Raw genomic sequence first — 72,089 nt, 5'->3', positions numbered from 1 at the left:
GGTGCGGAAGTTATCAAGATCTTTGTGTAGGCTTTTGAGGTGGGTTGAGGTGCGTGTCGTTTTTGAAGGATTGGTGGGGGTTATATTTTATTAATTCCCCTTTTAAGCAGCATTTGCTTTCGTTTTGGATTTTGATTTCCTTTGACTTCTTTGGGTTGTATGGGTTGATTTTTATGGTTACACTGGTTGACTTTTATGTTTTGGGGATATGAATGGGATGGTGCGGTTTATTTTGTGGGTTTCGGGAGTTGGCTCCCGTGGCACTATTTCAAAACCGAGTGGGCTTTGTTTGTTGGGCCTAGAGTGGGCCGCCTCTGTATTTTTGTATTTTGCAAGTACATTTGGTGCTTATTTAGTGTTAGAATAAAATTTTAGGAGAAATATTACGCCTTTATTGATTTGGGAAGTAAGGAAAACACACTGAAATAAAACTGACCTATATTCTAAGGGGCCTTAGGACCATCTAAAGTCTCTATTATTTTTTTCTACCAATCTAAAGAACTACTAGGCGCTTTTACTAATGGTGCTGTATGTGGCTCAAGCCTGGGGTTTAGTCTCATAAAACTTCGGTCCTTCACCGGTACTCATCTTGAATTCTATTCCTTTTGCATTGACCCACTGATATGTCTTCACCCATCCGTTCTCGATCTCTTCTAGTGTTGATGCAGGAGAGATTAATCGGGTTGGATCGAAACCTTCATCTTGTAAAGCTAGGGTAGTCATCACAGTCTCGTCCTCCATAGGCCTCGATTCGTTAAACAATGTCCATAGAGCCTGGTTGTCCAATATTTCAGCTGTTTTAGTCTTGTTGAGGTGGGGTGCCTCATCCAAGGTGTGGCAGTCATGGAAAATTTCAAATCCGGGTTTTAGCAAGCCATCCTGAACGAAGGGTTCAGGGAAATCGCACATGGGTGTTCTTCTCCTTCGCGAACGAACATCCCGTTAAGGGTTCTTTGATACGGGGGAAGGAGGGTGGTTCGTTTGGCTTTGTTAAGGCGTAGCCCAGACAGGCGGTCAGCAATATCTTCCTCCGTTGGTTCATAGCCTAAGCCAAAGGGAGTAGATTTGTTGGGTAAAGGATGGAATGTGCATTCCTTCTTCCTTATGCCCAATGGGGTTCCTGGGAAATAACCTTGAGCTAGCAGCATTTTAGGGATGACCCGGGATGCATGCGGGTCTAGGAATGCTGGATCATAGTCTTCAATGAACTGGATTGCTTCTTCCATTTGAAACCCATAAAGGTCGTCTGGAGTTTCGGCCGTTCCAACCATAGTACAACTGATGTCGAGAGGAGGGGCGCGGATTTCTAGTATTACCCCGTTATGGTTAAGTTTAACCATTTGGTGCAGGGTAGAAGCCACACCTCCTAAGTCATGGAGCCAAGGTCGCCCCAATAGGAGGTTGAAAGTGGGCTTGATGTCGATTATTTGAAACTCTGTGGTGCGTGCCACAGGCCCGGTTTGTATGGTAAGGTTGATTTTTCCCAACACAGGCCTTCGAGAGTAATCATAGGCTCGTACCCCTTGTGTGGAGGTTTGGAAGTCATCGCTTCCTAGTCCCAAGCAATGGGCGGTTCGCAACGGGCAAACGTTAACCGCCGAACCGTTATCTACGAGTGCTAGGGGGATGTTTTGCCCTTTGCATCCAACTACTAGATAGAGGGCTTTGTTATGGGCACCCCCCTCTCTGGGTAAGTCTTTGTCAGTGAAAACTATGGCCTTTTCTCCAGTGTCTCTCGTGACGTGGTTAACCAATGAGTCAGGTGTGATATCTGTAGGCACTGAGATGAGGTCAAGTGAGCAAATAAGCTTTTCGCGATGTTCTTTTGAGGTACACATGAGATCCCAGATGGTAATTTCGGCCTTGGTTCTTTTCAATTGTTTCAAAAGAGGATTTTCGATGATTTCTGCGACGGTGGTGTGCCGTCCATTCTCAGAAGCTTGTCTGACTGGGATATCGTCCATAGGAGGTGGGCGAATGTCAGGCTGGTATATTCTTCCTGATCTGGTGAGGTTGTCGACTTTGGGTTCTTGAGTTGTGGTGTCGATGAGAGCATACCCGGCCAAGTTTCAGTAAAGAGGTCCTGGCCCGACACTTGAGATAGGTAGATATCTTCAGCATCATCATCCCACACACCGCACACTTCTCTCTCGATTCGATCCATGGGGACCACAGTGAGTGGTGCACCTAGAGGTGTAATGTACACCGTAGGGTCGAAGTTCTCATTTTCTGGTTGGTCGAGAGAGATGTGACAAGAGCCGAGTGGGCTCTTGTTGTTGTTGGGTTTGCCAACGTTAGGGAGAGGTATCACTTCATCTTCTATCATGTCCTGGATGGTATTCTTTAGGTTCCAGCAGTTTTCAGTGTCATGCCAATTTCCTTGATGGAATTTGCAGTAAGTACCTTCGACCCAATATTTGCTTTTGACAGGACGGTCACGGGTGGGGCCTATAGGTCTCAACTTTCCTTGATTGGTTAATCTTTCAAAGGCTTGTACCAAAGTCGACCCGAGTGGGGCAAACTTTCGGTCTCGGACCCATCTTCCAGGGCTTCTTCGGGCGGGAGTCTCTTCTACATCATGGACTTCTTGGGCTTGGGATGTGTTACCCCGATTATAGGTGTTGTTTTTATATGTGGGTTTGCTTTGTATGGTTTTGGCGAGGTCGTCCTCGATCTTTATTCCCACATCATAAACTCTTTTGAAAGTGTCAAGTCCCAGGTACCTAAGGTGTTGTCTGTAAGCCGGGTCCAGGTTGTCAATGAATTTTTGGACCAATTTTGTTTCGGGAGGCCTATTGATTAGCTGGGCCGCCTGGTCCCTCCATCTAGCAAAGTAGGTTGTGAAACCCTCATTTTTCTTTTGGAAGAGAACTTCCAGCTCGCGCATGGTGACTTGGAAATCCATGTTCGACGAGTATTGCTTGATGAAGATATTGACAAAGTCTTCCCAAGTGGGGAAGAGCTTAGGGTCCTGGTGATAGTACCATTTGAGCGTCACAGGTTCCAAGGACAAAGGAAAGGCAGGTAAATACATGGACTTGTCCACGCCTTTCAAGTTCATGGCATTCACAAAGCTCAGTAGATGATCACGGGGATAGTCCGTGGCCTTGAACTTTGGTAAGTCAGATGAACTGAACTTTTCTGGTAGTTTGCCAGGAAAAGGTTCAGGATCGAGGGAGAAGTATTTGCTCCCCATGGTTTGCTGTAGGACCATTTTTTCAATCCTCTTCTCGTTATCGAGGTCATTTTTGGCTTGTGCAGCCGCTAAAGCTTTATTTTCCATTTTCAATTGGCCCATAAGTTGGGTCATTTGGACCATCTGGTCTCGCAAATCTTCGATGGACATGTTTGAAGGTGCGAATCGAGGTTGGAGAAGCGGAGATCCTTGGAATGAGGGATGACGGACGGAGCTTGGAGTCACTAAACCTGATGTTGGCGATGTATCTTCGAGACGCACTAACCGTTGATTCCTTGATCGGCACCAAGTGGCAGGACCAGTCCTAGGCATAAGATAAGCTAAAGTTTAGGTTCCCAAAGTTTCAAGCATTACTTAGTCTAGACTTCGACTCTCTCTATTGGTTTTTTTTTTGCTCTTTCTTTTATTAGTACACTTTTTGGGTTTTTTTTTTGTCATTCTTTGAATTTTTGAAACACTTGCCCGTGTGACATTCATAGTTATTAGCGTGTTCGGTTTTGGTGCCGAACATTGTCGTCGTAGGAGGCCTATCAACGACACAAAGAGTTATTTATTATTTGTTTTTTTTGAGTCGCCTCTAGAATCGAGTGCTTTTTCTACGCCTTCGTAGCAATTCCTTTTTAAGAACGTTTTTTGGTGCTACGTGTTTTTTCTTTTGCGCGGGCACCGACGCCGCTGCGCCTGACCAGAAGGCCAAGCAGCAACTTCAGCGCCCAGCGTCGGGCGTGAGAAATTCTGGCGTCCAGCCAGGGGCGTTGAAAATGCGTCCCTGGCTGATTCTCGTTTTCTGTTTGCGTCTACTTTTGTTTATGCCACTTCGATTTGCGTGCCTGCCTAATAACGTCCTTTACGTGTTGTGCAGCGTTTGTGGGATTCGTTACAGGCCATCCCGTGCGTCGCTTATTTTTGTGGGGATCATTCGGGTTTGCGGAACACGTATTTCGGTATAACTCTTTGGCAAATTGGTTTATGAATGTTTGGGCAATTTTTTAGGTCGTTGGTTTTTCTGGGACAGTTTGTCACACACAATCATATATTTCGCTATACATAACTAACATTCCATCATGAGGCAATAATGATATGTCATGTAGTTTATGATAGGCTTCTATGGGTAGTTATTTGCGCCTGGTTTGGTACCGCTTCTATCGTAGATCCAACACATGCCCCGGTCGAGGTAGTGTCTTCAACAGACGAATTTCGCCCAAGAGGCCAACCCGCAAGTGCAAGCCAAGGGGGCATGCAGGCGAGAGGGACCTAATGGGCGAGCGATTGGGTTCGGGATAGGTGTACTACCTGCACAAGTACCGAGTGGGCAACATGCGCGGCGTGTGCACCCCCCTATTGGCGAAAAAAGGTATCCTTAGTCCCAACTCCCGAGGGAGCCGAGATTCGTTATGCGGTTCTGCCCGTTCACATTAATATGCTGATTTTCAGGTCGTCCCAACTTGATTGGGAAATAAACGCGGGGTAGGATCGTTTCACCCTTCGGCTATTTTGATTACCTACAAGCACGAGTATTTCCTTCACTATCCCCAGTGGAGTCGCCACTGTGAGGGGGTCGAAAAAGCACGAGGCTAATGCGTGACCTCGTCCCTCGTGGGTGTGACGATTCTTTTTATTCAATCAAGTGTAATTGGATTTCCTGTGAGTTTACACCCAATTGACTAGTAATATAGGAGTCGCCATTAAGTTTTTAACGACAATGAGAAAAACTGACAAAACCCGGTTATCGTGACATAAAGGGAGTGCAATTATGTTTGACCACGACGGCCGTAGGTTCCCTTGTGATCCCTGGTGTGGGGATCTCTCAACATACACCCGCAAGGTAGAGATTGAGGGTTCGGGGGACTGTAACTACCGAGAGGAGTACTCGCTCGTCGATAACTCCAGAGGCAGGATATCCTTACTAGCTCAGCATAAATAATTGAAGGGACATGCGTTAACTATTAAACTAATCTGAGTTGATTTTAGCAATATGCAACATATAATACTAAATCGATCGCGATTATCTGATTTAAATAGCATTAAGGGACCTAGCATGATAATCCAATTTCCCAAAAATATTATATTTGTTAGGCGTGGTAGAACAATCAGATTTAGTTAGTTTAACAGTTCATAAAAAGGGCGAGGAAAGCAATTAAATCTTAGAAAAGGGACACATTACAACGCACCCTTGAGAGGTGCGTCACGGTTCTCAGAAAACTAACCACTTTGACTTTGCTATTTCTCCTTTTTATTTAACGAATCTCAAATTATGGGACATGATACGTTATGTTCGATTTACGGATCGATTGCGACAGAACGCGTGAACAATTTCGCAGCGTGAGGCTTAGGCTAGGGGTTGGAGTCAATACTAAGAATATGAATTGTGTGTTGTGATTTCACGTCGAACTTGGGCTATATTTATAGAAAAGAGTTTGTGGAAAGATAGAATTGCAGATCTCTAATCCACAAAGACTTAGGAAAAAACACGTACCCAGGTAATTCCAGCCCCCAGGCCTGGGCGCCGAAGATTTCGGCGCCCAGAGCCAGGCGTTGAAAATAGGGTCTGGGCTGTTTTCTTAGTCAGATTCGGATTCCTGAAATCCGTAGTGTTTGAGACTTAATCGAGTCTTTTGGTGCGTATCAATTTCATGACGGAATGAGTCTGGGCCCGTTACGAACTCTAGGCTCGTTAAGATTTTAATTAATACGTAACTCTAATTTACGAATCATATTAGGAATAGGATTCTCGCAGTTTTCTATCTCATTTAGGATTGATGTTGGAGTGCAACACCTAATTCTGACAGGTTTCTATCTTTTATGACTTGCCACTTTTAGAAGCTACCCTTTACGACAGTTACTATTTTTAGCAGGTTTCCATAAATAGTAGGTTTCTATAAATAGCAGGTTTCGGGTGAAACGAGAAGGGTGATTGAGATTCGTTATTTTTATAGGAGATGCGTTGTCAAGTGGAGATTTATGTTTTCATCATCGAACCTTCCCTTTCGGGAATGGGGACAAAAGTAGGTGTCTACATATATATATGTAAAATCTTATTCTATTTATTCTTTTATTTTTTATTCGTTTAATAATAATAATAAAAATTCTTTTTTATTAATCGTTCTTGTTTTATTCTAAGTGTTTCAATGTTTTACTTATTTGATTTATTACGAGAGATGGGTAATATAGGAAAGGGCATATAGGATAGAATTATATGTGCATTAGTAGTAATTTCTAGCATAAGAATTTAATTGCTATGTGCATGTGTTAAATGTTTAAGTGTTGCATTTAAATGTGCATAAAAATTGTTTGATTCAGGAGTAACTTATTCTTTTGTTTCGTCATCTGTTGTTAAGAGTCTGAATTTAGTAGATTTTGAGGTGATTGATTTACCTTTTAGTATACCTACTGGTGTAACCTTAAGGTATACCAAGTTGTTTAAGAACTTGCCTTTGAAGATAAAAGATTGTGTTTTCCTTCTGATTTGATAAGGTTTAATCTGAGGGACCTAGATGTAATTCCTGGGATGGACTGGCTAAGTTTGTGCAAGGCTAAGGTAGATTATGAAATTCAGAAAGTAAGTTTAAGGAACCCTATGGGAAGGTTGACCTCATGTGGATGTTTTGAGAAGTTCAAGAACCTTAAGTAATTTCTGTAATGCAAGTGAGGAAATTGACGAATAGGGAGTGTGAACTATTTCTCCGTAGTGTGTTAGAGGTGAGTAAAGAAGTTTTAGTGAAAATCGAGGATGTTGCCAATGCGAGTGGAGTCATTGATGTGTTTCCAAGTGAAACTGCAAGTATGTTACCTGTTAGAGCCCTTGAGTTCACTATAGAGTTAACTCCTGGAACGACACCTATATCTAAAGCACCATATAGAATGACACCTCCTGAAATGAGAGAATTGAAGACACAGTTGGAAGAGTTGTTCGATAAGGGTTATTTTAGGCCTAGCGCATCACCGTGGGGAGCTCTGGTGTTGTTTGTTAAGAAGAAAGATGGGAGTATGGGATCGTGCATCAATTTTAGGGAGCTATACAATGTAACCATCAAGAACAAGTATCTTTTTCTAGAATAGATGACGTATTTGACCAATTGAGTGGGGCGAGTGTGTTCTCGAAGATCGATTTGTGTTCGGAGTATCACCAATTAAGGATAGCTGATAAGGATATACCTAATACCTTGTTTAGGAACTCGTTATGGTCATTGTGAGTTTATAGTAATGCCTTTTGGGTTAACCAATGCACTTGCCATATTTATGGATTTGATGAATAGGATTTTCCACGAATTCCAAGATAAGTTCGTCGTTGTATTCATTGATAGTATCATGATCTATTCAAAGAATGAGAAATAGCACAACAAACACTTGAAGATTATTTTGGAGACGCTTAGAAAGAACCTAGTTTTATTAAATGAAGTTTACAAATCTTGAAGTCATGCATGTATAAGTGACACCGACGGAAAAGTGAAGGACTAAATTGATTGAAAACTACGTTACGTAAAGGTATTCGAGTGGTCCAGGATCGTTAGAAATCATTGTTGTCTTGAAAAGATGGGAGGAATTATATGAATTGGTGAAAGAGCTAAGAGTTAAGCCCAAAAGTTATGCACCCATGAAAGGCGTGATGAGGTTTGGTAAAAAGGAAAAGTGAGCAGAAGGAGTTTCTTTAGATCCTGCTAAGATTCAAGCTGTGAGTGAGTGACCTACTCCAAAGAACGCGTCCGATATCTGAAGTTTTCTAGGCCTAAATAACCATTATAGGAGGTTGTGAAAGACTTTTGGAAGAAAGAAAAACCAATGACCAACTTGTTGAAAAAGGAATCGGAATTCAAGTGAAGTGAGAAATGTGAGGAAGCTTTCTAAATTTTAAAAGAGCGTTTGACCTCCGCACCACCTTATAAGGCTAATTACCCTACGCATGACCTAGAGTTAGCTGTTATTGCATTCACTTTGAATGATTTGGAGACATTATCTTTATGGGGCAACATTTGAGATCCTTACCGACCATAGAAGTCGAAAATTCTGGCAAAAAGGTCCAGTGAATCTTGGGGACGACATTTAAAATGAGTACTGCTTTTCACCTTGAAACCGATGGTCAAGCTGGGAAGACTAACTAAACCAATGGTAGATATGTTGATAGAATGTGCTGTTGAATTTAAGGGTAGTTGGGAAGACCATCTAGATGTGATTGAATTTTCGTGCAACAATAGTTACCATGCGAGCAACAAGATGTCACATGTTGAGGCATTATATGGGAAAGAAGTGAAGAAGTTCTACTTGCTGGAATGATTTTAGTGAAAATATAGTATTAGGGGCAGAATTCGTTGAGGAAAAGATATCCAAAGTTATTCCCTGAGATGAGTTACGAGGGCGTAACTCGTTTTCTTTAAGCTAGGGGGTAGAATGCGATAGAAATTCGAGCTTTTTACCTATTTTATGGCAATTTTATGCTCATTTTTAGCAACTTATACATGTTGATGCAAAATAAATAGATTTTCCGCATAAGAAAAGGTGTTCTTGAGTAACACAAACAACTTTAAGTTGGCAAAAGAGTGCACATGAGTGGCACAAGTACTTCCCCAGTAAGAATAAGTTGAAAACTTTTGAGAAATGTGTGAATGTTCGTGTCAAGTTTCGGGACGAAACTTCTTTTAAGAGGGGTAGATTGTAATCCCCCGTAATTTTATACATTTTATTAATATATTTTAACGTATAATTAATTATATTTAAATAGAATTTACGAATTTTAGAAATAAATATATAATTAAAGTATATTTATTTTATTACATTTCGAATATTTTTAACGATTTACGAAATCAAAAGTAATTTTAGAATTTTACGTTGAAAATAAATCGAATTACGAAAATCGATTGAACTTAGAAAACGATCCTAATCTATTTTGGATTGAAATCCTAAAACTAAATTCTAATTCTAGCCCAATTGGCAAAGCCCAAACAATAAAACCCAAAACTACCCTCATCCCTTCTCTACTTCCAATTCACGTGAAGAAAACAAAAAAAAGAGACAAAACCAAAACCCACTCCTTGCTCAGTTTCACGTGAAGTGTTGCTGCCCCTCGCCTTGTTTCAGCGCTGTCGTCAACCACCATCGCCTAACCGCCGCCTGCACCACCCTCGCCGTCGGCGTCTCCTCCTTCGTCCGGTAATCCTCCCTCCTCTCTTATCAAATTCGTTCATCCTTCCCTTCTATCCTTGTTTCGTTCCTCCTCCTTAACCGTTACTTTGGTTTTCGCACAGCAACCACCGCGAGTCTTCCTCGCCGCCAACACAGCCGGCGTGAAGTGCACGGTAGTCTCCTCTCTTCTTTGCTCAGTCGTTTTTCTTTTTCTTTTTCTCATTCGTTTTCTTTTTCTCACGTTATTCGTTTCTTGCCCTCCTCCTCTTTCGGTTTTTGCACAGCCGCCACCAAGCCGCGCAACCACTCCCTCGCTACCGCCGAGCAGTTCTTCCGCCGCCGGTCGCACCTCACTGCCACCTCCGTCATCCCTTCCTTGTTGGTTAATTCTTGAAAACCTAAAGCTAATCTAAATTTAATTATATGTTATTAATTTAATCTATGTTGGATTGAATTAAATTTATGACTTTTATGACTTGTTTATGAATTTTAAATTGTAACGTTGCATAATTAAATTATTGATTTTCAGATTTCACAAATTGATTGAAACGAGATTTTGAATTAATTAAAGCGGGAATTTTAAGTTTTAATGGTTTTAAATTATAGTAAGAATGATTAGGAATGATTAAAACTATTATTTTTATGCTCTAAGCATGATAATTTGATCTTGGCAAAGTTTTTAAACGAGTTTATATTGCTGAAAATATAAGTATGATATTTGCGAAAAGTTTTCAACGAATTTCAAACATCGAATTCAATAATTATTATGCTAGAAAATCAAATACTTAAGTTTTGATATTGGGGAAGGTTCTAAATATGTTTAGGGTGTATTTAGAATGCTTTATTTTGGTTGCGAATGATTAGGAATTGATAGGGAATATTTGTTGATTGTTTTAGGCGGAGAATTCTCTTTAGGCGACTTTTGAAAGTGTTAAAGTGACCTATCAGTTTCTTTACACAAGGTACGTACATACCTGTGTGCTTGGAGATGTGTGTTATTTGTTGAAACCATGTTGAAATTGTTGATGAACTTGGTTATGTTGAAATTTACATGTTTAATATTGTTGGATGCACATGTTGAGCATATTTCGTTATGAGAATTATAACATGTTAGTAGGGATTATTGATGCAAACTTGTTGGTTGGGAACACGTACTAGATTATATTATATATATATATATATATATATATATATATATATATATATATATATATTGATTCAGATCGATTGATCGTTGTTCCCTTTTAGAATTTCACTACTTTATGAGGGCCGAGGACCTTGTTTAGTAAGTTGAACCTTATACCCATATAGAGGGGTTGATCTTTATTAAAGGAAAGGTTGAATTAATTGGAATGAGTCTTGATTGATACCTTTGTGATCACTTACTTATTTCCAAGATAAAAACAGTTGTAATTAATGGTTAATTGTATGACTGATGTGATTGTTGAGTCATAACAAAGTATTAATCTGTAAATCATGTAAAGTGAAACTGAGTAGCAATAGCTTTACACTGTGCACGTCTGAATTGACGGACAATCAGGAGTTGGGGTCATGGGTCGCCTATGCCTTTTTCCGGGGCCGGATTGATCACCGGTTCTATTTCAGTCAAAAGTTCCTCGATATCGCAGGTCATTGGGGTTACGGAGTCGCGCCCGTACCTCGTCTTCCTTAGTGAAGGCTTCTAGTAGCAACTCGGTCCATTGACTATTTCAATTAAAATAATGTTAATGATACAAAGGTTTAGTTCAGTCAAATATAGTCTTCAAGTCAATATGTTTTGGTTATCCTTACTTATGTTTTGTTAGTATCATGTTAGGTTTGTTCGTTTAATAGAATCATGTTAGGAGTATTATTGGTTTGGTATGTAGTACTCAGCTTTGCTCATTACGTGCTTTGTTTGTGTGTGTTGATCATGGCTATGCCTTAGTGATCTTGTTATGACCCATTTTGGTGAGCAGTCTCTAAGGATCAATAAGTGTGGCCCATCTGCAGGTTTGAAGATGATGCTCATTGGGAACGGGATTAGAGAGCTTGTATTTATTTTGTTTTACTAAGTAACTTGGGTTTGTTAATTTGGACTTTAAACTTGTCGTACTATTTACCTTTCCTTATTTTCGTTGATTGGTTTTTGGGATTACATCTGTAATCGATTATTTATAAACCTAAAGTTAGTTTTATGTTTTCCGCTACAAAATTCTGAATAAGCCGTTACGTTTTCACACGGGAGATAATACTTTGATAATTCTCTATAGTTATATTTATAAAAAAGGGTTATTTTAGAAAAAGGAGAATTGTCGGGGTGTTACATATCAGGGGAAGCGAATGCTTCATAACAGGGGGAGCCTGGGCTCGATCCATATCAGGGTAAGCCATCTTTTCATATCAGGGGGGTAGCCTAGGCTCCATATCAGGGAAACTTGACCAATTCTTACACTTTCATTTATCATGTTTACATCTCTTTTAATAGAATAATAATCACGAAAAAATCTCAGCCATTCAGAGTACTTTAGTAAAGTAATAAAATCATCATTTCATAAAATCATTATTTTAGGAATAATATTTCACAAATCAATACTTTTCATGAAAATGAATTATCATAAAACATTTTAATCGAATCATAATTTTAATCCCGCAAATCAAACATGTCATAAAACATCAATCATAATATCATTGTACATAAACTCATTTAGAAGGGATTGCGGGTACTAACAATAGCCGTTACCTCAATTCCGCAATTTGCTAAGATTTTTCCATAATTCGTTCCTTCTGAGCTCCGGGTCCGATTTCTTTTAAAGATTAAATTATCGAATTAGTATTAAAACGATAAATACTTCAAAACCAATATTTTCTAAATAATGTTTTATAATTTTCTTAAATCGATTTGCATGAAATATTATTGAATTCCATTTTTAATCAAGCTAGTAACTTTTTTATTTCAACATTTAAAAATATTATTTTATTTCTGAAAACAACAAATAATTAATTACATAGTATTAGTCATAAAACAAGAGTAATAAAACGGTAAGCATGAAAAATATGGAAGTGGAGAAGTGTTATAAGGCTTACCCAAAAGCCCAATTAAATAATTAAGTTGGGCAAGCTTATTTGGAGTGATGGAAATTAAATTCTAGTTTCAAACTTGCTGGAAGGAAAACGACGCAAAGGCAAAGCAAAGAAGAGGTAAGGCAGAGAAGCAACACGACGGGGGAGGAAGGAGAAAAGGGAGGACGCCGGTCTGTGATCGGAGGAGGGAGGCGCGACGCAGCAGCACGCCAGAATGGCGGCGCCGATGGTGGTGAGTGTGGTGCTGCCGCGGGAAGAGATGCAGGGAGGGTGAAGCGAGGAGGAGAAAGAGGCGTGGGAGTGTTAGAGTGGTGCGACGGTGGGTACTAGTCAACCGTAACAACAGGGTGGCCGGAGGTAAAGAAAACAGTGGTGGCTCGATGGTGCGGTGGTTGGCAGGGGTGGTGTTCACGATGGTTAATGTTGTAGGGGAATACAGTTAAATACATATTAACGCAGCGGAATAATCCCCAAAGCCAAGAACCATGTATAAAGTACAGATTAAGCAAACTTACATTCGAAGCGTGTTTTCCCTAGTTCAACGAATCATGAACACGAACAAGAACTCCAAATGTCGTTCTCTACTTGTTTCATCGACACGTTCATATTCTTCTTGAGATTCGTAGATTAGACGTCACTCAAGATATTTTAGCTTTTAGGGAAGAATAGTATGAACGAAGGCAAAGAGAAAATTAGGGTTTCTCCTTGATTAGGTTAAACTGAACTACGTGAATTACTTTGTGTGTTGTGTTGGAAAAACAATAGGAGAGGTGGTGTGTTATAACCCTAAGGTTATAACATGACCGGCCAAGGCACAAGGCCTCAACCGGCCAGCTACACGCACAAGCTCACGAAGCAGCGCGCACAAGGCGACGCAGCCGTGGGCCTTGGGCCTCGCTGCTTGCTTGCTGCCAGCGCTGCTTTCCGCGCGCGCCCAGCCGTGGCCTTGCTAGCTTGCTCTCGCTGGTGGCGAGTTGTTGGCTCGTTGGGCCTTGCGCGCTTGTGCGCTTGTCTCGATGGGCCGGCAACCTCGTCTCGCTCGTATCCGCGACCAACGCCTTATGGCTATTGTTTATCGAATAGTACTTGATGAATCACCATCGTATGATACTATTATTTTTTTCGCCTACCTTACGAATATTCACGATACGATGTACGATTCTGATCCAACGTCATATCGTAAATTTATGTTTTTCCAAACTAATTCCCGAAAAGCTATTAAATGAATTTCTGATTCATTTAAACCGGTGATCTGTTACATGCCATTGGTGTGACCTTATAGGTTCAGTCAAGAGTATGATGTGATCTGATGAGCGACATTTATGTCGCTCTTAGCTTAGGATTTTAGTTCATTTTATTAGCATTTTATTATTATTTTTGCTTAGTTTATTATTTTTAGTTCGTTTATTGCATTTTTGCATTTATCGTAACATTTTCTCGTCTTGCGTATATTTTAGTCGTTTTTGCTCTAAACGTGCCTTTTGTGCGCATTCTCGTTGCATAAGGGTCGTTTTGAGTATTAACGTGTTAATATTGTGTCATTATGCTTGTCGACGAGTTATATGTTTTACGGTTTGTAAAAATGTTAAACGAATTAAGAATAATGCTTTCGATTTTTAATAACGTGCCTTGTGATTTACTAATGCTTTACGCTTCTTCATGTGCAGCGACGAAGCCTCGTGTGTGCAAAGGCTGCACAAAACAGCCACACAAAGTCCAGCGACAACACCGAAACAACACGCAAACAACGGAGCAACAAAACATCCCGTAAGAGCGCTCAAACAGCAACCATAGCTGCTGTACTTGCGCGCACAATCAGCCCTTGTTCGTGGCTTTACAGCAGCCCCTTAAGCTCATCAAACTTGTCCCTTGCAGCCCCTTGATAATGGCTGTACTCGAGCAAGAAATAGCTGCCATAACACTGCCTATAACATGCAAGAACAACAACTATACGCGAGCAACACTACAACAACAACGAAAGCAGAACAGCAGCGCAAACAGTCACCATACAGTGCTGTGCGGTCGCACAGGCCTGCTGTGCGATCGTGGTACAGAGCTCGGGCGCACAGATGGGCAGAATATTTACACTAGCTCCTGATTTTTGTTGTGCGACCGAACAAGAAGTTGTGCGACCGAACAAGTGTAGTTGTGCTACAGAACATACCCTCTATTCAATCGCACAGCTACGCGGGATTGCTAATATAAAAAGAAAATCGCAGCATTATTCGAATCATTTGATTTTCACGTACTTTCATTTTTAGAATTTCATTTTTAGAAATTAGTTTAGATTCTAGAGAGAGAATTAGATTAGGGCTTAGATTATTGGTTAGGATTAGAATTCTTAGCTTCAAATTCTTTAATTCTTAGTTGATTCAAACATTAAATTTCAGATTTCTTTTCTCTTTCATTTGAGTTTTGTTCTTCAATTTTCATGCAATTTCAACAATATTTCAAGGTATTATTCTACTTTTCTCTTTAATTTTTTCTTTCATTCTTTAACTGCTTTATTAATTTCGTTTAAGCTTTGATTTCATTGTTGAATCTTAGATTTAGTTTCATATTTTGAACTTTCTTGATTTTTCCCCCAATTTTGATATTTGAATTTTCTGATTTTTGTTGATTCATTTAGTTTCATTAATTCAATTAGTTTCATGATTAGGATTAGTTTTAGTTTAATTTTGATATAAATTATGCTTATTGAGTAGTTCATAGTCTAGAGATTTAGGTTGAAGCCTTGGGAATGAATTTGGGGAAATTGTAGGGAAATTCATATTGATGTTGTAATTAAATTTGATTTGATGATAGGATTTCCATGACTAATGAATTAGTAGTTGCAAATGCTAGTTAATTAGGATTGATTGGAGTGTGTCATCTTGATTTGGCAAGAGATTGTGAATCTCTATGATGCATGTGAAGAGTAAGTATCAATCGTGAGTTGTCTAGTTTTAGGATCATGCGAGAGCTTTTCCTTGATTAGAAGCTTAGCTTGTTCTATCCGAGAGCTGGCGAGCACGTCAATAGTAGCTTTTCCCTTATGTGTCAAGTCATTGTGTCGTCATTGTGTGTTGACCTTGTGCTTCTCCTAATTCAACTTCCATTGCCGATTCCGAAATCTCTAGAATTTCTTTACTTGTTCATTATTTCATAATTTTCTTGCTTTCATTAGATTCATACAAAAAATCATTTTCCATTCGAACTAGCTTTTGAACACATTAGATTGAAAAGTCAAACATATTCATTCTCTTGGGACGATCCCTATGGTTGCCGCTATAGTCAATATAGCCGGTTAGTTAGGTGTTTACAAATTATGTTTGATTGAGGTGTATTTATTCAACGACGAAAAATACCTCTATCAAAATGGCGCCGTTGCCGGGGAATGGCATCATTGTTTGATTTTTCTTTCTAGTTCTCTAGTCTAGTTCATTTTCATTTTCTTTTTTTTCGAAAACCAAAAAATTGGCAAATTCCTTTGTTTCTCAAAATGATGAATCGATTACACTTGATGATCTTCTCTATCTCCATGATAATTTCCTAAGCTCTTTGAAAATTGAATCTCCAAAATCATTGTTTGAGATGCTCCTTTTCATGAAGTATCTTGAAATTCAAGAAGAGCAAAGAATATATTCTAATTTGAATTTATTTGAGGTCATGTCCCAACGAGTTGTAAAAGGCTTTTTGGGAATCTCTAACCTAATGCAAGAATCTATTAAGGATGTTTCGTGGAGAAGAGATGAGTTTGAGGCTACATTGCCACCTATGATGTATGACATTGAGGAGTTGAGTATTGGAGAGTTTGTTCCTACTCGTTCCTCTTTGAGTGAATGCCTTGATGATGGTGATGAAAATCTATTTGCTCCTTTTTGCCTTGAAGTGCTTAAATCGATTCAAATTGAGGAAAAAAGTGAATGTGCCAACCAAAAACTTTTAAAAGTGGATGAAGGATCCTATGTTGAGATTTCTTGTGCTCTTTGTGATGTGAGTGAAGTTGTTTGTGAAACTTTGGTTCCCACTCCCTTCCCTCATTCTCCATTCCGAAAGAAGAAACTCAACATTTATCCTTTCTTTTCCCATCTCTTTTCCCTTTTTATCCTAACTCCCACCGCTTGAGGATTCTTTTTCCTCTATTGATCCTAATGATTCTCCTTACTCAAAGGAGCAAGAAGAAGGGAGTATTTCTTTTGTTTTTCATTTTGATTCTTCTTATTTTTAGTTCCCCACACCCCGTAGGCATAGAGTTGCATTCTACTTTGTGCTTGCTTCTCATTTGACTCTTGCCTACTTGTTACTCTTGGATATGTTTTCCATTGTATATGACAAACTATTGCGATCATTGTCGGAGTACTTACTAGAGGTAAAAGGCATCAAGCTAATGACGTAAAAAGAGCGCTTTTCGGGAGGCAACCCGTGGGTTTTGGCCATTTGGCCCATGTATACTAATTTTTCTTGATTTTTGAAGTTTTTGTGCCTCAAGTTTTCTTGATGTGGAAATCTTTGCATCCATCTTTGCCATGTCCGACTATTCTTTTAGTGAGTTCGTTCGTTATTACGGTACTTTGCGGGACTTGCTCCCACGACATCTCCGGTAATATCCTTCTAACTCACATGCATTCTTTGGGATCGGGCATATTCCTTCTGGGTTATTGGTTGTATGGGTAGTTGTGCCCCTCCTATTTTCGTTTTAGGCCTTGAGGACATGGCCTAATTCAAGCTTGGGGGGAGATTTTATTGTTTGGATTGCTACTTTGATCTCCATGTGATGGATTGCTTGGTTTTGTGAATATTTTGGATTTTGTGCATATTTCTTGATTAGTGTCATTGATTTTCCTTATTTTCCTTATTTTTCTTATTTTCTTTTTCATTTCTTTTTCTTTGTTTTCCCTTCCTTTTTGTCAAGGCAAGTTTTTCTAGGTTTTAGGCATTATTCTTGATTTGGGCATAATAAAAATGGAACTTGTAGGTTAGAACGCTTTTATTCCTAATTGGTAGATGTGTGCACGGTTTTCAATGTCTTGGTTCGAGTCTAGGATTTAGGTGTTAAGAAAGTCGGTGAGAACTTTGGGTAGCATGAGTCTTGAACCCTTGGTTTGTGGTTAGACGGTGTCGATCTCTCTAATGACTTGAAACCGGAGAGGGTAGTATTTGCTCCCATTTGTGAGGACCATGTTCATTTTAGCCCAAACACATGTATACATATATTGAGTGGTATGGATCCTTGGCATTGACTTTCTCATATCCCAAATTTGACTTGTTCCTTCCCGAGACCGCGACCGAACTACTTTAGGGGACGATAGAGGCATTTCTTTCGGTGACTATTTTTCTTTTTAGTTTAGGAATTTATTTTCTATTTTTCTCATATATTTTTGTTTGCACTTGCCCCCTTCCTAGCCATTTGAGCCTTGCCCCTTCATTTCTTATAAGCTCATTATAAGCCTATTAGCCTTTGTTTTATTTTCAGGCTTAGAAGTGATAGTGAAGCTTTGTGTTATTGTGCTTGATGGTTTTGAATGATTATTCAATGATGAGGAATGATTGATGTTGGTTAGAATGACAAGTTTTGGGAAATATGTTGTATATAGTGAATAAAAAGCAAAAAGAGAAAGGAAAGTTTTGAAAAAAGCAAAAAATAGAGAAAAACAATGCAATGAGAAATGTTTCGATTGAAACGCAAAAAAAAAGGAGAAAATCAAATCAAGAAAAGTTTAAAAGGAGTTTTAGTTTAGTTTAGTTGTTGAATAAGCTTGGGGGTGCCCCAAATAAGTGGTATGAGTTTGTTTTGGTTCGATTTGCTTGAGTAAAGTTCATTTCGCGCTGCACTTTAGGATTAAGCACCAATTTCCAAATTTGTTCCACGCCCTACCCCTAGCCTATACGATACACCCTAAAAAGTCCTCTTGACCCTTTTGAGTTGAGTCATTTTCGGTGGAGGGAGGATTTGGTCAAATTTATGGAATGGGATTGTCATGCTAAGATGTCGAGTAACCTTCTCTTCTCCCTTGCAACTCTTGTCTTCCGGCGCCTTCGGGGCGTCATGAGAAGCTATTCTTAAGGGTGGATGAGATCTAGAGATTTGACGTGGTATGCTCGGTTGAAGGGGAATTGATAAGTGCGAACCCTTAGTTCTCTTTGCTTCACACTTGAATCCTTCACTCGACTTAGGATATTGGTTAGCGTGCATTCGTTTATTGGTTAGTAATATTAGCATTCTTTTGTGCTCGTTCCATAATAAAGGCCGTTTTCTTGAATTTTGTAGTTTTATTTTTCATTCTTTTATATTCTTTTCCTTTCTTTTCTTTTCTTTTCTTTTCTTTTTCTTTTCTTCCCTTTTTCTTGGTTTGCTTTTCCTTTTAGGTCTTTCCTTGATTGTGTTTTTGGAAGAGTTATGGGTGATTCTCTTTGGAAACCCTTGCGAGATCTCACTCGCCCTCATGAGCGATTGTGGGGTTTAAAGAGCTTGTTGCATGTGCTTAAATGCAACCGTGATTCCGACGAAAGTGAGTTAGTGTGCATTCTTGTAGTTCTTATTTTCGTAATTTTGATTTTTAATAATTAAGCTCATTCTCCTCCCCGTTTCTCATTCTAGCTTTGCTTGAGGACAAGCAAAGGTTTAGCTTGGGGGAGTTTGATGCGCGACATTTATGTCGCTCTTAGTTTAGGGTTTTAGTTCATTTTATTAGCATTTTATTATTATTTTTGCTTAGTTTTATCGTTTTTAGTTCGTTTATTGCATTTTTGCATTTATCGTAACATTTTCTCGTCTTGCGTATATTTTAGTCGTTTTTGCTCTAAACGTGCCTTTTGTGCGCATTCTCGTTGCGTAATGGTCGTTTTGGGTATTAACGTGTTAATATTGTGTCATTATGCTTGTCGACGAGTTATATGTTTTACGGTTTGTAAAAATGTTAAACGAATTAATAATAATGCTTTCGATTTTAAATAACGTGCCTTGCGATTTACTAATGCTTTACGCTTCTTTGCATGTGCAGCGACGAAGCCTTGTGTGTGTGCAAAGGCTGCACAAAACAGCCACACAAAGTCCAGCCACAACACCAAAGCAACACGCGAACAACGGAGCAACAAAACAGCCCGTAAGAGCGCTCAAACAGCAGCCATAGCTGCTGTACTTGCGCGCACAATCAGCCCTTGTTCGTGGCTTTACAGCAGCCCCTTAAGCTCATCAAACTTGTCCCTTGCAGCCCCTTGATAATGGCAGCAGTCGAGCATGAAATAGCTGCCATAACACTGCCTATAACATGCAAGAACAGCAACTAGACGCGAGCAACACTACAGCAGCAACGAAAGCAGATTAGCAGCGCAAACAGTCACCATACAGTGTTGTGCGGTCGCACAGGCCTGACTGTGCGATTGTGGTACAGAGCGCGAGCGCACAGATGGGCATAATATTTACAGTAGCTCCTGATTTTTGTTGTGCGACCGAACAAGAAGTTGTGCGACCGAACAAGTATAGTTGTGCGACATAACATACCCTCTGTTCGAATCATTAGATTTTCACGTAATTTCATTTTTAGAATTAGTTTAGATTCTAGAGAGAGAATTAGATTAGGGCTTAGATTAGTGGTTAGGATTAGGATTCTTAGCTTCAAATTCTTCAATTCTTAGTTGATTCAAACATTAAATTTCAGATTTCTTTTCTCTTTCATTTGAGTTTTGTTCTTCATTTTTGTTCTTCAATTTTCATGCAATTTTAACAATTCAAGGTATGATTCTACTTTTCTCTATAATTTGTTCTTTCATTCTTTAATTGCTTCATTAATTTCGTTTAAGCTTTGATTTCATTGTTGAATCTTAGATTTAGTTTCATATTTTGAATTTTCTTGAATTTTCCCCCAATTTTTATATTTGAATTTTCTGATTTTTGTTGATTCATTTAGTTTCATTAATTCAATTAGTTTCATGATTAGGATTAGTTTTAGTTTAATTTTGATATTAATCATGCTTATTCAGTAGTTCATAGTCTAGAGATTTACTCCCTCCGTCCCGGAATACTTGACCTGTTTTCCTTATCGGGCCGTCCCTTAATACTTGACCTGTTTCTAAAAATGGAAATATTCTATCATTATTATATTATTTCTCACTCCACCCCTATTAACCCATCTACCCCCTACTCCATACAAAAAATAATTAAAAATTCAACCCCTACTCTCCCCCAACCCCACCTCTTAACCCACCTCCCACTAACTACATTAAAATAATACCCCACTATCAACTACTACCTATTAAATTAAATAAGTCAATTCAAGTCCCTTAAACTCTGTGCCGGTCAAACCGGGTCGAGTATTCCGGGACGGAGGGAGTAGGTTGAAGCCTTGGGAATGAATTTGGGGAAATTTTAGGGAAATTCATATTGATGTTGTAATTAAATTTGATTTGATGATAGGATTTCCATGACTAATGAATTAGTAGTTGCAAATGCTAGTTAATTAGGATTGATTGGAGTGTGTCATCTTGATTTGGCAAGAGATTGTGAATCTCTATGATGCATGTGAAGAGTAGGTCTCAATCGTGAGTTGTCTAGTTTTAGGATCATAAGAGAGTTTTTCCTTGATTAGAAGCTTAGCGTGTTCTATCCGAGAGGTGGCGAGCACGTCAATAGTAGCTTTTCCCCTATGTGTCAAGTCATTACGTTGTCATTGTGTGTTGACCTTGTGCTTCTCCTAATTCAACTTCCATTGCCGATTCCGAAATCTCTAGAATTTCTTTACTTGTTCATTATTTCATAATTGTCTTGATTTCATTAGATTCATATAAAAACTCATTTTCCATTCGAACTAGCTTTTGAACACATTAGATTGAAAAGTCAAACATATTCATTCGATCTCTTGGGACGATCCCTATGCTTGTCGCTATAGTCAATATAGCCGGTTAGTTAGGTGTTTACAAATTTTGTTTGATTGAGGTGTATTCATTCAACGACGGAAAATACCTCTATCATGATCCCAATATAGATTAGAACTCACTGATCAAAAGCATTTCTCCAGCTAGCTGTTCCGATCACTTGATCTCACTGAATTAATTGTTCGTAATTAATCTGAACCTTGGTATTAGACTAGTTCACCTTGGGTGAAGGACATATTTCCTTCAAATGGTGGTTCAAAACATAATTTAAAGAAAATAAAGTAATATAATTTATGGTTTTTAATGGTGAAATTGAAACTTGAAGTGATATTGATGTCTGATTTGAGCCATGAATTTCTGCTAATTGAGAGGCTATTTATAGCAGTGAGCGAGTGTTGAATGACATAAGGGATGAGCTCAATTGGAGCTTGGTTGAATGTTAAATATAGAAAGAATTCAGAAATTTGATGAGTAAGGTATTGCACTTCTGATTAGTGTCCATGGAGGAGATGACTCGTCTTGAGATAAATTTGGTGATGACAAGTAGAAAGTGAAGTTTTTGACTCCATAGCCAAAATGACGTGAAGAAGAAGAAGGAGGGAAGAAGAAACTGACTTTGGTTTCTTTGGTGAAAATAAGGGCATTTTAGTAATTTTGGTTAATTTTCAGAATTTAATTACTATTAACTGAAAATAGAATAATGATCTTGAGTATAAATTAATTTCCGTAAATAATTTTATAAAGTACTAAATTTAGTTTTCGAATAAAATTTGTGGTTAACAAAAATGTTTTAAAACCTTTTCTGAATTACAAAATACTTCGTAGGATTTAAAATGTAGCTATGCTCGAAAATATGAAACTAAATTCTAAAATATGAAAAATAATAAATCGTATACTCCAACAATATTAAAATTCAAGTAAAACAAAACTTTGTTAATCAAAAGAGAATTCGAAATAGGATTTTAAACGGTTTAAAGCTAAGCAAAAATAGTTAAGCATAATTAATTGAGTTTTAAAAATTCATGGGTGTTACAACCAGTTTCCGAACTAAACGCCCCCTCGAAGTTTTCTATGAAGGATTTTTTGGATAAAACCACCTTTTAAAGTTGACACTTTTGAAATAACCACCTTATAAAGTTTTTTTTTAAAATAACCACCTTAAATTTACAAAGTTAATGAAATCACCACCTATTTACAACTTCCGTCAAAAATTCCGTTTAAGGGGCCCACTTCCAGCGGTTCTTTGACTTTTCCCTCATTTCTTCCTTCCTTCTTCCTCCATTAAAGTTGTTCCTCCCATTAAAGAGACCTTACTCAATTTTTTTTTCCCCAAATTCCCTCATTTAATCAATTTTCCAGGTCATGTCATGTCTCCACCTCCAAGCTTTTATCTCGCTGCTTCCTTTGTCAACATAATTGCAATATGTTACCATTTCATTAGGCACCTAACCAGAGCAAACAATTCATGAAACTTTCAAATTTACGTTTTTTCTCGAATGCATATTATCTTAAAACAATATTTAATGAGGGACCAAGAGTTTGGATTTGTGCATTATTTTTGGTGAACATTCAGCAAAACAATTTGAAGCTAGCCAGAATAGAAAGGTGGACAGTCACAAGGATATGGAGTCAATTAACAATATAGAAATATACCTCTAAAAACAATTTTCTAATGCCACGACTTTTCTTACGAACTTGAAGAACTGCAAGTACATGAATATACGTCTGTATAGCAATCTTAGTTTTGCCTTTAGCCATTTCGAATTTTGCTTTGGTTCTGAGTAACATCATGTTCCCTCTTCCCAATCTTCTTCAAAGCAGCATTGACTATAGTTTTTGCATCAATGTAGCGCTTCTGTGGAGATAGTATACAAGCCTCTAGTTTCAGCAAAAAAACTTAACCCAAAATTTAAAAAAAACTCCAAAGTTTAAATACAAAGAACCCTAATTTCATAATTTCACAAATTATCCGCTTCACTAAGCGTACCATGCTGATAAATGGGGGAATTATCGAATTTTGTTAGCTCATTAAAATTACTTGAAAAGTTCGAAGACAAATTAATTAAATTGGGGGAATTTGGAAAAAAAAAATTCGAACAAGGTCTCTTTAATGGAGGAACGAGTTTAATGGAGGTAGAAGGAAGGAAGAAAGGAGGGAAAGGTAAAAGAACCGTTGGAAGTGGACCCCTTAAACGGAATTTTTGACGGAAATTGTAAACAGGTGGTGATTTCATTAACGTTGTAAATTTAAGGTGGTTATTTAAAAAAAAAACTTTATAAGGTGGTTATTTCAAAAGTGGCAAATTTAAAAGGTGGTTCTATCCAAAAAATCCTTCTATGAATAATATTTTGTTTTAGAAAGAAACATATCATTAAAGACTTGGAGATTGAGCTTGGAATATGTAACTGTGTATCATCTTACATAGCTTTGTGCGACTTTAATCAACATCCCCAGCTCCTCAAGTGTCACAATTGATGGATTTGGGTACGATAGTCGATATATTACATATTCAAATTATCCTCCCACATATATATATATATATATATATATATATATATATATATATATATATATATATATATATATATATATATATATATATTATATCTCGTACACACACGAATATTCTAAAATTATTATTTGACCATATTTTTTTATTGCTCATGAACATACTTATTTAATCATCTAATCTGAAATTTTCATCATACTACGTTACATATTTTATATGCTTAATATGCTATTTTGCATTAATTATTGATATAATATTGATTTGATTAAAATATTTCTAAAATAGTTTTGAACAAATTATTGTTATGTGGTATCTATTATTGTAATAATATGTAATCCAATATATTTTTTCCATACATAAACTATTTATAAAGAATGGTAGAAAATAAAATAACATAAAGTAAAGTAGATATACTTTAAGAAATAGATTTTCGGCGGGAAAAAATTGCACTAGAAATGACATGAGTCATTCCTGGTGTCTGGTTTAGTATAAAATAACTAGCTTAGGACCCGTGCAATGCACGGATGTTACTAAATTTGTTTACGAAATTCTATTAATTACTCGTAAACAATAATTTACAATTATGAAGTATTTTTAATAATATATAATTTATTTGTATTTTGTTATATGTGATTGAGAAAATACGAGATTGAAATTAAAAATAAGTACGTAGAAAAATATTATATTTATGTAAAACACAATTATTTAAAATTAACCTATTAAGTAAAGTGTACGTTATACTATGTACGAACAATATAAACTTTTTTATTTTCAACATTTCCACTTTTTTCAGGGGGAAAATTAAAGAGAAATTATGTTTAAAAATAAAATTTAAGTTTAATAAACATAAAAGCTACTACCTGATTTATCTAAATTATTAGGGGTTAAACTTCAAACAACTGTTTTTGAAAATTGTAATTCATGTTTTTAGGAATTTTAGTTTTGAGATCGAATTGAATTAGATACGTAAAAGTAGTTTTAAAGCATATATTGCATTAGAAAATAATATGAGTCTAGGTTAGGACTCGTGTTGTAGATTAAAATCTATATAATTTCATCATTGTTATATATAAAATATACTTTTAAGTTTATGTTATGACTCTGTTAGATGATATGTTCTAAATTACCACAAAATATAAAATTATTATATTACTATTTTATTAAAATTTGTCATTTCATTTTTTAGTTTAGGTAAAATTCTTGTTATAAAATTTTGAATGTGGGTTATGATTCTTATAGCCCATATCAATTTATGAGTATGTTGTAAAAAATATTGGTCAAAATTACCACAAGATGATAACTTATGCTTTTTAGTAGAAATTTATTTTTCATTATTATTATTATTATTATTATTATTATTATTATTATTATTATTATTTTTTTAAATTTTTTTAAATTTTTTTTTACACAAAGTTGGATGGGAGCCTAGCCACTAATTGGGCTCTGACACCCTTATTATTATTATTATTATTATTATTATTATTATTATTACTTCATACGAATTAAAGTATAATATATTATGTAGTATTATTTTGGCCTTAAATTCGTCGATAAAACTTTCAATCTATGTTAGAACTCGTAGTTTTAAGTTAAAAATTGTACTACTGATAATGTTTAGAGTAATATATTTGTTCTAAATATAATTTCAATTCTAGTACAACTATTGTAAATTTTTCAAATGGTCTAAATAAGAAAGGAATGAGGTATTATCTTTCATAACTGGTTGTCTCCAACTTGTAATATATTTTATTTTTTTACTTATTATTTGTGAGCTAGGCACTTGGGACTTAGGAGTATATAGGGAGGAAGGGCAATGGTACTTCTACCCCAAAACTCTTCACTTGGTAATACTCGAACACAAAACCTCTATAATCTAAGGTATAAAGGAAACAACACTTTAAGTACGAAAACAAATAGTATCAAAGAAAAATAATAATTAATGTTTCTCTAATTAAGGAAATAAATCGTAAAAATCTTGTTATATACGGTATAAAATCATCTATTTTGTATGCCATGATTTCATTCTCTTTATCAACAATTGGATATTTGGATCATTTACACTATAGTAAACCTGGTCCATGCTATGGACCAGGGTATTATAGTCTTTGCGTTGTTGCGTGCGAGAAGGTAACTGCCACGTGCTTTCCTAATTATATATATGTTTTTTTTTTTTTTTCCTTTTTCCCGGCTTTTGAACTTCTCACTCAACTTCTCTCTCTAAACTGCTTTCGAACTTCTCTCTGAATTTCTCTCTCCATTTCAAATTTAATTTAGTGATTATTTTCATCCATTTACATCAAATTACTCTTCCGATCTTCTTTTTTCTAAAAAATGGTGAAGAAAGCGGCACCGAAGAATCCGGCAGCGAAGAAACCGGCAGCGAAGAAACTTGAATTCGACAATTCCGTTGCTGAAATGGCGGTTGAAGCTCCTCGAAGGCGAGGAAGAAGGCCAAATGCTGTTTCTGATGAAATTCCTGGTAATTCGAACTTATTTTTTGTTTGATTTTGAATTATTGAAATGTTTGTGGTTTTTGCTGAAATTAGGTTTAGTGTTTCATGCAGTTACTGTTTCAAAGATATAGTTACCTTTTATTTGCTGTTTCTGAAGAAATTCCTGTTAATTCGAACTTATTTTTTGTTTGATTTTGAATTATTGAAATGTTTGTGGTTTTTGCTAAAATTAGGTTTAGTGTTTCATGCAGTTAATGTTTCAAAGATATAGTTACCTTTTATTTGCTGTTTCTGAAGAAATTTCAAGTAATTCGAACTTATTTTTTGTTTGATTTTGAATTATTGAAATGTTTGTGGTTTTTGTTTGAAGTTACTGTTTCAAAGATATAGTTACTTTTTATTTTATGTTACGAAGTTTTTAAGTGTTTTTATTAGTGACTGGTTTGTTCGTAGTTTTTTAGAGTAATTATATTTTTAAAAGGTTACTATATTTCTAAAACAGTAACTATGTTTTTAAAATAGTTACTGTCTTTTTAGAAAGTAAATTAACTTTAAAATAGTAATTATGTGTTATAATTAGTTACTATCTTTTTTAGAAAGTAAATATAACTTTAAAACAGTAAATATGTGTTATAAATAGTTACTGTGTTTTCAGAAAGTAAATAAACTTTAAAATAGGAACTATGTGTTATAAATAGTTACTATCGTTTTTAGAAAGTAAATATAACTTTAAAACAGTAACTATGTGTTATAAATAGTTACTATCTTTCTTAAATGTTATTATAAAATTAAACAGTTACTATGTCTAATAAATAGTTACTATCTGATTTAAATGGATACTCTATGTTTATGTATTTATTATATTATTTGAAAGGTTACTATATGATTTTATTGGTTACTATGTGATTGTAATGGTTACTATATAGTAATATTTTGTTTTATAATTGTTTTGTTTCAGTTGCTAAGGAATCTGTGTCTATAAAGAAGAACAAAAAGGCTGGCAGTCCGAAATCAAAAGCAATTGAGCTTGTATCTGAAAAAGAACCAATTGAAGAAGAACAACCTAATCAACTAGTTTTACAAAATTCTTCTCTGGTTGACGTTCCACAGCTTGAATCTCATCAACTTCATTCACAAGTTTTGAAAGAAGTTGGCGCTGATGGCCTGCCTATCGTGTAAGTGTTAGTTTAATTTAGTTAATTGTTCTAAATAGTTACTATATGTTCAAAATAGTTACTATATTGTTCTAAGAGTTACTATATTTTTTAAATAGTAACTATATTTTATAAAAAGTTACTATATGATTCCAAAGGTTACTATATGTTGTAAACAGTTACTATATGATTCCAAAGGTTACTACATGTTTTAAATAGTTACTATATGATTCCAAAGGTTACTATATGTTTTAAATAGTTACTATATGTTTTTAAATATGTTCTAAATAGGTTCTATGTGTACTATGTTTACAATAGTTACTATATGATTCCAAAGGTTACTATATGTTTTAAACAGTTACTATATGTTCTAAATAGGTTCTATGTGTACTATGTTTACAATATTGACTATATCAAAGGTTACTATTTGTTCTAAATAGTTACTTTATGTTTTAAACAGTTACTATATCTTCTAAATAATTATTATATGTTATAAATAGGTTCTATGTGTACTATGTGTAGTATAGTTACTATATTATTTGAAAGGTTACTATATGTTTTAAACAGTTACTATATTTTCTAAATAGTTATTATATGTTTCTAATAGTTACTACATGTTTTAAACAGTTACTATGTGTTCTAAATAGTTACTATATGATATATAAAGCTGACTTACTTTCATTATTCATTTTTTTCAGGTTTAATTTTGATACACAATGTTCAGGAGGATCATTGTGTAAATTAATTAAAGACTTCTCTCCTGATCAAAAGGCAGCTGTTCAAGAGATAGGGTTTGGAGGATTGTTAGGCCTTCAATTAAGTCGAAAAAACACTCAGATGATGTACTGGTGCATCAAGTGCTTTGATGGTGTGAGTTCTCTGTTTACAATCAGTGATTCCAAGCAATTTGAAATCACTGATTATGATGTGTACGATTTGTTTATGCTCCCCCTTTCTGAGCTGGAGGTTGAAGGGGTTAAACGTGGGCGCAATTCCACTAATCCTGATTTTGATTTGGAGATCAAGTGGAGAAAAGAGTTCGGTTTTGAAGAGGTCAATGCTCAAATTCCTATAAGGTTGCTTGAGGACAAGATTAAATTGTTGACAGATGGTGGTGATCTGTTTAAACAATTATTTGTTTTTGTTGCTTTCTCTACATTTTTTACTCCAACAGCCAATAGGACTGTAGATTTGAGATTGGCTAAGGCTTTGGAAGATCCTAAAATGATTTCCAAATACAATTGGTGTAAATACGTTCTTGACGTATTATGTGAGGAAACAGTGAAATTTAAAAATTGTTTATTGAAAGGAAAAGATCAAAAGACATTTGGAGGCTGTGTTGTGTTTTTGCAACTTGTGTATTTTCAGAGGATTAAGTTTAGGAATTCCAGTGGTATTCCTGATCAATTACCTCTTATTCAGCATTGGACATCGAAGATGGTAACCGATCGGATTCATGCTGAAAATGCCAATATGAGTGCATTATATGGCTCTGGTATATTGGAGAAGGAGAAGTATCCAATTTCCAAAAAGTTTGTTTTTGTTGATGGTCAAATAGATTTGACCCAAATCAAATATATTTCGAAAGAAAATGAAGCTGGCAGCAGTGGGGGAAGAGCTGAATAGCCCTATGTTGGGCGTCGAATTCCAAGTCGGCGTCCTAGGATTCTTCAGTTTGAAATCCCTAATTCTCATCCTACAGATGAAGAAATTTTCTCTAAAGCCACTGATGTAAGTTTACTTTATTATTGATATATTTGTCAATATATAGTATGGTTATTTTTTATATGCTATAGTTATCTTTTATACACTATTGTTATCATTATCTTTGGTTTAGTAAATGTAGGTATATATAGTTATCTTTTATATTCTATAGTTATCTTTTATATTCTATAGTTATCTTTCATACACTATGTTACCATTACTTTGTTTTAATAAATAGTAACTATATGTTTTAAACAGTTACTATATGGTATAAATAGTGTTTTAGGTACTATAGTTATCTTGTGTATACTATAGATATCTTTTATATACTATAGTTACCTTTTATTTACTATAGTTATCTTTTATTTTCTATAGTTATCTTTTATATTCTATAGTTACTTTTCATATACTATAGTTAACTTTTATACAGTTATCTTTATATACTATAGATACCTTTTCTTATAATATTTTTTGTATTTTTAGTTAAATTTTCATATTATGTTCCATATTTAAATTTATGTATTTTGTTATTAGGATTTTCATGGTCAGTGGTTGTTGATGAAGAGAGATCTGGATGTAGTTTCAGCCATCCATGCTGAAGAGCTGTTCAAATTAAAGGCTTCAATGCCTTCGCAGAACCATGGCGATGATATTTTGGAAAATTCCACTTATCAAAAGATGGTTGATGAGTTGGTGGAGATTCATCAGTTGGTGAAGAATCTACCAAATGGTTGGGATGACATTTTTGGTTCAAGTAACAATCCAGTTGTTACTGCTGCCCCTCAACCTTCTGCCGTTGTTCCAACTGAGCCTGCAGTTGTTACAGTTGCTGTTGTTGATGCAACAACATCTACCGAAGCAATTATTCGAGAAGTTGATCCTGACACTCAAATAAATGCAGTTCTTGATTCTTTGAAAAGCAAAGCTAAAGAAATTACGGAGGATGATGATGAAGAAATAGAAGAATATGAGCGCGTGTGGGCTGCATTTCAAAAATGCATCATTAACATCCATGCTGTATCAAGAGTGAATGTCAGTGTCTATGGCATAGAGGAAAATGTGATACTTATGTCTCCGTTTATGATAGCATTTGAAGATTTAATGAGGCATCTTCCAGCATTTGTTCAAGAAGTTGTGGACTTTGCTGCTCTGACTGATGGAGAGGGTATTTTGACTGAGTAAGTAGAAGTTTTCTCATTTAATAATTTATAGTTACCTTTCAAATAATATAGTTACCATTCATATATTATAGTTACCTTTCATATAAAATAGATACCTTTCATATATTATAGTTACCTTTCATATAATGTAGTTACCTTTCATATAATGTAGTTACCTTTCATATAATATAGTTACCTTTCATTATTTATAGTAACCCTTCATATAATATAGTTACCTTTCATATAATATAGTTACTCTTTTCTTAAAAGTGAAGTTGTTGCCCTAACTTTATAGTAACCTTTCATATAATATAGTTACTATTTGTATACTATAGTATCCTTTTGTTTACTATATTTACCTTTTATATTCTATTGTTACCTTTTATTTATTATAGTAACCTTTATAATTCTTCTGACTTATTTATTGTTTCTTTTTTATGTTTTTCAGTGATAAAGTTATAGAATACAATCATTTTATTGCGGTAGGAAGAGATGACATGTGGACCCTTCCTTCCACATTTGATATTCTTTTGATTCATATTGAAGCTTGGGCTTTTTTATTGAATGAAAATGAAAGAAATCCTGCCGGTTCTCCTCAGAAGCTGTTTTTAGGTGGCACATATTGTGTAAGTTATATTTTTAATAATATAAAATGTTAATTATTTTAAATTTTTTTGGCCTTTGTTTAATTTTTCTTTTAATATTGATTTGCAGAAATATGTTGCTGATTTGATTGAGAAACCAGGCAATGAAAAAATCTTGTCTGAATTGTGTGTTTGTCTTAATTATGGTGTGAAAGATGTAAATGGAGTTCAATCGTTGAAAGATTGTAATATGGTATGATTTATATTTTCTTTATATAACCATATTATCTTTTTTTTTTGTCTCCTTTCTTGTAGTTGTAATCTGTTGTTTTTCTTTTTTATATAGATTTTTGCTCCTGTTCTGATTGAAGACCCGAAGCATTATTACCTGTTTGTCATTAGTATGAAAGACAAAAGTGTCAATTTCTTTGATAATATGCTTCTGGAACCAAAAGAGATGGAACAAAGGAAGAAAGCTTATTCTGTCTTGGTAAGTTTTTTTATAGTTACCTTTTTTGTTGTTATAGTTACTCTATAAATGTTATAGTTACCTTTATATTAGTCTTTCTTTTTTAGAGGAACTATATTTTTGACAAGGTTACTATTTGTTTAAAACAGTAACTATGTTTTTAAAATAGTTACTATCTTTATAAAATAGTTACTATATGATTCCAAAGGTTACTATATGTTGGTAATGGTTACTATATGATTTTAATGGTTCCTATATGATTCTAATAGTTACTATATGATTTTAATAGTTACTATATGATTTTAATAGTTAATATATGATTTAAATGGTTACTATATGATTTTAATAGTTACTATATGATTTTTAACCCACTGGTAATAGTTATTATATGATTTTAATAGTTACTATATGATTTTAATTCTTACTATATGTTGGTAATAGTTACTATATGATTTTAATAGTTACTATATGATTTTAATTCTTACTATATGTTGGTAATAGTTACTATATGATTTCAAAGGTTACTATATGTTGATAATACTTACTATATGTTATGTACAGTGTTCTTCATTGGAAAAACTACTGAAAAATATGGATAACATTCATCATGAAGATATTAAAAGCTTCAAATTTATCCCGGTCGGTGGTAATTGGAAGCGAGGTGCTTATGACAAAGACTGTTGTGTCTATTTGATGATGTTTATGATGGTTTTTCATGGTGTTGAAACGGTACAAGATGGTGTTGGGATTTTTGACTTTGATCCCTTGGCAGATGTAAGTTTTTGTGTTAAAAATAATTAATGTTATTCATATTTTCTTTTCATTCTTTATAGTTATTGTTTTGTTATCATAGTTACTGTTTTTATTCTAATAGTTACTGTTTAAATATTTGCAGGAAGATTTCAGGAAGTTTCTCAGGGCTTGTATTTGTGGCACCATTGTGTTGTCAGATTTGAATTGTTACAGAGATGAATATCTGAAACGAATGGTTGCATTCAGGAAATACAGGAAACAAGATGTTTTGGATGCCCTAATTAAACAAAGGGAAGAGTTGACGCAGAAATACATGAATGATGCTTCAAAAATTGAAATTGTTGCAAGAAATATTTCAGCAAGGAAATCCAAACATGTTGAAACAGAAGATGAAGCTGAGACAGATGTCAATGTTGAAGGGAAAGGACGTGGCAAAGGCGGGAGACGCACCCGAGGAGGCAGACGCGGGAAGGCACGTGGACGAGGTGCTTCACGTGGTTAATAATTATTGCTGAAAAAACAATTTAATTTTTTGTGTTTGTATGTAGTCAGATTACTACTTAGAATGTACAATTAATTCTAAGTTTGATATAGTTACTCTCAATGATTTTTAATTGTTTGATATATGAGAGTAATTATAACTTTTGCAGTATTTGTGTCATATTGTTCAATTTACTTATTTTAAATATAGTTTCTATTTGAATGAAATAGTTACCTTTCTTCAAATATAGTTACTCTTATAAATTTGTAAGTCATATGATTGCATAACCAAAGTTACTATATTATCAAAATAGTAACTATATTTTATATAGAGTTACTATATGTAAAGAAGGGTGACCACTAAATGTGAAGAGTTGGTATATATAAAAAGTGAATAATTTTGTGTATAAATTCAAATAGTTACTATCTTACAGATATAGTTATCTTTAATAAGATACAATTACTCTCTTTTTTATGGTATTTTATTATTTGAGTAACATATAGTTACTATAAGTCATTTTGATTGCATAAAAAACGTTACTATATTTTTTTAGAATAGTAACTATATTGTTCTAAGAGTTACTATATTTTTTAAATAGTAACTATATTTTATAAAAAGTTACTATATTGTCAAAATAGTAAGTATATTTTATAAAGAGTTTCTATATTATCAGAATAGTAACTATATTTTATTAAGAGTTACTATATTGTCAAAATAGTAACTATATTTTATAAAGAGTTACTATATTTTCAGAATAGTAACTATATTGTATTAAGAGATACTATATTGTCAAAATAGTAACTATTTTATAACGAGTTACTATAAATAAACATTGTGTGTTTATAAAGAGTTACTATACTGAATGTATAGTAACTATGTATTGTAAAGGAGAACTATAGTATAAACACTCAATAAATTTGTTTAAAAATTTTGAAGTAACTGTATATGATAATAAAACAAGAACATCACTAAAATAGTTGTTCTTTAGGTGTAAATAATTGAATATTGGGTGTCTTGGATCCAAATTCTTTGTGTTTCTTTTTTTCTTTCTTTGATGGCTGCTTGTAATTGTCATATTGACCCTTTATTCTCTTCTTACTCTTTCCTTTAGTATTAGCACGATCAGGATCAAGCACAATTGTTATTTCAGAATTAGTTGATTCCCCGTCTTGTGTTTCTCGTTGTGCTTCAGCTTTAGCCTTTTCTTGTTCTGCTATCTTTGCAACTTCTTCTTTTGCCTTCCTTTCTTCTTCCTTTTTTATGATTTCATCAACTGCTTTATTATCCATTTTAAACTTCTCCTCGATAAATTTTCTGGCCTTTGCTATCTTATGCCCTTTCAAAATTAAGTTATAGTATTTGTGGTATAGAGTTTAAGTGTTAAGTAAAATATCAACTGTAATTGTAACTATATGAAAATGAACTAATGGATATTGAATCAATTACCTTCTGATCATATGTAATCTCCAACCAGTAAAATTGTTGATTTCACCTTTCTCCCTTTTTATTGTATCAACCCTTTCCCATATCTGTTTCTTTGCATATCTATTCCATCTTGTTGTTATGTAACGATCTGGAATTGTATTGATTGAATGTAAATGCAATATTCTTAAACAATGGAAGCACAACCATCCAGATTCTTCAAAGTTTTTGCATGTGCAAGTGACGGTTGAATCTTCCATTTTGTATTGAACTTCTTGCCTTGATCCTGTTAGATTATTTACATATAATGTAATATTATTCAAAAGAACATCTACTCTAAATATTAAATAAAGATTTATAGTTTTTTTACCTGTTATTCCTTCTATCCACACTTCAAAAAACACTGTTCTTCCTACACTTCCCTTGAACATTGTACTACTTGCCACAGAAAGCTTGAACTCTTCTTCAAAATCACGGAAAAGTGTTATCGTGTATACATTTGCTGCCTGTTTTAATATAGCACTCATACTTAGCTCTGAAGTTGGTATTCCCCTTGTACAGTCAAAGTCGTCTTTTTCTTCGGTTTTTCTCCATCGATTTATTGTAGCTTGAAAAATACTATAGAACTCTGTTAATGTTGTACTTTTATTTGCTTTAAAACCAACAACATGGTTTGTACTTTCACTTCTTTGTGAAGAAAGTATACCGGCAGAAAAAAAATCTTTACTTAAAGCTGTACACCATTTTTCTTTAAACCATACAATCTGTTGAACCACTCATCTTTTTCTAGCTTAAAAGTGTTGATCATAGATTTCCAAGTTTCTTCAAAATCATTTGGTGTTATACACCCACTTAAACACTTGTAGAATGCGTTTTTGAAGTTTTTATCAGACTTCAATAAACCAAACCTACTGTTTGCATTTTTACTCAAGTGCCACAAGCATAACCTGTCTCTTGAAGAAGGAAAAACCTGAAAAACAATAATGAATATATATAGTTCCACAAAATAGTAACTATATTTTATAAAGAGTTACTATATTTTATAAAGAATTACTATATTGTCAAAATATTAACTATATTTTAATAAGAGTTTCTATATTTTCAAAATAGTAACTATATTTTATAAATAGTTACTATATTGTCAAAATAGTAACTATACTTTATAAAGTGTTACTATAATTTCAGAATAGTAACTATATTAAATTAAGAGTTACTATATTGTCAAAATAGTAACTATATTTTATAAAGAGATACTATATTGTCAAAATAGTAACTATATTTTATAAAGAGTTACTATATTGTTAAAATAGTAACTATATTTTATAAAGAGTTACTATATTGTCAAAATAGTAACTATAATATATGAAGAGGTACCTGTTCTATTCCAGCAGCAATAGCTGCATCTTGATCAGTGAAAATTGATATAGGGTGCTTGCCTCCCATAGCCTTCAGAAAAGTTTCAAACACCCAAACGAAAGATTATGTGGTTTCATCCCCAATGAAAGCACAAGCAAACATTGTGTTTTTCCAATGGTTATTGATACCAACAAATGGAGCACATATGAGATTGTACTTATTGGTTCTGAATGTAGTATAAAAAACTAGAACATCTCCATATATTTTGTAATCTTCTCTCATCATAAAATCCCTCCAAAATAGGCACTCAATTTTTCCTTCAGCATTGAGTCTTACTCTGAAAAAGAACTCGGGATCTATTGATTGTATGTCATACAGTTTGTTCACTAGTGTTTGTGAATCCTTGCCATCAATTTGCTTCATTTTTAACTTGTAGCAGTAGTTTAGATGATCAATCATCGTATGACCTACATAGTCGTCTCCGCCAGTTTCTGTTGATATATACCTATAAGACTCCATTGGTCTTAGACCACATTCTGACATTGCCTCAATAGCTTCTTTTTTAGGTTCTGTCATTTGTCGTTCCGATCGGTGGAGATAATTACTTATTTCTCTTGTCAATGGGTGATTATGTACCACTACATGCTTTTCTATTTCAAAATCTCCATTTTCATTCTTCTTTGCAAATATTTGAGCTTCACATTTTGTTCTTGTTATCATAACCCTCTTTCTCCTTTCTTTCTTTTTTGCATCTGATTGATCATCTTCATTTTTGAGTTCTTTGTTTTTAGGAGGGTCTCTTATTCCAGCAGCAGAGCAGTAGAAGTATTTTCCATTAACAATTGTGGTTCCTTATTTATATCTATTTTCCCCTTTTCGTACACTAAAACCAATAATAGCAGCATGTTTGCAATATAGATCATAAATCTCATCGGTTGTTTTCCTTGCTTCTCCAATTAAACTGCCATCTAATTCTTTATCAATGTTTTCTTCCTGCTCATTATTTGGATTTTCAAAGATGTTGTGGTTTGTATCAATTGAATGTATTATTGAACCTGTACAAATACAAATATAGTTATCATTAAATGTGATAGTTACTCTTAATATTTATATAGTTACTCTTTATATGTTATAGTTACTATATAATTAACATAGTTACTTAAGATCTATTGATTGTTATAGTTACTCTACAGTTCATATAGTTACTCTTTATTTGTTATAGTTACTCTATATTTAACATACTTACTTAGGATCTATTGATTGTTATAGTTACTCTACAGTTAATATAGTTATTCTTTATATGTTATAGTTACTATAAGTTAAATATAGTTTATTGCTTATATAGATTATTTCGTTATGTGAAGTTACTCTATAATTAATATAGTTACCTTTCATAAATAATAGTTACTTTATTATAAATATAGTTATCATTATATGTGATAGTTACTCTTCATTTTATACAGTTACTGTTTATATATTATAGTTACTCACAGTTAATATAACTCCTTTTTATATGTGATAGTTACTCTACAGTATATAGTTCTTCTTTATATGTGATAGTTACTCTTCATTTTATATAGTTACTTTTTATATGTTATAGTTACTCTATATTTAACATTGTTACTTAAGATCTATTGATTGTTATAGTTACTCTACAGTTCATATAGTTACTCTTTACATGTTATAGTTACTCTATATTTAACATACTTACTTAGGATCTATTGATTGTTATAGTTACTCTACAGTTAATATAGTTATTCTTTATATGTTATAGTTACTATAAATTAAATGTAGTTATTTCTTATTTATATTATTTCGTTATGTGAAGTTACTCTATAATTAATATAGTTGCCATTCATAAATTATAGTTACTTTATTTTAAATATAGTTATCATTATATGTGATAGTTACTCTTTATTTTATATAGTTACTGTTTATATATTATAGTTACTCACAATTAATATAACTCCTGTTTATATGTGATAGTTACTCTACAGTATATAGTTCTTCTTTATATGTGATAGTTACTCTTCATTTTATATAGTTAGTCTCTATAGTTTATAGTTACTCTACAGTTACTATAAGTCCTGTCTATATGAGATAGTTACTCTACATTAAACATAGTTTCTCTTTGTATGTTATAGTTACTCTGCGTTAAATATAATTCCTCTTCCTATGTTAGTTACACTACTGCAATTATAATATGTTAACTATATCAATATAATAGTTACTATATATATATTAAAAGATACTATATCATACCTTCTTCAATACATTGATTTGCAACCATAACTTGCTGAGATGTGCCTTCATCTTCATCTTCAACATCATATACTTCTCTATGATTCTCTAAGTTTTCTAAAATAATAATAATTACTCAATGAGTATGAAAGTTACTATAATTTTCTCCGTAGTTAGTTATTAGGATTCGAATATTACCGTCATAATTATACAATTTTTCTTCTATTGCGCGATTTAAATCGATATTCAAATCGATTAAATCGTCCTCCATTGTTGAAGCTCGAAGAGAGAGAAGCTGTTGGAGGAGAGAGAAGCTGCTGTAGGAGAGAGAAGCTGCTGCTGGAGGAGAGAGATTTCAATTTTAGGGTTTCGCGCATTCTGTTATTTTGGAACACGTGATTTCAAACGGTTCAGCGCTGCAAATTACCTAATTACCCTGGTCCATGGTAACCTTAATGGTGGACCGGGTCCATGCAAGCGGAATTGTATTTAGATCATTTGTTAGCTAAATTGATTATTAAATTGATTTTTTATGTATCAACTTTTTCCTGATGTACTAATATACTATAGAATTCATTCTTACTACTTCTTACATATATTTTCAAGTGAGTCACAATTACTGCTCATAGACTTTATCACTTCATATTCGGGTCAACTTGGGCTCGATTTGAATCAGTTTTGAAAAAGAACGGGTGTGCACCCGGTTTAATTTTATTTAGGTCGAGTTTGGTTTGGCTTTAGGTCAGATTCTTGTACAATTTTAACCGATTTACTACAGGCACGGATCATGCTTATTGCTTAATAGTATGCTATCTAAGTAAGAGGAGAGTGACGTTTCATGTGGCCTGACAATTAATTGCCAACCGGTCTTTTACAGGAATTTGTATATTTTTTACTTAACCTAATTAAAACTTATTTAATCTAGCTAATCCATAAGTTTATATCAATATGATCTTCTCCGGATAAAATTATATTCACCAAGTTGATAAATACATTGAAATTAATCTGAAACTAATTTAATGATTGATTGTCACGGTAATTGTGTATCGAATAATTCGATTTAGGTTTAGCACCTAGAAAGAGCTATGTTGAATTCCGTTCGGATTGATTCAGTCGGGTCTATAATAGTGTGGGTCAAATCGGCTCAGTGTTTTATCGGGTGAGATCAATTGGAGTTGTTATCACGTTCATCGAGTGAGTGCCATTAACTAGTTGGATGTATATTCCAATCTCGGTATAAGAAATATCATATGTTATATTTCTCGGCTCGTTGGGAATCAGATTCGGATCTTTAGTTGGAGGGTTAAAGAGGATGTTAGGTTAATTACTCGGGCATACTAGAGTCACATTACAATTGTGTTCAATGAGTTTCTCTAGTTAGGTCACTTTTAACGGCGCTACCAAATATTAGTAATGCCAATCAAGGTTATAAAATCGAGATTCTACTTTGAATCGGAAATGACTCTTAGAATTGAATCGTAAAATAGAGTAAAATTGTAAGATTCTATGAACAAGTATACTCAAGATTTTATTCTCAATTTTAATTGAAAGTGCTTATGTGATAGGAGAAAAACATAATAATTGAAATATATAGTTGTTTTACTAGCTAAATAAACAATATATATCTATTAATAACTTTCCTAGCGTGATTCAAATTTACGAGGTTTTCGTTAGTCAAGAAAAAACTGTAGAATCGTAAATCGAATCGTAATACCATATTTAAATCGTAAAATCTTACGATTCTACGATATAAATCACGCTTACACAATACTAAAGAAAATAAAAATTTCACTAATTATAACATAACAAATTCAAATTCAAAAAAATCAACCTTTTAATTAACTAGGACATTTTTGAAGGCCACATTTTCCAGGGAGAGCCAATAAAAGGGTCTTATCCATACCATACGAAGGCATAAGAGGATCCCTAACATAAGCACAAAGACACTTCTCATCGATTTGTTTAATGGTCTCACAACATTTTGGGGCTGGAGCAGGTGGATTGGGCTGGACCACTGATGGCATGCAAGGTATAAATGAACTTATGGGCATCCTACATATGTCCAACTCCCCATGGGCCTCTTGCATTAGCCCACTAACCACCACTATTACTGTGCTAATTACAACCATTAAGTTAACAACTTTCTTTCCAATCATCTCCATTTTGTTTTGCCTCCCTAAACTTTAGTTTTTTTGTGTTAGTTTTTGTAAATGAACTTTTGTTTGGAAAATGTCTCATCTTTAAACTCTATTTATACTCTCTACTCTCTAGTATTTGCTAAATTAGGTAATTTTACATTTTTGAATTCTTAGGCGGAAATGAACTGTAAAATATTAGACTTTTTTCATTCTTAGAAGGAAATAAATAGTAAAATCTTGGAATTTGTTTTTGTGGAAGGAAATAAATCGTAAAATCTTGTATTATATGGTATAAAATGAATACCTGATGTATATGTTATTTGAAAATTTTACACTTTTGCATTCTTAGAAGGGAAGTGAGTCGTAAAATACTAGACTTTTTGCATTCTTAAAATGAAATAAACCGTACAATTTTGAAAACTTTGCATTCTTGAAAGGAAAAAATCGTAATATCTGGTATTATATGGTACTAGTACTCTATGAACGAGATGCTAGCTTGCCGATATTACTCTATAATTAAATTTACTAAAATTTTAAAATTACATTTTTAGATGATTTAATTTATATAACGTACGGTATATATTTTGAGAAAATTTTGGTCAAACTTTCTAATGTTTTGTCTAATTTTACTAACTTAAAATCATTGACAAAAAGATAATACATCTAGGATTCCAAAATTTGGAAAATCTAAGTCAACCTTTTGATTTATTTATCTAACATATATTCTAACCTTCTTAAAAACGAATAAAAGAAAGAAAGAAAATACAATTTAAAATCAATTACAAAGATATGGGAATGTAATTTGGCGCTAAAATGTCAAGTTTGAGAAATTCTTAATCGAACTTTTTTATAGGTTGTTAACCTTCCTAATATATAATCAATTACAAATATTTTTTCCTTCAAAATTAAATTAATTACAAAGTTATATGGAGTATGTATTACCAAGTTATTCAAATAATCTCTATTCACGAATTCAAATAATTTAGTAAAAACGACTAAATCTCTTTGTTAATTTAGTAACAAAATCAAATAATCACCTAAGATTATTTTGTGGTTTAACAAATTAATATCAAACTAGATTAGATCCCGTGCACGCACGGATTTTGACATATTTTTTTTCACAAATTATTTAACTGAACATCTCCCAAACTACTGCATAGTTATAACAATTTTAACATACTCGTTTAAATTTATTCATCTAATATGCATATTTAAAATGTTAATATGGTACTTTGACAAAAATATTGAGTGATATATTTTCCATTAACAATATAGCGATGGGACTAAAATATTACCAATTTAGAATAATTATTATTACGTCATATCTATTATTGCCATAATTTATAAACTAAATTTTGTTTCCATACTAAATATTTTATAAAAAAAGGTAGATAATAAAAATAAAATAAAACAGATACATTTATTTGGGAAAGTGGTTTTTGGCAGGATAAAATCGCACTAGGAATTGACACGTGTCATTCCTGGTGTCTCTAGGAATGACACGTGTCAATTTCTGGTGCGATTTTTTCCCGCCAAAAACCACTTTCCCAAATAAGGGTATCTGTTTTGTTTTATTTTTATTCTCTACATTTTTTAATAAACAATTTATATATGGAAACAAAATTTAGTTTATAAATTATGGCAATTATAGATATGACGTAATAATAATGATTCTAAATTGATAATATTTTAGTCAAATCGCTATATTAATAATGGAAAATACATCACTCAATATTCTTGTCAAAGTACCATATTAACATTTTAAATATGCATGTTAGATGAATACATTTAAACGAGTATGTTAAAATTGTTATAACTATGCAGTAGTTTGGGAGATATCCAGTTAAATATTTTGTGAAAAAAAATGATCAAAATCTGTGCGTGCACGGGATCTAATCTAGTACCTTTTAATATCTTTCTTGAGAAAGAGTACAAAGAAGGTGGATCAGTTTAGAGATGATCATAGGTCGGCCGAGCCGAGCCGAGTCGAGCCGATTCGAAGCGAGATGAATTAAAATTGGGTTGATTTTATGGGTTATTCACGGGTTGGGTCAGTATATCTTAAAATGTGATACAAAGTACTACGGAAGTACGGAGTAGTATTTTGTATTAGTATATATACGATGTATATATTATTTTAGGGAAAGAGCGAGCTAGTATTTTAAGGTAAGACAAAGTGTCCATAAGCAGTATATAGGGAGCAACATCTTGGGGACAATGATTTTCCTAAACTTGTTCAAAAGGAACTAGCTCCGCAAGGTGATGGCTAATGAATAATAACATTGTCATGCCTTTTAACATGAGACCAAGCAACATAATTAAAATAAGTGCAAAAAGAGAGGATATCATCCAACACGGTATTAAGGTCCGAGTAATACGTAGCATCCTTCGATAGATCGATTAACGACCACTTGACAATCTGATTCCAACACCACATGCTCTAGCCCATATCTACACTTAAGCCCGACCGCCATTGCTAATGCTTTAGCTTGGGCTATCTCCAAAGGCCAATAGGCCTTAGCCCTTCGTGTTACCACAAAACGGACCAATCCATCCTTCTACAGCCAAGGATGCATCGACATTAATTTCCACATTCCAGCCGGGGGTGGACGCCAAACATTACAGCTTGAGCGTACCTTAGGCGGTTTGGCATTGTAAATACCGGTTGTGTACATACCTTGTTCATCGAATAGCTGCTTCACCCGTTCGACCAACACTGCATTGAAGGTTGCCTAGCATGCAAAGTTAAAATACCTTCAAGTTCCTCTCATTCAATATACACCATGCTAGGAAGGCACCATTTTGTATATTTCTTGCATTGAGAGATTTCCATCTTACACGGATAAGTAAACTATATTACTACACCATGGTGCTTCTTAATAATGAGAATAGTGGAACACCATGTGATATTAACATACTCGTGTGTGATTTACAAATTATAAATAATAACAAAAAACAAGCAAACAAGCAAACCAAGAATCAAAACGAAGACAAGGAAAATTACCGTGGGAACCCGAGTGCTGGGGAAAGTACCTACCAATCCACTTTGAAGAACATGATGATGATGATGACCAACAACAAAGATTTGGAACCTTTTATCAAACATGAAAGTTCCCCTCCAACTTCCTTTCACTTAACGCTAAGTGTATGAAATTACATTAGGCTACGTCTTTGCTCCATTTCTCTCACATCCATCTAATTAGTATGGCATACAATAACTGTATTTAGTGCATGCTAGGGTAACCATTGCAATCCTATGGTCATAAACAAGCCACTTTGGAGAACGACCTAGGAATATAACATAGATTTAGTCGCACATAAATGTGCACCTGGGGGCAGGGGTACGAGTTTTTCTGAGGAGTAACTGCTAGGGCGCAGGCTGACTAAGCACCCGCGGGCATTGGCACTACTTCATAAAGTGCTCCTCCAGGTTCCTCTCTTACTCGTGGCCTCCCTTTTGCCTTCTCTTGTTTGTTTACCTTAAACCATCTCCACACACGTCAAACCCCAACAATATACCACATGAAGACCGGGTTCAAGTGTGAGATCGACACACTCCAATATAACTCATAAACCCTTTGAGATGCATCATCTCTACATAAATTTCTCAATTTCTAAACTCCCGAAATTAGTTTATGCATAAGAGGTAACACACTCACAACAGTCACCATCATCTCCTTCACCTCCATTTCGTTTCTACTAGCTTCTCTACATAAATCTAAACATCCTCCTAACTCAGAGGTCAGTTTATCCAAGAGGCAACAACAACACAATTGAACACAAGTTTCCTACACACCTAGGAAACGACACTTCACTTCCTGTACACCAAGGAAGTAACACTACTCCTCTCGAGCAAGAAACCCCACTTCTTCTCCACCAAAGAAGTAAAACACTAATCACCAAAGAAAAAAATTCAACTACTTCTTCTTCACCAAAGAAGTAAAACACTAATCACCTAAGGTAAAGGACTTTCTTATTAATTTCTGAGCGCTCAACCATGCTCCCTCCCGAACAAAACACCCTTTACCCCATATAGGATTTCCGACACAACACAACCGTGTATCGGCTTCACCTTGTGCGCTCTTTGATCAATATCTTGTTAGGTTATGATACATATGAAAATTCATAAATCATGCGGAAAAACCATTTAGCCAGGAATACATATTATTTACACATAATCATATAGCATAGTTTAGATGCATACTCTTTGTTAGCGTGCCTTCCCTAGCTGCGCCCGAACCGAACAAGAACAAGTCTTTAGGACTCCAAGTGTCGTCCCTCCGTAGATAGTCCACAGCACGTCCGGATCCGCCTTAAGATTGACCAACTAGAATCGCCCTTAAGGTACTAATAATTTTCGGCACTTTTAGGCAAGGAATGTGTCTGAATTTTTCTCTCAAAAACTCACTTTGAATACTTGAAAACTTGTTGTAAATTGTGAACCCAGGCCACATATTTATAGGGGTATGGAAAGAGAATTGGAATCCTATTAGGATACGAATTAATTAAATTAGAATCATAATGAAACTCTTATTTAATTAATTTATCAAATAGAATTAGGAATTTAATCATTAAACGAATCCTGTACGTTTTAGGTTTCGTATGTGAACACAAACACCCACGCACGCACATCAGCCCACGAGGGGCGCCATGCGCGCGCGCACAACCCGAGCATCGCAGCCCACGACTGCCGCAGCCTTGGGCGCGCGCTGGGCCTGCCTTGCGGTGGGCCTGGCGCAGCCTTGGGCTGGCGTGTTGTGGCGCGCGTTTCCTTTGCTGGACGTGGGCCTGGCTTCGTGCTGGGCCTTCGTCTAGCAAGCTCGTCCGATGCTAATTCGTACGACGCGCTTCCGATTAATTTTCCGATTCCGGAATTCATTTCCGATACGAACAATATTTAACATTTCCGATTCCGGAATTAATTTCCGTTTCGAACAAATATTTAATATTTCCGTTTCCGGAATTATTTTCCGATTCCGATAATATTTCCGATTCAGACAATATTTCCGTTTCCGGCAATATTTCCGATTCCGGCAATATTTCCATTTCCAATAATATTTTCCGATACGTACCATGTTTCCGTTTCCGGTAACATCTACGACTTGGATAATATTTATATTTCCGATACGATTCATATTTCCGTTTCCGGCAATATCATCGTTTCCGGAGTATTCATTTCTTGCCTGTGACGATCTCAGCTCCCACTGAAACCAAGATCCGTCGATTCCGAATATCCATAGATGGAGTATTTAATGCCATTAAATACTTGATCCGTTTACGTACTATTTGTGTGACCCTACGGGTTCAGTCAAGAGTAAGCTGTGGATTAATATCATTAATTCCACTTGAACTGAAGCGGCCTCTAGCTAGGCATTCAGCTCACTTGATCTCACTGAATTATTAACTTGTTAATTAATACTGAACCGCATTTATTAGACTTAACATTGAATGCATACTTGGACCAAGGGCATTATTTCCTTCACTCTCCCACTTGTCCTTAGGGACAAGTGTGCATTTCCTAATTCCTTTGTCGCTCGATGCTTGCTCTTGAACATAAGGTAAGAGTTGTCATCCTTATTATATCCAGAGGTGTTCCTCGGTTTCAGAGTTCAACTGATCAAATAAACAGATAATCATAGCCTATGATTCATCCGAGCACGACCATGCATTTCACAGTTTCTAGCTCTCCGAGTGGCCTTGTACAACTTTTAAGCATCTCATCCCGATTTGTGGGAGGACAATCCCAATCTTGCGATCTTGAGATTAGACTCCGTTTGATAGGTGATTACCTGAGCGTTGCCTTTATAGCCTCCTTTTACGGTGCGACGGTTGGTCAACGTCAAAGCAACCAGTTCTCAAACAAGTAATCTCAAATCACTCAGGTATTGAGGATTTAGTGTCTAATAATTTTAATGAAATTTACTTATGACAGATTTTCATCTCTTACAGTAAAGTTTCATAGGTCTTGTCCGATACTAGTCTTCCCAAAGTAAGTATCTATGCAAATGATTATGACATTGCCATGTCCACATAGTTCAAGAAACAGAACTACTAGTCATCTTGCATTCTAATCGTCTAACGTTTTCTATGCGTCCAATTTTATAGAAAACTCCGACTAGGGACCATTTTCAACCTTTGACATTCAAGTTCACTTGATAGACATTTCTTAGTCACAGGACTGGTCCTGACAGTCTATCTTGAATATATCGTCAAATTGAAGGGACTCATCATTTAATAAACCACAAATTAAATGGAAAAATGAATTCTCTTCATTTATTGTGAATGATTAACCAATAATGTTTTACAAAGATTTAAACTCTAAAACTTTAAAACATTAAACAGAGACATCAAAGCCATTCTCCAATATGCTTGATTCCCATAGCTGCAGTGTGCGAGTTGTGCTTCGCCTGCGGCAGAGGTTTAGTCAATGGATCTGATATGTTGTCATCAGTTCTAATTTTGCTTATCTCGACTTCTTTTCTTTCAACGAACTCTCGTAGAAGGTGAAATCTACGAAGTACATGCTTGACTCTCTGGTGGTGTCTAGGCTCCTTTGCCTGTGCAATAGCTCCGTTATTATCGCAATACAGGGCTATTGGTCCTTTAATGGAGGGGACTACACCAAGTTCACCTATGAACTTCCTTAGCCATATAGCTTCCTTTGCTGCTTCATGTGCAGCAATGTACTCCGCTTCAGTTGTAGAATCCGCAATGGTGCTTTGCTTAGTACATTTCCAGCTTACTGCTCCTCCGTTGAGGCAGAAGACAAACCCAGACTGTGATCTGAAATCATCTTTGTCAGTTTGGAAACTTGCGTCCGTATAGCCTTTAACAATTAATTCATCATCTCCACCATAGACCAGGAAGTCATCTTTGTGCCTTTTCAGGTACTTCAGAATATTCTTGGCAGCAGTCCAATGCGCCTCTCCTGGGTCTGACTGGTATCTGCTCGTAGCACTGAGTGCGTACGCAACATCCGGGCGTGTACATATCATAGCATACATTATTGAACCAATCAATGATGCATATGGAATCCCATTCATTCGTCTACGCTCATCAAGTGTTTTTGGGCACTGAGTCTTGCTTAGAGTCATTCCATGAGACATGGGTAGGTAGCCTCGCTTGGAGTCCGCCATCTTGAACCTATCAAGCACCTTATTGATATAAGTGCTTTGACTAAGTCCGATCATCCTTTTAGATCTATCTCTGTAAATCTTGATGCCCAGTATGTACTGTGCTTCTCCTAGATCTTTCATCGAAAAACATTTCCCAAGCCAAATCTTGACAGAGTTCAACATAGGAATGTCATTTCCGATAAGTAATATGTCGTCGACATATAATACTAGGAAAGCAATTTTGCTCCCACTGACCTTCTTGTATACACAAGATTCGTCTGCGTTCTTGATGAAACCAAAGTCACTGACTGCTTCATCAAAACGTATATTCCAGCTCCTGGATGCCTGCTTCAATCCGTAGATTGACTTCTTTAGCTTACATACCTTTTTAGCATTCTTTGGATCCTCAAAACCTTCAGGCTGTGTCATAAACACAGTTTCTGTTAAAATGCCGTTTAAGATAGCAGTTTTGACATCCATCTGCCATATTTCGTAATCGTAATATGCAGCGATTGCTAACATTATCCGAATAGACTTTAGCATTGCAACTGGTGAAAAGGTTTCATCGTAGTCCACACCGTGGACTTGCCTGTAACCTTTTGCAACCAATCTAGCTTTGAAAACTTCAAGTTTCCCATCCTTGTCCTTTTTCAGTTTGAAAACCCATTTGCTTCCAATGGCTTGGTAGCCATCTGGCAAATCGACGAAATCCCATACTTGGTTTTCAGACATGGAGTCTAATTCAGATTGCATGGCTTCTTGCCATTGCTTGGAGCTAGGGCTCGTCATAGCTTGTTTGTAAGTCGCAGGTTCATCACTTTCAAGTAATAGAACGTTATAGCTCTCGTTCGTCAAAATACCTAAGTACCTTTCCGGTTGAGATCTATATCTTTGCGATCTACGCGGGGTAACATTTCTAGTTTGACCATGATTCTCACCAGATTCTTCTAAAGATCTCTGAGTTTCATCCTGAATGTCATCTTGAGCATTCTCTAGAGTTTGTTGTTCGACTCGAATTTCTTCGAGGTCTACTTTTCTCCCACTTGTCATTTTGGAAATGTGATCTCTCTCCAAAAAGACACCATCTCGAGCAACAAACACCTTGTTCTCAGATGTATTGTAGAAGTAATACCCCTTTGTTTCCTTTGGATAGCCCACAAGGATACATTTGTCAGATTTTGGATGAAGTTTGTCTGAAATTAATCGTTTGACGTATACTTCACATCCCCAAATCTTAAGAAAAGACACATTTGGAGGCTTTCCAAACCATAATTCGTATGGAGTCTTTTCGACAGCTTTAGACGGAGCTCTATTTATAGTGAGTGCAGCTGTATTTAGTGCATGTCCCCAAAATTCTAATGGAAGTTTGGCCTGACCCATCATTGACCTGACCATGTCTAGCAAGGTTCTGTTCCTCCGTTCCGACACACCGTTCCATTGTGGTGTTCCTGGAGGAGTCAATTCTGATAGAATTCCACATTCTTTCAGATGGTCATCAAATTCATAGCTCAGATATTCACCGCCTCTATCAGACCGCAGTGCCTTAATCTTCTTGCCTAATTGATTCTCTACTTCACTCTGAAATTCCTTGAATTTGTCAAAGGATTCAGACTTATGCTTCATTAGGTAGACATAACCATATCTACTGAAGTCATCAGTGAAAGTGATAAAGTAGCTGAAACCACCTCTAGCACTTGTACTCATTGGTCCACATACATCTGTATGGATTAAACCCAATAGTTCATTTGCTCTTTCTCCAACTTTAGAGAAAGGTTGCTTTGTCATTTTGCCAAGTAAACATGATCCGCATTTACCATAATCCTCTAAGTCAAATGGTTCTAGAATTCCTTCCTTTTGAAGTCTTTCTAAGCGTTTCAAGTTTATATGGCCTAATCGACAATGCCACAGATAGGTGAGATCTGAATCATCCTTTTTGGCCTTTTTGGTATTTATGTTATATACTTGTTTGTCGTGATCTAATAAATAAAGTCCATTGACTAATCTAGCAGATCCATAAAACATCTCTTTAAAATAAAACGAACAACTATTGTCTTTTATTAAAAGGAAAATCCCTTAGCACCATGCCCTTGCTCATTGCATTCGTGCCGCATGGGCGACGAGCTCCCTTGCTCGTCGTCGCATGCCCGCACTATACAACACCCCTTAAGGGTAACCCGTAGCGTCCATTGCTTTGTGCGTGCAAGTTATATGAACGAATCGCATAAAATTTAAAAATTTATATTTAAAATTAATGACAAATTAATAAATAATATTAATTTCATAATTTTAGGGCGAAAATCGAAAATTTATTATTCAATTGATTTCCGATTAACATGGATTCAAGTCTAGGTCATAAAAATTTAAAATTTATCATAAATTTACAATTTTTATGGTGGTTTTTAATCATAGGTGTCTAATTAAATTATAATTAACTATGAAAATCAAATTAATTCTAAATTATTCTAATTTTCAACAAATTAATCATAATTACAAATTAAATTGCATAATTAACAAGGCTAGGCATTCAAACTTGTTAAACATATACAGTAGGTCAATCAAAAATTCAAGATTTATCAACAGGAATCGCAAATATTTAATTTAACATCTTAAATTTACGAAATTTTGCATTCGAAAAACTAAAACCTCCGAAAAGTCATAGTTAGGCTTCGAATTTGAGAATTCTGGGTTCGGCCGAAAAATGTTATGTTTTGTCAAAATTTAGAATGCCTTTTACATGCGGAATTGACACAAAAATCACTCGATTTGGATGAGTAACGAAGAAACTGCCGAAAAACTGCGTACGTATAATTAAATAAACGCAATTTGCAATTAATTAACAATTACGAAAATTAATCACCCCTTTTAATTCTTGCAAATTTGTAATATTTAACCATGTTCATGCAATTTAGATTATGAAAATAATAAGAGGCTCGTGATACCACTGTTAGGTTATGATACATATGACAATTCATAAATCATGCGGAAAAACCATTTAGCCAGGAATACATATTATTTACACATAATCATATAGCATAGTTTAGATGCATACTCTTTGTTGCGTGCCTTCCCTAGCTGCGCCCGAACCGAACAAGAACAAGTCTTTAGGACTCCAAGTGTCGTCCCTCCGTAGATAGTCCACAGCACGTCCGGATCCGCCTTAAGATTGACCAACTAGAATCGCCCTTAAGGTACTAATAATTTTCGGCACTTTTAGGCAAGGAATGTGTCTGAATTTTTCTCTCAAAAACTCACTTTGAATACTTGAAAACTTGTTGTAAATGGTGAACCCAGGCCACATATTTATAGGGGTATGGAAAGAGAATTGGAATCCTATTAGGATACGAATTAATTAAATTAGAATCATAATGAAACTCTTATTTAATTAATTTATCAAATAGAATTAGGAATTTAATCATTAAACGAATCCTGTACGTTTTAGGTTTCGTATGTGAACACAAACACCCACGCACGCATAGCAGCCCACGAGGGGCGCCATGCGCGCGCGCGCACAGCCCGAGCATCGCAGCCCACGACTGCCGCAGCCTTGGGCGCGCGCTGGGCCTGCCTTGCGGTGGGCCTGGCGCAGCCTTGGGCTAGCGTGTTGTGGCGCGCGTTTCCTTTGCTGGACGTGGGCCTGGCTTCGTGCTGGGCCTTCGTCTAGCAAGCTCGTCCGATGCTAATTCGTACGACGCGCTTCCGATTAATTTTCCGATTCCGGAATTCATTTCCGATACGAACAATATTTAACATTTCCGATTCCGGAATTAATTTCCGTTTCGAACAAATATTTAATATTTCCGTTTCCGGAATTATTTTCCGATTCCGATAATATTTCCGATTCAGACAATATTTCCGTTTCCGGCAATATTTCCGATTCCGGCAATATTTCCATTTCCAATAATATTTTCCGATACGTACCATGTTTCCGTTTCCGGTAACATCTACGACTTGGATAATATTTATATTTCCGATACGATTCATATTTCCGTTTCCGGCAATATCATCGTTTCCGGAGTATTCATTTCTTGCCTGTGACGATCTCAGCTCCCACTGAAACCAAGATCCGTCGATTCCGAATATCCATAGATGGAGTATTTAATGCCATTAAATACTTGATCCGTTTACGTACTATTTGTGTGACCCTACGGGTTCAGTCAAGAGTAAGCTGTGGATTAATATCATTAATTCCACTTGAACTGAAGCGGCCTCTAGCTAGGCATTCAGCTCACTTGATCTCACTGAATTATTAACTTGTTAATTAATACTGAACCGCATTTATTAGACTTAACATTGAATGCATACTTGGACCAAGGGCATTATTTCCTTCACTCTCCCACTTGTCCTTAGGGACAAGTGTGCATTTCCTAATTCCTTTGTCGCTCGATGCTTGCTCTTGAACATAAGGTAAGAGTTGTCATCCTTATTATGTCAAGAGGTGTTCCTCGGTTTCAGAGTTCAACTGATCAAATAAACAGATAATCATAGCCTATGATTCATCCGAGCACGGCCATGCATTTCACAGTTTCTAGCTCTCCGAGTGGCCTTGTACAACTTTTAAGCATCTCATCCCGATTTGTGGGAGGACAATCCCAATCTTGCGATCTTGAGATTAGACTTCGTTTGATAGGAGATTAGACTTCATATCTACCATTCGAGGCACCGAATTTACGCCACAGTTCTCCTTCAATGGCACACTAACGTTAGATTTTGAATCAAAGACACCTTTGTGAAGGGCTACATTTCCCCAACGAAATAAAATTTGAAGTCTACACTGACTTCTCATACATCGCGTTATCCAAGGTTCTTTACCGTTGTTTTCCGAGTAATGCATCATTCTCCAACCTGAGCACACCCTCCGTGATAAAAAAAGCCTTTGGGCCTTTTCTTTGTTTGGGGAACATCTAACCTTGCTCTCACCGCAATAAAACACCCAACTTGCCTTCACCTTACCACTCACACCATCCATGCGAGTCTTCATGCATGTGATACACCTTCACTTGGAATATGTTTTTACAGTTTTCCTCAATCATTGCACCGTAATCTTGGATCTCATTCAATGATATTCAACCAAACCACGTCTACCGCAAAAATTCACATCAACTCACAAAAACCTTTGTGATTTACCTTTACTTGACATGTTTGCATGACCATCCTCCACCATTGAAACACGGCAACCACGACTCTTGTTTAAAGACGATCTGCCAAACTATGTTTTCGCAAAGAAAAACACCCCCCAGCTGATTAATCATGTATTTCTCTGAGGTTTCCAAGACACCATTGAACTTCAACATAAGCTCCCTCGACAAATCTCCATGGACCTTCCTCAAACACCGCAACCACGACTCTTGTTTAATGACGATCTGACCAAACCATGTTTCCGCAAAGAACAACACCCCCCCCCCCCCCAATGATTAATCATGTATTTCACTCAGGTTTCCAAGACACCATTGAACTTCAACCCAAGCTCCCTCGAAAAATCTCCATGGACCCTCCTCAAACACAACCATAACTACCTATTTTGAATTTACAACCTGACATCTAATTTGGGAAAATACTTTATATCCTCCAACTCCACTTCGATCCATAGATTTTCAAATCATTCTCCTTTATACTTTCTTAATTTCTTCTCAACCTCAATCAACCATCTTCCATTGTTAATTCCACACAAAATTCAAGCATTTAAATTCAATAACACCCAATTGAAACACCAACCAAATACTCACAATTTTGAAATTTCAACACCAAAAAATTGGAAATTAACATCAAATATTCAGTTTTTCAATCACAGACAACAAAGAAACCGCATAAAATATCCCCCAATTTACACCAAACAACCTTGCCTCTGATACCAATTGATGGACATAGCTAAACACCTCGTGGTATTATCTCATGTGTGATTAACAATAACGAAGAACAATCAAACAAGCAAACCAAGTATGAAAACAAGGACATAAAATAACCGTGGGAACATGAGCGTCTAAAAAGAAAAAAATTCCACCAATCCACTATGAAGAACATGATGATGAACACCAAAAAAGATTTGGTACTTTTTATCAACCATGAAAATTTCATCTCGAACTCTTTGATGCACTCCTAACAGTCGTTAAACACTAGGAGCGACTCACAAGTAATAATCATTTTTCACTTGACTCGATCCTATGACACTACACAATGTATAGTAGACAATGGGTGAGTAAGGGGTCGAACTCTCGGGGATCAAGAATTTTCTACACTAGCAATGGACATGCACTCACTAGACACTTTACTTGTATACAACAATCAATGTTGAGCTGTTTGTACAACTTGTCACCAATTGTACAAACGAGGGGTGTAAACAATAATGAAGGGATAGGACTAGGGAAGAGGGATTCCACCTAGTATAGCTATGGAAAGTCAAGGTCTCTCTACTCTACTCAAGCATGTACATTTGGTGAACTACAAGTTAGTCTAGGGAGCATTGTACACTACTACAAACCATTTCCACCCGATGGTCACCGTTTGGTTCAAGAGTCTAGCGTTATGTTTCCAATTTCCTACCTAGGTTCCCGATGGTTATGGTGACAACTAGGTAAATATAAATAAGGCTCAACATACACTATACTCACTCTCATAGGGTCCACACGAAGAACGAGTTCTTTCCCGTATCATAGGGAGTGCTTTTAGTGTCAACGACTCCGTGCTCAATGCCTATCGAGGAGAATAACTATAACACGTAAATCTCTCTTTTCCTTGGGGTTTGGAACAAGGAAATAGGCAAGCAAGGTTCATTCCTAAGGTATCTATCATGCAAGCTACAATCAACATAAGGTATCTAGCAAGAAAGGGTCAACCTAAGGCACCTAACATGCTCATACACCCATACCAAGCAAGGACATAATCTGTAACACCCTAATAATGTCTTTCCTTTATAAAACCATTTCCCAACTGAAATAAAGGAATTAATAAAGCATTACCGCCACCGTGATAATGGTTAAGGCTAGTACAAGAATTACGCTACAGATATAACTAACTTTCAAAATATAAATAAATAGTTAATGGCCTCTACTACAAGTTGGAACCATTATAGGCCCAAACCAAAATCCAATTTAAAACAATCATGAAGACAAGACTCGACTCTTGACTTTTAGATTAATTAGAATACGCATCGAACGAGCCTAGAAAGGAAATGTCCATTGGACGGGTGTTGGGAGCCAGCCAAACACCAAAAGAAATAACAGAAACCGTGTGTCAACGTGATTATTTTTACACTTGACGAAATTTCCTGCGTATAAGATAGTGAAACAACGTCTTGTATCACCAAGTAGAAGTAACTTCCCTAAGTTCTTGTACTCCCCCCATTGTTCATACTCAAGGTACATACATTCCAAGAGTTTTGTAGCTTATTCGGGTTTCAATTTACATTTATTAATATTTTATTGAAAGCCGACTAAAGACACAATCAAATAAGGCATTTAATAAACAAACAACCAAAAGATGCTTCTTTTAGGATCATTAGGACTTGTGATCAAAACATTCATGAATCAAATTAAATTACTCCTTTGTTCCTTCTCAACATGATGTTGAGTCCGCGACATGCCTGTTAACACGCGGGTTGTGCACTAGGCACGAATGATACCTAATTCAATTCATCTTGACAATGACTCTTTAATGTACACCTACATATGTGGTTACTAAAATTGTATACCCTACACATGTGGTTACTGAAATTTTATACCCTTCACGTACGAGGCACGTGCGGTTACTAAATAGTGCAATGTAGCACGAATAAACTTGGCTCATAAAATGCTAGACCTTACGTACAATAGCATAAATAACTTCCTTGCATGCGAATAAACCATACATGCATAAAACATACTTGGACAACATGTTTTCTATTTAATTAAACAACAATAACCAATAATAACATTCTTGCTCACATACTCAAACATGAATCCAAATAATCCAAGTAACATTAATCACACATAACATGTATTCACATGACTAAATTGGGTCGCCCTAGACTTGTACGTACCTTGAATACCTAAGTAGAGGGGCCACTTTGTGATTCACTTTCAACTAGATTAGAAATTGTCTCCGATGTAAAAATAAGTGAACCTTAATTATTCTTCACGTTCATTATGAAGGAAATAATGCCCTTGGTCCAAGTATGCATTCTATGTTAAGTCTAATAAATGCGGTTCAGTATTAATTAACAAGTTAATAATTCAGTGAGATCAAGTGAGCTGAATGCCTAGCTAGAGGCCGCTTCAGTTCAAGTGGAATTAATGATATTAATCCACAGCTTACTCTTGACTGAACCCGTAGGGTCACACAAATAGTACGTAAACGGATCAAGTATTTAATGGCATTAGATACTCCATCTATGGATATTCGGAATCGACGGATCTTGGTTTCAGTGGGAGCTGAGATCGTCACAGGCAAGAAATGAATACTCCGGAAACGATGATATTGCCGGAAACGGAAATATGGATCGTATCTGAAATATAAATATTATCCAAGTCGTAGATGTTGCCGGAAACGGAAACATGGTACGTATCGGAAAATATTATCGGAAATGAAAATATTACCAGAATCGGAAATATTGCCGGAAACGGAAATATTGTCAAAATCGGAAATATTATCGGAAACGGAAAATAATTCCGGAAACGGAAATATTAAATATTTGTTCGAAACGGAAATTGATTCCGGAATCGGAAATATTAAATAGTGTTCGTATCGGAAATGTATTCCGGAACCGGGAATTTAATCGGAATCGTATCGTACGAATTAGCATCGGACGAGGCCTGCCGGACGAAGGCCCAGCACGAAGTTGGGCCATCGCCCAGCAAGCCAAACGCGCGCCCAGCCAAACGCGCGCCAAGCCAAGGCAGCGCCCAGGCCCACCGAAAGGCAGGCCCAGCACGCGCCAAGGCCATGGCCTCGCTGCGTGGGCTGCTGCTCGCACGCACACGCATGGGCGGCCCATCGTGGCTGCCGTGTGTGTGTGAGTTTGTGTTCATGCACGATTCCTAAAACTATTAGAATTAGTATATGATTAAATTCCTATTCCTAAAAGGATAAATTAATTAATTAGAGTTCTTGTAGGATTCTAAGTTTAATTAATTCGTATCCTACTAGGATTCCAATTCCCTTTCCATAACTCTATAAATACGTGCCTAGGGTCACATATTTTCAGAGATTAATTCAAGTATTCAAAGTGAGTTTTAAGAGAAAAATTCAGCCATATTTCTTACCTAAGAGTGCCGAAAATTCTAGTACCTTAAGGGCGATTCTAGTTGGTCAATCTTAAGGCGGATCCGGACGTGCTGTGGACTATCTACGGAGGGACGACACTTGGAGTCCTAAAGACTTGTTCTTGTTCGGTTCGGGCGCAGCTAGGGAAGGCACGCAACAAAGAGTATGCATCTAAATTATGCTATATGATTATGTGTAAATAATATGTATTCCTGGCTAAATGGTTGTTTCCGCATGATTTATGAATTGTCATATGTATCATAACCTAACAGTGGTATCACGAGCCCCTTATTATTTTCATAATCTAAATTGCATGAACATGGTTAAATATTACAAATTTGCAAGAATTAAAAGGGGTGATTAATTTTCGTAATTGTTAATTAATTGCAAATTGCGTTTATTTAATTATACGTACGCAGTTTTTCGGCAGTTTCTTCGTTACTCATCCAAATCGAGTGATTTTTGTGTCAATTCCGCATGTAAAAGGCATTCTAAATTTTGACAAAACATAACATTTTTCTGCCGAACCCAGAATTCTCAAATTCGAAGCCTAACTATGACTTTTCGAAGGTTTTAGTTTTTCGAATTCAAAATTTCGTAAATTTAAGATGTTAAATTAAATATTTGCGATTCTTGTTGATAAATCTTGAATTTTTGATTGACCTACTGTATATGTTTAACAAGTTTGAATGCCTAGCCTTGTTAATTATGCAATCTAATTTGTAATTATGATTAATTTGTTGAAAATTAGAATAATTTAGAATTAATTTGATTTTCATAATTAATTATAATTTAATTAGAAACCTATGATTAAAAACCACCATAAAAATTGTAAATTTATGATAAATTTTAAATTTTTATGACCTAGGCTTGAATCCATAATAATCGGAAATCAATTGAATAATAAATTTTCGATTTTTCGCCCTAAAATTATGAAATTAATATTATTTATTAATTTGTCATTAATTTTAAATATAAATTTTAAAATTTTATGCAATTCGTTCATATAACTTGCACGCACAAAGCAATGGACGCTTCGTGTTACCCTTAAGGGGTGTTGTATAGTGCGGGCATGCGACGACGAGCAAGGGAGCTCGTCGCCCGTGCGGCACGAATGCAATGAGCAAGGCATGGTGCACGAGCACAAGACAGCAGCCCTGCCTTGTGTCGTGGGCCACGAGCTGTGGACGAATGGGCATGGGCGAAAGGCAAGCCATGGCAGTCGCGTGTGGGCAGCAAGCGAGCTGCGCCACGACGCGCACTGCCTCGCGCAACAGCGCGCAGCCTCGCGCGCAGCGAGCGCAAGCTCGCGTGCCACGAGCGCTGCGCCCAGCGTTGAACGCGCGCAATTGTTCGCGCACAGCGAGCGATGGCTCGCGCGCACAGCGAGCGATGGCTCGCGCGCACAGCGAGCGATGGCTCGCGCGCACAGCGGGCGATGGCTCGCGCGCACATCGAGCAATGGCTCGCGCGCACAGCTAGCGATGGAGCGCGCGCAGCGTGCGCTGGCGAGCGCGCACAGCGAGCTATGGCTCGCGTGCGTCGAGCGCTGGCGCGCGCGCAGCAAGCACCACAGCGTGCGATGGCTTGCGATGGAGATGCAGCAGCTATGCGACGAGCGCATGGGCTGCGCGCACATGGCCAGCGATGGCTGTGTGCGTGCGGCCCATGGGCGTGCAATGCGTAGGGTGTTTGCGTTGCGATTAGATCGTTTTGAATGTTTAATTTGAAATTTTTCAGTTTACGTAATTTTAATTAATTTTAAAATAATTTAAATTATTTTCTTGGATTTTAATTTTGAATATTGTAATTATAATAAATTTTATTTATTCTAATTATTTTACTAAAATTAAAATCATGAATTAATTTAAATACGACTGAAATTAAATTAAACTTTTTGGATTCAATTATAAATTTATATGAGCTTTAAATTTTAATTAAATTTGTATGTTTCCGGTTAGACTTAAAATACATTTTTATGTTTAAAATTAGTAAAACATATGAATTTATTGGTTTAAGTGGGAGCCCTTTTAGTCATAAAACTCTTGATTAGGTCTACAAATCCTTAAGGTTAAAACAACTTGATTAAAATTAATAAGGACTGAATAATTGGTAGATTATTGGTGCCCTTGATTAATTGCTGCAAATGTTTACGTGATGCATAATGTGTTTTACTAACCAGCTATGTGGGCCATTCATGATAATGAATGGGTGAATGGTATATATTGTATATGTACTGTTTTGCAGGTTATGAAGTGACTAGTATGGCCCAAATAGGATAGAAAATATGGTCTGCGTACCATTAATTTGAATATAATTGGTCTAAAGTACCAAAGTCGTTTTTCAATTCAAATATGGTCTGCGTACCATCAAATAGTTGTAATTAGTTTTAATTATAGCTTATCCTATTTGAAGAAAATGGTGCCTCCCACGGAGATTTTCAAGACGGACTTTGAAGTTAAAGTTTCAAGATGAAGTCGGGCCATACTAGATCACATTTATCTTATGCATGCTTTAAGTTATTTATTGCTTTAAATATGTCTTAATTATGCATGAGATTGTGGCTTGATTATGTTGCATGATTAAGGATTTTAGTTCACTTAAAATCTAACCAACATAGTAAGAGCCTTAAGTTCCAAACTTAAAAAATTGAGTTAAAAGGTGCCATGCCAAAATATACACTTGCTTGGATATCCTTTACATCAATCTAGTAATAGTTTTCGCTCAGCGAGGTGTTACTTATTGGTCCTAAAGGGGCAAGGTACACAAATAATTGTGAGTACATGTTAGTTTTGGTGAAACTTAACGATATAAGTAAGGAGTCCTTTTATGTCGTGGCAAAATCGATAGGTTTACCTAATAAGTTCTTAGACGTACCTATCAACCAAGAATAGTTTCTAGACTATTAGCAAAAGGCTTTTGCTTACCTAAAGATGTTTTAGGATTAAGTCGACAAACTGTGCTTAGTTCTTCAATGATTTTAGGATCTTGGAATCATTTTATTCACACCTGCCGGAACAATAAATTCGAATAAAATGCTAATAACTTGTTGAAATTGCATGATTGCTTTAATTTTCAAGTTATTACTCATGATAAATGTTTAGACTTTGCATGCTTCAATGTATGTTTTAATTATTGGTTATAATTAAATATCTTGCACTGCAATAAATCCTTTTAGAAAGGTAAGAGTAAATTTCCTCGATTGGTAGTGAATCCAAGAACGATTCACGGAAATGAGAGAAAATGAGCAATTTAAAATGTACGTTTCTTATATCGACTTTTATGGTTGTTTTCGAGAATCAAAATCGAATGGCAAACCGATTGGTGCTTGTGAATTCAAAATACAATGTAGTTTTGAGATCATAAAGCATTGAGTTTAATACGCTCAGCTTTACCAATGGTTAACAACCTAATATCTTTGTCCATTTAATTCTCGAATGAGTCTAGTCCCTAGACATTCGAATAGATCGATGCTTAGAGAACTTTAGAAGCTTCTGGTAAGATCATCTAGTTGAAACAAAATATTCAACATAAATTAAAATGGTAAAGAACCTTGTTGGTGACATTGGACATGTCTAACAAAGTATAAAAGTCAACACTAAAGAATTTAATTCTTAAGACTATAAGAAAGGGTACAAGAAATAGGAAAACAAAGGAACAAATGAAAGGAATTTACAATTCCGTTTCTACCTAAAAGTTAATGTTTAAAGAGAAGTGACCTAGCAATCAAACTTCCTTGGTATCGTATACCGCTTGAGGTTATTACTTCGGTAATAACTCAAACAATGAAAGCTAGGATACACTAATGACCTACAAGTGGGAAATGAAGCATGGCAATGCTACATTAGTTGTAGGGTCATCTAGTTTGTTTTGAGTCCTTTCAAAGGCTGGAACTTAATGGCTATTTTGTTCCATAATCATCATACCTAAATTTCTGCTTCAAACACAGAAAGACTCACATTCAAGAAAAACAAAAACAATGTTTGTTTGTTTATTTGAATGAAATGGTCAATTACAGGTTGAGTCAATATGCTTGATTAAAACAAACAACTCTTTAAAGAACTTTACTAGGTTCAAATCAACCCCTTGATTTGAGTTCCACTAATCTTTGGCATTGTTGCTTAGACCATATCAACAAGTTAACATTCATAAGCTCTATTTTGATGGACTTTTGAAAGTTTATTGATTTCTAAATCAATTTAAGACAACTAGTCTTACTTGTTGAAAGTAACAAAGAATATGAACTATTGTTAGAACACCTAGACGATAGAGTTCAAAGCTAAAGAAAGGTTTTATGACTTTATTATTTCACATGGATTTGAGTGAATATAGGTTTATTTACTCAAATGTGATATAAGTTGAATCTGTTTGGCTAGTTCAAAGATTCAGAAGTATAAAATCCACTTGGCATGAAATCATAAAGATCTAGGTTAGATCATGTTGATGATTACTTGAGACCAAATATGATCATCAATGATTGTGTGTTGTAATTTCACAATCTAGCTCCATAAGATATGGCATATCTACGTTGGAAGAATCGAAGTCAATTAGTACTTGATTCGATCAATGATGGATCATAAAGACTTTTCCTATAATTTCTAAAACAAAATGCTCAACTACCACCAAACTAAACCAAATTCGTCAAAGCTATTGAAAAGTAATTTCAGAATAACTTTTCATAAAATATATCTAGAAAGTTCCTAAACTCAGTGGGAGCTTAGTGTTTGTCATTCGACAAACTAAGGCCCAAGTATAGATATATGTTTCATTGTGATTTATTCAAATGAGACACAAGGGTATTGTTTCTACCACGAATTTTTGAGAACATAATGTTTGTTTGCTCGAAATAATGTCCTTTTGGAGATTCGTTTCCAAAATGACAAGTGGGAGAAAATAGACCTCGAAAGTCTTCGAGGCGAACAACAAACATAAACGGACATTCCGGAGGCTTTTCGAAGTGCTTCAGAAAATCCGAACTTATTCTTTAAGGACTTTACAAGTGGCTTTAAAGAATAGACATCTCTTAGAAGACTTTACAAGTTCTTCAAGGAGAACAAGAATATTCAAAGGACTTTCAAGTGGCTATTGATATTCTATTGTTTGATGTTCTATACCGAAGTAGGCATAGAATTCAAGTCACTGAAACTATGAGATTCTTCTATTAGATAGTGAAGAAACATAGAGATCAGGTCAATGAAACTATGAGATTCTTCTATTAAATAGTGAAGAAACCTACAACTTGCAGTCAAACTATTATCATATAGATTAATGAGTTTGTGACTTGTAAGAAAGCTATGACGAAATATAGATTCCCTAAAATGGTTAGAGGCCATATATAGACTATATGTTTAAATGGTTAGAGGCCATAAAACATACTCAGTGTTTTGATGACAAAATTGAAATTTTGTTGATTTGCAAGAATAGTTTCACACCTATTGGTTGCAAGTTTGTTTTAAGGATAAAAACCATCAAACATGGAATTGTGTTCACGCACAAAGCTAGATTAGTTGCTAAAAGGTTACAAGCAAATTCATGGCATGGATTGTGTTGAAACCTCATGCATAATCGTAATGCTCAAGTCTATAATTCAAGCAATGATTGCATATCGGTACATATAGCAATTGGATGACAAAACAATTCCTCAATAAAATGTTGGAATAAACTATGTACATGGTATGTCATAGGATTTGTGGATCCAAATAAATGCTTGAAAAAGAAAGCTAGCTTATAAATTCTAAGTACAGATTTAAGCAAGCAATTGGGAATTAGAAATGTATTTTAGTGAAACTAATAAGTATTTTAGTTTCACAAAATGTACATGATTCTTATAGATATATAAGAAGTTTAGTGGGAGTACATAAAACTTAATTGGTCCTATGTGTATCACACACATATCTCTCTATTGTGAAATAACATTCAAATCCTAATGACTTAGATTTGAAATTATTCATCAATGATGGACCAAGGCGAAACTTAGTACATACTGGGTATTAAGATCTATTTACAAAGATCTTATGATATTGTTTTGGATTAAGTAATGGCATTTACTAAATCAAACACGAAAGTCTCCATTGGAGATATTCGACCCATGTGAATAAATCTAAGTAAAGGATGTTTGAACTATGTATAAGCATTTACTAAGTTAAACATCAAAGAGTCTAAATGAGATTCATAACCTATATTATATGTCAAAGAATTTAGCCGAATTTAGTATCTACTGAAACTAGATAAGCTAAAGTTACATGAATAGAATTCAATTGGGAATTATTCTCCAAAAGAATTTATCATGTATGATATAATATGAGGATCGCCAAAAACGTATCGTATGACTTTAGGCATGACGAACATATACCAATCTCTATTGATCTAAGTGAAGATCAACTAGATTGAGATCAAGAATACTTATGGTACTTGAAAAGGTACATAGGAATAGTTCTTGATTCAAGGAAATAAAGATATGCTAAATATTGATGCTACACGCATAAACACTGGCAAAGGATCAAGCAAGACCCTTTGGAGTTAACCATTGATAAGGACGAGCTATAGAGCATCGTGTTTTGAAAATGGCAACATGGGTTGGAGACCATGAGTTGTTGCGTGGGAAATTAAAATAAATAATTTCTATGTTCCAAGATATAGTTGGAGAATCTTCCACATATCTATGAACTGCCTGGATAGGTAAATCCAAACAAAGCATCACTAGCAACCTATACAGTTGAAGTAAAAGTAATTATTGCCTAAGAAGCAATAAAACAGGGTTGTTTAAAGTTCTTCACTGAACTTGGGTAGATCACCTATCTGTTGGCTTGATGGTTCTTCATTGAAAAATGCGTAGAACCACTCTTGAAGCAAGAAAAACGTCTGCTAACTTGATGGTTCTTCATTGAAAAATGAGTAAAACCACCATCGAAGTAAGAAAGACTAGATCACATAATAAACAAACTCGAAAAGATCTTATCATCATATCTCGAAGAACATTCGATGAAAAGGATATTAAGATTGGCAAAGCATGATAACTAAACCTATGCAACAAATGAGAAGCAACACTCACGTTGTAGCACTGGAAATCAAGCATAGCTTTGAATTCCATGAATTGTTTTAGAAGATGGGTTTGAGGCCCATGGTTATAAAACATTGGGGTTGAACATTTATCATATATGAAATGTATTTTCATATTCCATTTAATCTTGGTTTAGTATTAAATGATGAGTCCCTTCAAATTTGACGATATATTCAAGATAGACTGTCAGGACCAGTCCTGTGACTAAGAAATGTCTATCAAGTGAACTTGAATGTCAAAGGTTGAAAATGGTCCCTAGTCGGAGTTTTCTATAAAATTGGACGCATAGAAAACGTTAGACGATTAGAATGCAAGATGACTAGTAGTTCTGTTTCTTGAACTATGTGGACATGGCAATGTCATAATCATTTGCATAGATACTTACTTTGGGAAGACTAGTATCGGACAAGACCTATGAAACTTTACTGTAAGAGATGAAAATCTGTCATAAGTAAATTTCATTAAAATTATTAGACACTAAATCCTCAATACCTGAGTGATTTGAGATTACTTGTTTGAGAACTGGTTGCTTTGACGTTGACCAACCGTCGCACCGTAAAAGGAGGCTATAAAGGCAACGCTCAGGTAATCACCTATCAAACGAAGTCTAATCTCAAGATCGCAAGATTGGGATTGTCCTCCCATAAATCGGGATGACATGCTTAAAAGTTGTACAAGGCCACTCGGAGAGCTAGAATCTGTGAAATGCATGGCCGTGCTCAGATGAATCATAGGCTATGATTATCTGTTTATTTGATCAGTTGAACTCTGAAACCGAGGAACACCTCTGGACATAATAAGGATGACAACTCTTACCTTATGTTCAAGAGCAAGCATCGAGCGACAAAGGAATTAGGAAATGCACACTTGTCCCTAAGGACAAGTGGGAGACTGAAGGAAATAATGCCCTTGGTCCAAGTATGCATTCTATGTTAAGTCTAATAAATGCGGTTCAGTATTAATTAACAAGTTAATAATTCAGTGAGATCAAGTGAGCTGAATGCCTAGCTAGAGGCCGCTTCAGTTCAAGTGGAATTAATGATATTAATCCACATCTTACTCTTGACTGAACCCGTAGGGTCACACAAATAGTACGTAAACGGATCAAGTATTTAATGGCATTAGATACTCCATCTATGGATATTCGGAATCGACGGATCTTGGTTTCAGTGGGAGCTGAGATCGTCACAGGCAAGAAATGAATACTCCGGAAACGATGATATTGCCGGAAACGGAAATATGGATCGTATCGGAAATATAAATATTATCCAAGTCATAGATGTTGCCGGAAACGGAAACATGGTACGTATCGGAAAATATTATCGGAAATGAAAATATTACCAGAATCGGAAATATTGCCGGAAACGGAAATATTGTCAGAATCGGAAATATTATCGGAATCGGAAAATAATTCCGGAAACGGAAATATTAAATATTTGTTCGAAACGGAAATTGATTCCGGAATCGGAAATATTAAATATTGTTCGTATCGGAAATGAATTCCGGAACCGGGAATTTAATCGGAATCGTATCGTACGAATTAGCATCGGACGAGGCCTGCCGGACGAAGGCCCAGCACGAAGTTGGGCCATCGCCCAGCAAGCCAAACGCGCGCCCAGCCAAACGCGCGCCCAGCCAAGGCAGCGCCCAGGCCCACCGCAAGGCAGGCCCAGCACGCGCCAAGGCCATGGCCTCGCTGCGTGGGCTGCTGCTCGCACGCACACGCATGGGCGGCCCATCGTGGCTGCCGTGTGTGTGTGAGTTTGTGTTCATGCACGATTCCTAAAACTATTAGAATTAGTATATGATTAAATTCCTATTCCTAAAAGGATAAATTAATTAATTAGAGTTCTTGTAGGATTCTAAGTTTAATTAATTCGTATCCTACTTGGATTCCAATTCCCTTTCCATAACTCTATAAATACGTGCCTAGGGTCACATATTTTCAGAGATTAATTCAAGTATTCAAAGTGAGTTTTAAGAGAAAAATTCAGCCATATTTCTTACCTAAGAGTGCCGAAAATTCTAGTACCTTAAGGGCGATTCTAGTTGGTCAATCTTAAGGCGGATCCGGACGTGCTGTGGACTATCTACGGAGGGACGACACTTGGAGTCCTAAAGACTTGTTCTTGTTCGGTTCGGGCGCAGCTAGGGAAGGCACGCAACAAAGAGTATGCATCTAAATTATGCTATATGATTATGTGTAAATAATATGTATTCCTGGCTAAATGGTTGTTTCCGCATGATTTATGAATTGTCATATGTATCATAACCTAACACATTAAATTTCCAGCAACTTTATTAATTTAATCTTAAATAGTTTGAATTAATTAGAAATAATTCGTTAATAATAAAAATGATAATTCTAATTAATCATCTAAAACCCTAGCATTAAATATAATTAATTTCATGCATAAAACCGTTAAAACAATCGACGCTTTACTGATTAAAACGAATATGAGAATTCCTATTGATTATCATAATTAAAATCGACATATAATTATGATAATCAATTAATCATATGATTTTAGTTAAAACCCTAATCCTAATTCATCATTAAACACAATTAAACTCATAAAATTGAACCTTAAATATATATTTCAAATTTGAAAATTACAACTAGTATAATTAAATTAATCCTCAATAATCTAATCATCAAAATCCTCAACTTTTGTGTTCATAACCAATCCCAAATACAATTTAAATCAATAATATATCATCATAAATAATAATAATTTAAAAATATAATTTAAATGGAGATAGTTTAGGAAGAAGAGAATCATACCGGTCGGCCAGAATAGCATGGCAACGGTGGAGTGGTAGTCGCCAGAAAAAGGGGCGAGCAAGGGGTGTGGTTCGATAGCAGCAACGTGCGGCTGTGTTGCATCTGTTGCACGGTGCGCGCGCGGGGAAGCAAGGCAGCAACGATGGCACTGGGACGCGAGCGAGCAGCAGCGAGCGGATAGTGTTGGGCGTGCTGCTTGCGCGCGGGGCTGGGCTCGAGGGGATGAGAGAGTGCCGAGTGAAGGAGATAGAAAAGTGAGGAGAGTTTGTGAGGGTTTGTGAAAATTATGGGTGTTGGGATTAATGAAGCATGAGAGGGGTATTTATAGGTTTCACTTCCTAGGTCGGCTAGGATTAGGAAACCTTAAGGATGGGCTTCAAAGGATTGGGCTTGATTTATTTTCTTGGACTTATAATAGAATTTGGATTGGACTAGAATAATTCAAATTGTTTTTCTTTTCAAACCCAATTAAATTTCCCAACTAAATAAATCATTTTCTCTCTAATTAAAAATAATAAATATTTTAATTAATAAAATACATTTAAATAAATATTTAAATGTGACTTTAATTCATAAAAATAATAAAATGCATTATAAATATAATTAAATATATTTATAATTACTTAAAAATACAGGGTACTACATAATCCCACAACAACTAGAAAAGCCCAACAAAAACCAAACTTACATACACAAGTAGAGAGAAACAACAATCATGCCATAATTCTACCAGGGGTCACCCAACCACTAGGACTAAGTAAACTATTCCCACATAGCTACACTTCCTAAAACCTAGTATATCGAAGTAAATTACACATGAAAACACGACTTCCTATTTCGGGCAAAGAAACTCAACTTAAAGTATGAAATTGGGGATGAACGCCAAGAACAACCAATTTGGGTAAAGAACTTCAACCACAAATCATGCACTAAAAGCTCATGAATTGAAACTAATGTAAAGAGATAAAAGCTACAAAGAAATAAGGCATGGAAAGTAAATCAATTACTTGAATTGCAAATGGAGATGTTGCTCCAAGAATTCAGAAATATAAAGACAATTAAGCAATTAAAATACACTAGAAATCAATAAAAGGTGGTGGAAGTGTGTCACTAAGAGAGATAACTAAATGACTGAAAATAAACCTAAAGACCACTCAACACCTTATACTTAAGGTAGCCTTCTATTTATACTAAGGGGAACATGTGCCTAAAAAATAGGTTACCATCCGACCTTGCACGGGGCTCTTAAGCTTTGCATGACCCGTGCCAATCGTGCGCGATGATACGCCTCCATTAGTCGTTAATTGTAGGAGCTCACATGAGTGATAATATTTTTCTCCACTTGACTAAATCCTATTGCACTACACTAATTATATTAGCACGGGGGTAACTAAGGGGTCGAACTCTCGAGGATCAAGCGTTTTCTACATTAGCAAGGGACATGCACTCACTAGACACTTTACTTGGTCGCAACAATCAATGTTGAGTTGTTTGCATAACTTGTCACTAATTGTACAAACGAGGGGTGTAATCAAGATAAGGGGTAAGAGGGTTTCTACCTAGTATACCTATGGCAAGTGATGAGTGACATTTATGTCACTCATAGGGGTAGTTTTTATTTTCTTTACTTTCCTTTTTTTTTAATCTAATTTGATCATTTTTAGCATTTATTTCTTATTTTTATTATTTATAGATTAACATATGTTTTTAGTGGTTTTGATTAGTTTTTAAGTCTTCATTTTGTAATTTTTTTGTTTTATTTATTTATTTTAATAACTTTATAGTTTAATTATTTTAGTTTTCGTTATTAATTTTCTATTTCTATTTGTATTTGTATTTGTATTTTTATTCTTTTATTGTTATTTTTATTATTTGTTTTTATTTTTATTTTATTATTTTGTGATTATCCCCTCGAGTTTTATTGTAGTTGTGTAGGTGAGTGTGTTTTGTTTTGGTATATGAGGCAAAGCCAATAACATCATACATGGTCAACACAAGTCAAATTCGGCTTTATGAGCCGGCCTAACAAAGTTGATATCTTACACTACACTTCTCTTTATCCTACACCACACTTCTAGTCCAAGTCTAACGCCAACAACAACAACAACAACAACACCAACTCCATCATCTCCTCTCCTTCCCCACCAACAACAAAGAACCGCAACCCCACAACCTCAATCTCCTCCAACTTGAGGCCACCAACAACCATAGCTGCCACCATCTCACACAACGCCAACACCACCTTCGCGCAACCAACAACAACATCAAACGCGCAATAACAACATTAAAACGGCCCAAAATTGCATCCAAAAATAGAGGAAAGGCAGAGTGATTGGGTTCGCTTGAACCCGTAATTGTGTTCGATCGAACTCAAATTTTAGAGAAGTTCCTGAATGGTTTGAGGTTCGGTCGAACCTGAATGGAATTCGCCCAAACCGAAAGTAAGTTCACCCGAACCTCCATTGGGTTCGACCGAACTTTTAGGCACTTGATTTGTGTACGGAATTAATGAATGTTTGCGGCTGCGATTTATTGAAGCAAATCAGATGGCCACAGTTGTTGAAGGAAGGTGACTAGGATAATAAAACAACCGTGATGGACGACGATCGTTGATGATGATCAAAAGATGAAAGGTGATGATAGTTGATGATAGATGGCTGATGATGATGGACGACAGAGGATGATGAAGGGAGAGGAGGCAGAGAGGCATAGCGAAGCAAACACGAAGAAAGAAAAAAGGGGAGCACTAGAGGTCTGATTAGGGGGAAGATGGGTTTTTGTTTTTTTATGAAACCATTTCTTTTCCTTTTCTTTTTATTTCTCTTATTAATTCTTTTTTCTTTTTTCTTTTGCTTTATTTTTGTTTTTTTTTTACTTTCTTTCTTTTATTTCTTTTTAGGAGAGTAGTATAAATACCCTATTTTTTGGAGACTCATTACCATGTACATATTTTAGTTTTAATTTTCAATTTCTAGGGTTTTTAGTTAGTTTATGGAGAGAGAGAAAAGTGAGAAATTATCAATGAAATTAGGGGGTTTTGAAAATCATGGGTGGCAATTTGGTTTGAATATTCGACCATCAATCAATGAGAATTTCTTAATCTCTCTCTTCATTTATTTCTTTCTTTATTGGTTTAATAAATTTAATTGTCATGTTTAGTTTAATTATCCATATTTAGATTAGTTGTTGTTATTTCTTAGTTTCATGTTAATAGTTGTTAATTTCTATAAATTTTGTGTTTTTATGTTGATTGATTAGTGGATTGGTTAAGGTTTGGGTGAAAACCTAAAAATCATTGATTTGGGTAATTGAGATTGAATTTGGTGATGTTTCATGATTAAATTATTGTTTGTTTGAGCATACTCAAACTTTGTTGTATGAAAATTAACTAGTTGTGTACGACTTGATTTTGTGGTAGTTGATCGACTTTAGGAATATCGAGGGATTGTGACCTAATTTGACTATTGTTTGGTTTGTGCCTAATCTTGACCTAAGGGTAGTTGTGTGTAGGAAGAGAGTTCACATTTGACTTTTCTAAGAATTGATCCAAGGCGGGAGTCATTTAGGGATCTATTTCTAACCAATGTCTCATTCATGCTTTGCTTGTGCATCATCATTATTAATTGTTTCTCATTTACTTGTTTCATTATTGTCGGTGTTCGATCCTATTCCTTGGCCATGTTTTTCCTTTGGTAGTTAGTTTAGTTTATTTAGTTTTAGTTGGTTAGTTGACTTTCCAACTCGGTTTTCGGCCTACCTTATTGTTTGATTAGCATAAATTAGTGTACCTTAGTCCTTGTGGATTTTGACCCTTACTTATCTCGTAACTTGTGTTTAGTGATTACTTTAGGTTTTTGTTTGAATAGGAGAGACTAGTAACGACCCCTAGTTTTTCCTTACCAGCAAGTCTAGGTCTCTCTACTCAATTCAAGCATGGTCATTTGGCGAATTACAAGTAAGTCTAGGGAGCATTGTACACTACTACAACCCATTCCCACCCGATGGTCACGGTGATTGGTTCAAGAATCTAACGTTGTGTTTCCGATTTGCTACCTAGGTTCCGGGGTCATGGTGACAACTAGGTAAGAAATGAGGCTCAACACACACTATAGCCACACTCCTATGCTCAACACGAAAAGCGGGCACTTTCCCGTGTCAATAGGGAGTGTTTCCGATGTCAACGGCTCCGCGCTCAATGCCTATATAGGAGAACAACTATAGAACATGATTCACACTTTTCCTTGGGTTCGGAACAAGGCAACAAACAAGCAAGGCATAATCCAAAGCCATCTACAATGCAAGATGATGAATCACATTTGTATAAGGTATTTTAGGCACACTTAGGTTGCATTTCTAGGTATCCGTCTCATTTTAGTTGTATTTAGGGTCACATTTGCATAAGTTCTCATTATCATACTCTATTACGCTCCGTTTGTGTTTTCTTTAATATCTCAGGTGATTTTACGTCCATTTGGAGGTTTTCGGAGTGTCTAGAGGTGATGTGAATGATTATCGGATGTTTCGTGTTGAAGACAACGTGTTTGATCGAAGAATGGAGTTTTCGGGAATAATTTACGGTGACGAGCCATGGGAATGCATCGACAATCCCTTGAAATTGAGTGTGTGCTAGCTTAATAGCACGCTCAAACATCCAGCAAGGGATGGCTCGACATCAAGCGAGAGATCTCTCGCCATCCCTTGCATGTGAAAGCCAACGCCCAGCAAGCGGAAAGCTGGCCTAACTCCTCTCCTTGTGCTCGAAAACCAGCGCCCTCCCAGCGGGCCCGCTGACTCGTCCACCTCAATTACTGTAACCTCTCCCATGCCCGCTGGCAATCCAGCGCCCACGCTGGATTTTCCGCCCACCAATTATTTGTCGCGCATCAGTCCAAGTTAGGGATCACTCGCCTCCATCGAGGGATCTCGCACTACCTCTACCATTTCACGTTACCATTCCGCGTACCACCCTTAAGCTTGCCCAACGATACAACGAGCCATCAGCTTGCCCAACAAGGGATCCTTCGGCTAGCGAGGTGCCTGTGTGGCCTATATTTCTTGGGACTTGGTGCGTCGCCTTGTGTTGCGGACGTTATCACTCATCTCGCTTAGTCATCATTCATCGGCTAATCATTGACGACTTCTACTTTATTTTCTGATTTTCTTTTATTTAATTTTTATTTTAGAAAATAGAAAATTATAAATACTCGAAGGAATTCATTTTTTTTCCCTTGTGTTTTTTTTAATTCCTAGAATTCATTTTCTACGTTAATTTTGGTTTCTCTCTTCATTCTTTGAGCTCTAGTACGTTTCATTCCATTGATCAATATAGAGGTAATTTTCCTGATTCTTCTTGTTTTGAATTGTTGTTGTTATTATGGTTCATTATGAATTTCATATTTATTTCATATTTCATGTTTGTTAAATTAGTTATGAGCGAGTAGTCATTTCCTAGGGCTAAGTAAGGGAAGCCATGTTTATACCATGATTGTTACACATTAAAGTTTTTTAATTTATAGATTATTCTTGGGTAATTCTAAATGATATGTTTTAATTGTTGATTCATGTAATTGTCCATTATCGTGGATTGATTATCTAGCTAATAGGAATTAGAATTGAAAGATCGTATTTTTATAGGCTTGGTGCAATTAACAATTCTTATTATGTTAACGACCGTACTGCATATGTTGGATTGAAAGTGTTAAGACCCGACCGTAGGATTAACATTTACTTTGATTACTTGGCCTAGTTTATTTATTTTCGAAGTGATTTGTGTTCTTAGATTGGTATAATCATGGTGGACCGAACGTATGCCCTAGGCCATTAATCCATTGATAAATTCTGCATTTATATTATTGCTTTAGTTTTGTTAGTTAATAATCAAAATAAACTTTCGTTTATAGAAATAGTTTATATAATTGGGCAAAAACTAATAGAACTTGTCTCCCTGCGGGATCGACCCGTATTTGCTAAGTATCTGCTAACAACAGACACCGTGCACTTGCAGTATCACTTTTTAATATATCATAAGCTACGATCAACCTAAGGTATCTCGCAAGCAAGAGTTCACCTAAGGTACCTAACATGCTCACACACCCATCTGATCAAGCAAGGAAATAATCCCACAGCAACTAGCAAAGACAAACTTAACACCAAACTTACACACACAATTACAGAGAAACACCAATCATGCTATAAGTCTACTAGGGGTCACTCAACCCTAGGACCAAGCTACTACTCACAC

At 35.5% G+C, this 72,089-nt stretch overlaps 4 protein-coding genes across 4 annotated transcripts; 1 reads left to right on the top strand and 3 right to left on the bottom strand.

The window, feature by feature from the left end:
• The first annotated feature begins 26,070 nt into the window (after positions 1-26,070).
• LOC130469740 (uncharacterized) lies at positions 26,071-28,972 on the top strand. The gene is made up of 3 exons (XM_056839195.1): positions 26,071-26,218; positions 27,151-27,367; positions 28,045-28,972. The coding sequence occupies exons 1-3, from the start codon at positions 26,071-26,073 to the stop codon at positions 28,970-28,972; spliced, it is 1,293 nt and encodes a 430-aa protein (XP_056695173.1).
• Positions 28,973-33,939: 4,967 nt separating this feature from the next.
• LOC130469739 (protein FAR1-RELATED SEQUENCE 9-like) lies at positions 33,940-34,883 on the bottom strand. Its single transcript, XM_056839194.1, has 2 exons — positions 34,290-34,883; positions 33,940-34,205 (listed from the first exon to the last, which is right to left on the bottom strand). The coding sequence occupies exons 1-2, from the start codon at positions 34,444-34,446 to the stop codon at positions 33,940-33,942; spliced, it is 423 nt and encodes a 140-aa protein (XP_056695172.1). The 5' UTR covers positions 34,447-34,883.
• Positions 34,884-36,124: 1,241 nt separating this feature from the next.
• On the bottom strand, positions 36,125-37,910 carry LOC110783526 (uncharacterized). The gene is made up of 3 exons (XM_056838066.1): positions 37,715-37,910; positions 37,538-37,633; positions 36,125-36,330 (listed from the first exon to the last, which is right to left on the bottom strand). Exons 1-3 carry the CDS (start codon positions 37,785-37,787, stop codon positions 36,128-36,130), a joined length of 372 nt encoding a protein of 123 aa, XP_056694044.1. The 5' UTR covers positions 37,788-37,910; the 3' UTR covers positions 36,125-36,127.
• A 1,444-nt stretch (positions 37,911-39,354) lies between these two features.
• LOC130469738 (putative lipid-transfer protein DIR1) lies at positions 39,355-39,678 on the bottom strand. Its single transcript, XM_056839193.1, has one exon. It carries the CDS (start codon positions 39,676-39,678, stop codon positions 39,355-39,357), a length of 324 nt encoding a protein of 107 aa, XP_056695171.1.
• Positions 39,679-72,089: the final 32,411 nt, after the last annotated feature.

Source organism: Spinacia oleracea, chromosome 3 (assembly GCF_020520425.1).
Source record: "Spinacia oleracea cultivar Varoflay chromosome 3, BTI_SOV_V1, whole genome shotgun sequence".
In the NCBI taxonomy this organism is placed as follows: Eukaryota; Viridiplantae; Streptophyta; class Magnoliopsida; order Caryophyllales; family Amaranthaceae; genus Spinacia; species Spinacia oleracea.
This window is presented reverse-complemented; position numbering and strand designations above follow the sequence as displayed.

Excerpts from the sequence above, each read along its gene's own strand:
- LOC130469740 (XM_056839195.1), top strand. The coding sequence starts at position 26,071 with ATGGTGAAGAAAGCGGCACCGAAGAATCCGGCAGCGAAGAAACCGGCA. Across the intron at positions 26,219-27,150 it reads TGTTTCTGATGAAATTCCTG|TTGCTAAGGAATCTGTGTCT; the intron begins GTAATTCGAACT and ends GTTTTGTTTCAG. Across the intron at positions 27,368-28,044 it reads GCTGATGGCCTGCCTATCGT|GTTTAATTTTGATACACAAT; the intron begins GTAAGTGTTAGT and ends CATTTTTTTCAG.
- LOC130469739 (XM_056839194.1), bottom strand. The coding sequence starts at position 34,446 with ATGAGTGCTATATTAAAACAGGCAGCAAATGTATACACGATAACACTT. Across the intron at positions 34,206-34,289 it reads GTGGATAGAAGGAATAACAG|GATCAAGGCAAGAAGTTCAA; the intron begins GTAAAAAAACTA and ends ATAATCTAACAG.
- LOC110783526 (XM_056838066.1), bottom strand. The coding sequence starts at position 37,787 with ATGGAGGACGATTTAATCGATTTGAATATCGATTTAAATCGCGCAATA. Across the intron at positions 37,634-37,714 it reads AAAATTGTATAATTATGACG|AAAACTTAGAGAATCATAGA; the intron begins GTAATATTCGAA and ends TTATTATTTTAG. Across the intron at positions 36,331-37,537 it reads AAATCAATGTATTGAAGAAG|GTTCAATAATACATTCAATT; the intron begins GTATGATATAGT and ends GTATTTGTACAG.
- LOC130469738 (XM_056839193.1), bottom strand. The coding sequence starts at position 39,678 with ATGGAGATGATTGGAAAGAAAGTTGTTAACTTAATGGTTGTAATTAGC.